Genomic DNA, 66,635 nt, shown 5'->3' with positions numbered 1-66,635 from the left:
CAATACATATAATTCACATTTATATATACAAATAAGATTTATATTCTATTAAATTTTTTAACTCAGTTTTTTTTTTTAAATTTCTTAAAACTTGTATTAAACCCAAATATGATCATTAATGACAAACAAACAATTAAAGTACCGTTTCCTCCATCTCACTCAAAGATGTCCACATTCTTAAGAGCATCCACTATAGGGGAGCCGCGGCCGGGCCACGCCAAAGCCGCGGCTCCCTATAGTGACAGGGATGCGCGGCCGTGGTGGGGGGGGGTGCCCACGGGAGCGCCACACTTGTGGCCGGGCCGCGGCGCTTGGGCGTGAGCCGCGACGCTCCTATTGCAGCGGCCACGGGCCGTGGCTCCCCTTTTTTGATTTTTTTTATATTAATTCTATAAATATACCCTTTTTTCAATTTTTTACACCATTCCAATCTCCACTCTTTTCATTTTATCACCAATTCTACTTTTGAAAAATGAGTTCCAACGATGAGTTCCAACAATTGGTGGATAGGGAGTTCGATGAACTCGTTCAAGAGGTGCAACGGGAAGCAGAAGAAGAGGAGGCGGCGGCGGTGTTCGTTCGCCCGTTCTATCATCGGCGGACCATCTGCCGTGACCATGTCGGGGCAGACCAGCGGTTGATGGAAGACTACTTTGGCGATAACCCCCGTTACCCAGCAGAGATTTTCCGCCGCCGCTTCAGAATGTCGCAACGGTTATTCATCCGTATAGCGACTACATTGGCGCAGCGGTACAGGTGCTTCACATTGCGCAGTGATGCTAGCGGCCGACCCGGGTTGTCGACATATCAGAAGTGTACCGCTGCAATTAGGCAGCTTGCCTATGCCGGACCCGCTGATATGTTCGATGAATACCTACAGTTGGGTGAAACAACTGCCATAACGACGCTGATGCAGTTTTGTAATTGTATCCAGGCCATCTTCGGTCCGGAGTATCTACGGAAGCCAAATGCCGATGAGTGCCAGAGATTGATAGATATGCACGGGAGAGTGCATAATTTTCCGGGGATGTTGGGCAGCATCGATTGCATGCACTGGGAGTGGAGGAACTGCTCGGTTGCTTGGAAGGGGCAGTTTACATCTGGATTCAAAGGGAGACACCCAACAATGATACTGGAAGCTGTTGCTGACTACCGATTGCGAATCTGGCAATGCATATTTTGGTGTCGCAGGGTCGAACAACGACATCAACGTACTGGATTCGTCTCATCTCTTCAATGATGAGTGTCAGGGTGAGGGTCCGACGATCAGATTCATGGCCAACGGGACGCAGTACAACAGGGCATACTACTTAGCCGATGGGATATACCCTCGTTGGCCCGTGTTTGTCAAGACGATCCGACAGCCGGTTGGGCCGAAACAATCCTATTTTGCGGCCAAACAAGAGAGTGCTAGGAAGGATGTTGAGCGTGCTTTTGGTGTCCTCCAAGCGCGATGGGCCATTCTACGGTGCCCGGTTCGACAATGGCACGAAAATGATGTCGCCTCCATCATGTATGCATATATCATATTGCACAATATGATAATAGAGGACGAAGGATATTCTGCAGAGAACTGGGCACCAGAAGAGGGTGCTGTTAGGTTTGGTATACTGAAAAGCATGTTTCGAGCAAGTTTCGCTCGAATAGAATCTTGCTTGTATACGTAAAACTCTACAATCCACTTTTAACCCGATTCAGTATTATTCGAGCAGTCTCGCACGAATAGAATCACTATTATTATTACATTGTGTTTGCTTGTGCATTTATAAGATGTCTTACAAACATTTAAATGCATAATAAGTAAACAAAGCCTAAGTCTTTTGCTTAGTAGACCGGTTGTGGGCGTCGTCCACTTTAAGGTAACACGGTCAGATCTATGCAATGCTTTGCAAAAGAAAAAGAAGAATTTCACAACCTAGATAGGCTTTGGCTACCTATCGTGAAAGGTTGCAGTGTCAGTCCGCATATTTCTAAGCCTTACTGAAATTAGATGACATTGGTGTGGTATAGCACTGAACGGATCTAACAACAAGACGTGTCTTTATGCTATCTACTGAAAGACTAGGTCTTGATAGAATACTATTTCTTAATCTACATATGTTAGCATTGAGCATACGGTATTGATTATGCACTACTTTGACTTATCAAATGGTGCGGGTTTTTCGCAACCCAATAATCCTGATATATTGGGTAGTGGTGATTAATATCTAGCGGTGCTAGGATTGCTATTATGTTGAAACGTGCGCGAGGTGAGTCTCGTTTGACAATGTCCTCAAGAGGAGCTCGAACAAGGTTTTATTATTCGGAAAACTGGCCAGTTGGAGTTTTATTACTCTATGAATAATAAATAAATGTTTCTTGCTAAGTCCACTCTTGGAATTAATAAGATATTAATTAATTAAGTCCATAGCAGACATTAATTAATTAATGGACATTTATATCTTAAGCGCGAGAAATAAATAAACAAAGTGGAAACCCGGATTACTTGTAATTTCGGATTTGGATGGGGAGAGTTCAATATTACTTCTGTAGTGGCTGCTCGTAATATTCCAATATAAGCTTGTATTAAATTGTGGGTTCAATTTAATTAGTAAAAAGCTAATTGGGGGAGCCCATATCCAAAACCTTCCATAGATCTCTGTCTGGGCCCAAAAGGAACTTAATATAAATAGGAGAATAAAGGAGACAGAATTAACACAATTTCATTATTTGTAATTTTCGAAAATTTCAGCTTCCCCAGCTGTAGGAATTTTCGAATTCCACTCCTTTTCCCAAAAGGATTTCTTCTGTCTTCTTTATTCGAGTCCTAGTATTTTGATAAGATCAGCCCACCCTGATATCGAGATACAGTTCGGGAACCAGAGAGAAGATCCGTGGTCTAGTATTGAAGATCATCACGTGGAGAAGGCGCGAGCAATCGACGATTCTTTGGAGAATCAAATCGGTAACTCTAAACCGTAGTATTCATGTTTAGGATTTACTTTCTATAAGCATGAATTATTTGCGTTCTAGCATGCAATTATCTGTTTAACATGTGAATTGATTAATCGCATAATCGGTCAAATAGATCCTACGTCTGATTTATTTGTTTTGTACAAGTCTTCCGCTGTGCAAGGGGCTCCAAACCCCAACAGGTGCAAGTACGAGTCACGGTATTGCAACCGCCCCACTGCAGATGGGTGTACCGCGTAGTAATGCATACTTGATCCAACGGTTCGCCGATATGTGGAGGGAAACATCACATACGACACTGCAGGCTGATATGATCGAAGAGGTTTGTAATCGTAAGGGAGGAGGGGGTAGAGCGTGATATGCGTTGGGAATGTAGTTTATGAGACGTCGAAAATTTTCGTTGTAAAATTTTACCCCTTTGTATAATATAACGAAGATTTTGTTTTAATTTTAGTTCTTATGCATTTTTTCAATTATTATAGTCCAATAACTTTTATTGTAGTAGAATTAAAATATAAATAAAATGAAAAAAATTAAACTTTTTGGTGGCTTGGCCATGTCCACTATAGTGGGAAACATTGGCATTGGTGGCCCGACCACGATTTTGTGGCCTGGCCACACTTTGTGGCTTGGCCCGACCAACTATAGTGGACACTCTAAGTGACCCGAAATTTTAAGAGGAGTTGTTAGGTGGAGTAAGTAGAGCGAAAATGTAGCTAAATATTTTATTAAGGAGAGATAAAAGTACTGCTCTCTCCATCTCACTGAAGATAACTTACTTTTTTTTGGGTTTGTCCCATCCAAGATGACATTTCTAAAAGTGGAAATATCTTTCTCTCTACTTTATTCCCCTCTCGTATCACCTAAAGAATGTGTCATTTTCTTTGAAGAGAGGTGCTAAATGGCCACATTATGGCCAGCCATATTATTAAAAAATTATTAAAATTTTGTATAGTTAATGCCAAATCGCTGAAATTAATGCATCTAGAGAGTAACAATTTTTTTAAAGACTAATATACCCTCAAATATAAAATAGTTATGTTGAATATCTATTTAGTAGTAGTAGTAGTATCTATTTGTATCCAACCAATAATACGTACAATTAGGACTTTAAATTCCATTCTCCATTTTTTATTTGATGCGAAAATTAATAGAACCAACTCTAAGGCATGATGAAAAAAAAAAAAATTCTCCTAGTTATTTCCCAATGCCAGCATTTGAAAAACATTGAACCATTAGTTATGTAATTTAATTATTTTGATCAATTTAAAGTATACTAATCTTTAGTTATTATAAATTATTTAGTAATCAAACATGCACTTATTTGTAATCATAACACGTATTTTAATAATTCAAAATGAGGTACCAAAAATTATTCAAATTATTTAATATGTACTACTGTATAATTAATTTTGAAATCATAATAAAATATACTTATCATATTTCAATTCTATTTTCAGTTCTATTTTCAGTGATCAATTTTCAAGTGAAAATTTATCAATAAAGTACTAAAAATTATTCAAATTATTTCAAAATTTCAATTAATTATTCATAAAATATACTCCTGATATTTTAATTCTATTTTCAGTGATCAATTTTCAAGTATATAAATTGATATATGAACAAAGTATAAAATATTTTTGAAAATAAATAAATTGTAGGAGTATGAAATAATATGATTAATAATTTCATAAGTGTGAGACATTATATTTATAAATATTACTAAAGTGTGACACAATAAACTTTTACTCCATACAAAATTGCAAGGAAGTCTTATTGTCACAAATAAATTCTCAATTTAAGTACTTTTTTCGTCCCATAAAATTATACTTTTTCTGTCCCATAAAAATATGTGCACTTTCAGTTTTATAAAAATATGAGCATTCCATTTATAGAAAGTTATCCCAATATATTATCGCTATATATCAAATTATTTACTACAACTTATACCACCATCAAAACATTAATAATTATGTTGGTCACACTATCCACTAACATTACTTTAACTACCATTTTCATCATCTCTCTTACTTTACCAATTTTGTCTTAATACTCGTGTCATATCATCCTCCGATATTTTTATAGGACAGATGGAGTAGTACAATTTTTCCACAAGAGTTATGCACTTTCTAATTTGGAAACTCTTTTTCTCTAGAAAAGTGAGATTCAATCTCCACTAACAATACCTTAATTACTTTTTTTTTACCTGTCTCTTACTTTACTAATTGTGCCAAACCAAAAGTACATACTCTGAGACAGGGGAATATTAAAATTTTCAATTTACTATTCTTTGTTGAATTATGCTACAATCAATTTGAACTTATATTAACTGAATTAATCCCAAAAGATAATTAGGAAGAATAATTTCATAATTTTAATCAATTTTAACTATACTACTACTACTATTTAATTCTAATAACAGAATTCATCGTAATTAAAGACATGCATTAACAATGAATATTTAAGCAGCAACAATTATTTTATCTGCCCATAATTGAATAAATACTTTTAATTATGATGTGAACTTTTAAGTTTAACTAATTTTTGTTTTAAAATACATTTAATCATAATATTTAAATAACCTACAAATATTAGAACTAATAAAAATATTATTTTAATATTTTTCAAAGAAGAGTATTTCAATATTAAAAACATAATATGATATTTTGATATTATCAATTAATTAATTATATACTCCATATAATATTATTTTGCATTAAAATTTTATCCATGTTATCTATATAAGTCAATATTGTTACTATTATATGTTATTATTAGTATTATTAGCAAGTTTTGTTATTGGTGTGTAAGTTGTATATGTGATTTATATTTTCAGTCTAGAAGACATGGTACAATTCTAATACAGTACTCCTAGAACTATATTATTGTGCATAAATTATATGGAGTATATGCGTGCAAGTTTAACTAATTTTATGATCATGTTTAATAGTATATTTTATGATCATATAATAGTTAATAGTATATTTTATGATCATGTTTAATAAGATCAACTAATTTTAAATATAATGTTACTCCTAGTTATTCTAATTTGGTAATCAATTTTCATGAATGTGCAAAGTTATATAATTGTATTGCATATCATATAAGGTGTACTTATATACTCAATGTCTCTTAGTTAATAGGTATGATATTATTATTTCCAATACAACATACATATAATTTGATGTAAATTGTGCATAAATTGTTATGGAGAGAGAATGTTATAAATTTAAATTTTAAGTAAAAAAATGAGAAAAGGGTACTTAAGTAAAATTATCTTAGCACTAACTATTACTACTAATATATTGCATTGACTTTTATAATTATTTACGAAAATACCATTGTGTGGCTGGCCATATTATGGCCATATAACATTACTCTTCTTTGAAATAGAAAAAGCATTAAACATCTTGAGCGACATAATATAAAAATGAAAAGTGGACATCTTGGTGAGATATTGCTTAAACAACCAATTGAGATTCAATGCGGACAACAATTAAAATCCAACTTCCGACAATAGGACTACCTATTCATAGCAAGAATAATAAAAAATGAAAAAAGTTGTTATAAATGTCATAAAAGATGTCCGAAGTAGGATTGCAGGCATCAACATCGTGCTATTATTATATTCCCACTCACAACCTCCCGTTGCTGCTAATCCACTGATTAAACATACTGTCATCATACTTAACCTCCTTCAAAATGAAATTTTTACGAGTCTTTTTAAGGTGACGTTTCAGTTGCTGCGCGAGTGTTCGATCAATCTCAATCGAATCGATTCTGCGCATACAAGTAGATTCGCTAATACCTGATAGTGCGGGCACAGCGAGTTTTATGATTTGCGTTTGAGAGGCTGGAAAATGGGGAAAATTGACGGAATCTAGGGTTTTGAGGGGGCCCTTTTTTGAATTTGGGGAAAAGGGCCCAGATTAAGAAAAATGAAGGATTTGCTCGGTAGCCCTGGAACTGTGTGTGGATTGATGCTGAGGATTGGGCAATGTTTGTTTGCAGCTGGTTCCATTGGAGTTATGATTTCTGCTGTTGGCTTTTCTAATTTCACTGCTTATTGGTATGTATGAATGCACATTCTTTTCATCTTTTAATTCTTCCTTTTTTTGATTTACTTTAATGTCATTTATTTATGGTTGGTAGTAGGTTTTGTGCAATTAATTGGTGTCTGGAATAATTTAGGAATTCTATGAATGGCAATCAATAAAATGAAAATGGTTAAATTGGGTTGAATCATCGTTTTTGGGTGTGGCGGATCTATAACTGCATGAGTTATCTTTGTTGTTGAATTTGGAGGTCTTTGGAAGTATGAATCTGGTTTTGTTTAGTTTCGGATTCGTATATTGCTGGATTTAAAATTTGTTAGATTGATTTTGGGAATATCAGTTTCGGAAGCTTTTTTTTTTTGGGTGTTTTTAGGCCTATGATAGTCTGTAATTCTGTAGTCTCACTGACTCAATAGGTCAGGATATTTCTTGCTGATAAATAGACACTTTAAATCAAATAGGATTAGTGTAATATTCATATGGGAAGTTTTGTGCTTGTTAATGAGAACATTTGTTGGCTAGAAAATGATAGTTTTTCCATTTCAAATTGCTAAGACCACCTAGTGTTGGTTTAGAGTATATCCTTATATGTATACATCTTCCTCTAAATGCCTGACATCACTAGCTAGATCCTGATTTAGATTAATCTAATATCTCAAAATCTGCTTAATGATCTGAGTTAGTAAGTTACTCAGCACACAATTAGCATTTAAGATGCACACACTTTGAAAATTGATATTCTGGTAACCTGCTTGACTGTGGCTGTTAGTTTTCTTTATTTTGTAAAATTGATTTCAAACATTTTTTGTGAAGTTTCTGCTAACACCATACTTTTGGATTCAGTTATCTTATTGCATCAATGGGGCTTCAAGTATTTTGGAGCTTTGGACTTGCGTGTCTTGATATCTATGCTTTGCGGATAAAAAGAGACCTACGGAATCCAGTCCTAGTTAGCCTTTTTGTTGTTGGTGATTGGGTAATCCCTCTAACTCTCATTTGTATTTTCAACTGCTGCTTCTCCAATTCAAAATGGTTGTCGGATAAATGATAACGTGGTGAATTTTTCATCTACTATTTTGTCCCACTTTCATATGTGAACCAACAACTTATAGAATATTTTTGTCAATTTCTGTATTTGACACTTCTGTCTAATAAGTTTTTGATGTGTAATATAGGCTTCATGTTACTGATCTTGATGTTTAGATGTGGTTGTAGATATTTCACAATTAGTTGGAGTATTATTGTTTGATTTTCAAATCTTAGGTTTAACTATCTTTCTGATGAGGAATGTAGCTCTTTTTTTCTGCATAAGTTGACTCAAGAATCACATATGGGATGCAGGTAACGGCTACCTTATCGCTTGCTGCTGCATGCTCGTCAGCTGGGATTGCAGTTTTGTATGCAAAAGACTTGAAATTTTGTACAGGTCCATCGCATCTCCCATGTCAAAGATTTGAACTGGCCATTGCTCTAGCGTTCGTTACATGGTTCCTTATCGCCATGTCGTCTCATGTTATGTTCTGGATATTAGCATCAGTTTAAATGTTCAGATTCCCAAAGCAATTTATCATGTAAATCTGAAGTGCAATCTTGGAATAGTTTTAAGTCTTTTTCTGATTTTAGATTTTGTCACTTTAAATTAATATCTGTATTTTGTTCCCTTCAACTTTTTAGTGTAACCTATTTCATGCGTAATATGGAGTCATTTCTTTTCAAATCTTGTGCAAATCAATTCAGAAACAAAATCACAAACTAGAACACCAGACTGCTATATTTTGAAAGCATCATTGCCGGTGATAATGCTGATAACGCATTCAATCTCATCAGCGACTTCTTTCATCGAAGGGCGATTCTGCCTCCGTTCATCCAAGCAAGCTGCAGCCAGATTCCCGATGGCCTTCATCGTCTCCAGCTCCACGTCCGATGCCCCCTGCTTGATCGCCGGATCAATCACTGCCATCAGGTTATCCTCATCAAATATCCTCTTCATGTAAACCACCAGGTTCACATTTTCCTCCTCCCTATTGAAATCAATAGCTCTCTTGCAAGTCAGAAGCTCCAGCAGCACAACGCCGAAGCTGTACACATCACTCCGATCCGTCAGCTGCATATTCACGTAGTATTCGGGGTCGAGGTAGCCTAGCGTCCCTTGAGCAGAGGTGTTGATGTGGGTGCAATCCCTCTCGCTCAATTCAACAAGCCTCGACAGCCCGAAATCCGACACCTTGGCATCAAGATTCTCGTCCAGGAGTATGTTGCTCGTCTTCACGTCCCTGTGGTAGATGGGGGGCACGGCAGAGGAGTGGAGGTAGGCAAGGCCGTCAGCCGCCTGGTGGGCAATGAAGAGGCGCCTCAGCCAGTTCAGAGGCGGTGTCTGGTGCGCCTCTGCCCTATGCAGGTGCTCGAAAAGGGTTCCCCTCGAGACATACTCATAGATCAAGAGGGGCTGCTCCAGCTCCACACAGCAGCCGATCATTCTCACCAAGCTCCGGTGGTTGACCTGGCAGAGGATCCTGACCTCGTTGAGGACTTGGGCCGTGCCCGCTGCATTTCCTGGCTTGGCCCTCTTAACAGCTATGTCGGTTCCATCGTCTAAGGTACCCTTGAAAACCTCTCCGAATCCACCACTGCCGAGCAGGTTTTCTTTAGAGAAGTCATTGCTTGCTTTCCTGATTTCTTTACCTGAGAAGATCTTTGCTGATTTTCCGCTGTTGTTGGAATTTAAGATGTTCTCTCTTTCTTTTATTAGTGTCTTTCTTGCAACGTTCTTCGTGTATTGACGTTGTCTGTACACCAGGAACGCGGTCAGGAGCAGTACAACGAATACGCCTGCAGTAGCTGCACATTGGGCAAAGAAATTGGACTTGTGCTAAATTTCCAAAAATTAAAGGTCATCTCCAAGACTTAGTTACTTACCTCCAATAGCTGGTGTGTGATTCGTATGTATTTTGCAGCCTGTTCCATGTCTACACTCTGCACACATAGCAAGTGCAATTATATATGGGTAATTAGGGTGCTTTCTCTTTGCTAGAAAAGGGTGAAAGCATATATTTTTGGTGAAATCAGAAGTGGCCTACTTTGGCAATATCCTGTTGCAGGATCCCAGTAGCGACCCTTCTTGCAGAGACACCTCCTCCGGCCGCCATCAGTGGAGTCCGCCAAGCACGTTGAAAAGGGAAGCTCGCGGCAGTCTGCCTTAGTGTTGCAGGTTGGCTCCAATGGCGAGACATAGAGGAGCTCCAAGCCAGGCGCCGGCCACTTGGCAAACGGGAGGCCAGGGTCGAAGTTCACGTAGCTGTGATACGCCATACATCCATTTGCGTGGACACGGATGATGTACGCGTTTTGCGATCCCCCTGTCCTAAACGAGCAGCACAGCTTCTGCTTGTTGCATGCGCTTGCTGACCGGGTGTTGTCGATGTAGGTGTGGCAAGGGCAGTTGGAGGAGCAGTTGATAGGCACCTAAACTTGAAAAATTGCAATAATGTTTAGAAAATGATGTATAAAATCAAGATCATTGTAAATTCATTCCACCTGCAAATGAAGCATGTTGTCTGTGCAGTTGAAGAGGAGTATTGTGTTGCTGCTGCTGATGTTGAAGGGGAGCGAGTCGTCCATCTGGAAGCCTTCGCTGCTGAAGTCCTCGGAGAAGCACGTGCCTGGGAGCACAGATGGCGGCCGGATCACCATCCGTTGGGATTTTGTGTCGATGGATGTGATCGGATAGAGTCTCCCGGGCTTGGAGATGAAATGAAGAGTGCTTGTATTTGGATCACACTTGATTTTGTAGGCCTGGTCTCCGCAGTTCGGGCCGCTGCTCATCGGGTAGGGGACCGCGGTCTTGCCACACGGGCCGCAATGCATGACGGCGGCTGCCAAAGGAAGAAATATTGCGAGGAGGGAAAATGGAGTAATCACCATTGCAGCAGTAGTAGTAATATGTGGTGCACAATATAGATGGTTACTTAGTTATAGTCGTTTTTGTATACTAGTAATATTTTTTCATGTGATTGAGTTTTGGAGTTGGTTAGTTTTTTGTCTGTTTCAACCTCGTGTAGGAATTTGATGTTTCATATTTCCATGTATTGATATGCGCAGATAAGTTATAAAGAAATGAGAGGCTAATTAATATGGACATAAGTCTTGAATGTCAACATGTAGGTGTTCAATGTTTATAGGGCTTCTTGCAAACCAGACAGTGATTTCTGGGAAAAGATTGTGTGATCAGAATGTAATGATGAACAACACATGGATTTTGATTATCAGACACGACCATGTGATGTTTATTGAAGTCATTCTTGCATGCTGATATTTTATGTATTTATTTTTCTTTGGGATTGATCAAATTCGATGATGAATTTATAGGGACTGGTAAATGGCAATGCAACTAATTGGAATTTGTAGAAACAAGATCCAAGCATTTTAAGATTTTCAAAGCTGGACTGGAATCAATCCTCTTCCTCAATTATTAATTGGTTTAAAAGTGTACTTTCACATCCCAAAATAAAAACTGTAAACCACTTTGTGTATTCAAGTATTCTTAAAACTAGATCACTCTTTAATTGTCAAGAAAATTTGCAAATTTTAAGAGCAAAGAGAATTCAAAGTCTCGATTAAGTTGGTTGATGATTAAGTGGGTTGATGATGATGTTGATTGTGGGTGTTAATTGGTTACCTTTTGGTATATAATCAAATTTAGGGTTAACTAGTTCATTTGATTAACTAGTTAACTATTTATAGTCTTTCTTCCTTAATACGATTTTTATTTTCTATATTATTGATAAAGAGCATTATCAGACCATTTATAACTACGCTCATTAAATTATTCTTTTCCTTCGCTACGCATAAGCCCACATCACTTTTCTATCTCATTTGTTAATTAAGAAACAACATCCACGATCCAACAAGGATCACACATTTTTATTTTCTAGTATTTAGTTTTTTTTTCCAATTTATTGTCTCGTATTCTAATTAAATTACATAATTAAAATAATAATAAAATAAAAAATTATATAATTAATAGTTTATAAACCGTAAAAGAAATACATATAAAATCTAAAAAAATCAATGAATTAAATAATAAAATTAGATCTCAAAATCTTTTTGGAGTCCCACAATCATCCTCCGATATGCTTCTCATGCTCTTGGCTCCATGTTCACGTCGATATTTATGGCTTTATGCAAAGGGGCTATCCATGAGGTTTCTACCCGCCTCACATAATTGCTCGAATAGTCCTTGTAAAACTAGAGTCATAATTATTAATTGGATATTATATTTATGAATTAAAAATCATATGAAGTGTCCATGAAATCAAAATCCTTGAACCCCCTCCTTGGCCTGATTAAACCTCTTCTTTATTAATTGTACTTATTTTATCTTATTTTATTCTTGTTATAATTTATAAAAAAAACAATCTAAATCTCTGTAGTCTAACCAATGTTTGACGTTTAGCATTTGGAGTCTGAATAATAGTCTCCGTCGATACGATAATCATGTTAATCAATAGCTATACTAGAATTGCATTGTAAATTTGCAATTTATTCTAGCGCTAAAATAATTTCAATTCATCTACACTAAACTCAAATCTGTTTCAGTGTAAATGTCACATTAAATGTTTCGTATCTACTTGGAAAAAAAAAAGTGATTTGGGTACGTTTAGTAAATCCCAAAATAAATTTTACTCAAAATTTCAAAATAGAATAGATTTTGGAGTACCATTAACATTATTACCTGCTCTATTTTGAATTATAGAATAACTTTTAATTTAAGTGATCTAATAAAAAGTTTATCTACAATCATTACTTTTTTGAGGCTGATTGGGCTGACGGCTTAATTCGAAATGAAAATTTAAGATCAGAACTGAAAACCCAATTATAACATAGTAGCTTGGGCATCCTGATAGCCCACATGTTGAGTATGTCACTGTCCGGGATGACCCCTATATTATCAATATAGCTATAAAATTAATACACAAAATATTTATAATTAAAAATCAAAATATTTTTCCTATAATATCAATTTTTGCTATGAGTATACATTTGAAGAATGTATCACAGGTTTTGGAAACACACTATATATATATATATTTTTAAATCCCTTTCAGTAATAGCGAGATAGAAAATTAACAATATAATAGGTACTATTTAAAAATGATTATTTCATCCTAAATTATTAACACGAATCTATTGCCGATAGTGAAGATTTTCAAAGAATCAAATCGAATATATATTTCCTAAAATAATGCGTTGAATAAGAAAAATAAATATAAAAAAATAATAATACACTTTTCACCCGAAATGTAGTTGGGATGATAATGGATTAGTAGAACCATTGAAAAGGGTATCGGTCTGATCTGATTCAAAACTGAGGGGCATTAATACACTTCTTAAATTGATTTCATCATCATCTCTCTCACTAATTAATAAATAACGAAATTAGGTAGTAGTAATACCTTACATCTAATAAATAAAATCAAAATTGTGGCTCGGTCCACGAAATTGACGTTGAATTTATACAATTAATACTAATGGCTACAGATTCATGATTCAACAAATAAACATCACATTCATTCATATTCATATACACAATTTTGGTTTGTTACATGAAACACACAGTTTGTGGACCCTTTCATGAGGTTTTCCACAAAACATTTTTTCGCCAAAACTTGGCAAATAAACTAACAAACGGAACGTAAAAAGAAAATTAAAAGAAACACAAGATTTTTGCTTACTTATCATATCACCACGCCTACCAAATTGAATAATTCGCCTGTTTTATGAGTTGATCAAATGGGTGGAAACGGCCCTCCTCTCCGCTACGGAGCGAGGGGGCGAACGGGCGGAGGGGAGCCGGAAAATCTGGACGTCAGAAGGCGCGAACCGGCCAGAGTCGCCGGGAAGCCTCATATAGGCTGCAGCCGAGTGCGTATCATCTAGCCATGCTCCGTTTCTGTATTGCACGATTGCTTTGTATACTAATGGAATCAGCCCCTCCATATTTATTTCTTCTCTCTATCTTTGCTTTCAATATTTGGAGTGTTGGAGTTGTTGGTTTTAAAAAGGGAAGAAAATGAGGTTGGTTGATGACGTGGCGTAGCCCAGCTGTTTACGGCTCACAAGATTAAGCAATTAACACTTGAGCACGAACCTTTGAAACCATTCTTTGAAAACTATACCTTAACCACATTCTCACTACATCTCACCAAACCCCAATTATTTTTTTCTCTTTAATTACTGGATATTGCTCTCTTTTTTTGGTACAATACCTTACATGGATATAGTAGTGGTTAAATTGTCTGAAATAAGATAGACAGATAGTAGTATTTATTCAAATTGACATTTTTACACATGGCTTGTAAAAAAATTGCAACTACAACCACCACTTCAGAGCGTTATTGTTGGAAATTTTGGAATATTATAGTAATTGCTAAATAGAAAAAATAAAAATTGTGGGAAAATTTAAGATGACGTTGTGTTTTCAGCGGACCCCTTGACGAATATTAATTAAATTAGTTAGCCGGTTTAGTGGCAATTCATATCTCAAACAATGTGCTTAATAATTCATATGGGTCAATTTTTAATCCATATAGTTTGTTTGTTGCTCTAATCTTTTCTTTTCTCCTAGCCACATATTGGTCGATTAAGGATATATAAAACAGAATTAGCGTGTAGTCACCAATTTAATTAAAAACATACAATCGTCCTCACTTTTCGTGCAAGTTCACCTTATCGATTGAATATAAACCTTTTAGGCTTTTACAAATAAATATATCAATGAAAACAATAGGCGTCCAAACATATGGCCAGGAGTTTAACACCCAATACTTGTTACTTTCGGAATGAAATTTTAATAATGTAAAAAGATGTAAATTGAAAGTCTTACTTTCAACGAAATTATAATAATGTAAAAAGATGTATCTTACTTTCAACGAAATTATAATAATGTAAAAAGATGTAAATTGGAAGTGCTAGTGGAATATAAGACCGCTTTAATGGTACACTAAAATTTAAAATAAAGTAGGTAATTATGTCTAATGCCACTCTAAAATCAATTTCATTTTTGATTTTATAGTGAAACAAATTCATAAACCTTTTCCAATTTTATGAGTAAAAAAAGCATAATATAGAAAAAATTCTTTAATGTTTAAATTTAGTATATATGGTTGAAATAAAATCATATTTTGATGTGATATTTATACTAAAATGGGTTTGCGTTTGTATAAACAAATATAAAGTGTTTTATAGAAAAATGTGTCAGACATGGTTTAAGTTAGCTAACGTTTTTGCACGTACACCATTGCATTTCATATTGTGAGAAGATAAGCATATCTGTTGTAGATGTGTATGTGTTTATAGTCAACTACTACTGTATATATATTCATTCCCAAATTTTCCAATTCTTGTCACATATAGTACTTAATTATGAATTTTACTGTCCCACTCTTTTTATAATTAAAGACCAAAAATTGAATGAACGTACAGCTTAGATGATGTACAATATCTTTTTTTGTACGTCGCTACACATAAAAAGATTTGAATCATTTAATGCCTAGATATATCATGTGATCGATATGGCTAGTTAGTACGTAGTATATTATGTGATCGATATGGCTAGATATAATAGGAACGATTATGCCAAAAACTGCTTTTATATATATGAATTATTGTCTATAAATAATTTACCATGAATAAGTTTAAACATTTAAATTTTCGCCCTTTAATTCGATCACGAATTTATTCTAAATATTGACGACATCATATATTTTGACAATATAAATGGTGAAAATGATTCATATATTTTTGTTTGAGCACACCTTACCTTATCTTATTTAACTATTACTAAATAAAGTGCAATGATAAAAATGACAAATTGATGAAATACTAAAGCTTGAAATGCCGATACATATCATGAAGCTGATGAGTTACATCAAAGAGGTAGTATGTGCCTCAAGCTATATAATTGACAATGAGTTGTCACCTAATGCCTAATCATACTCTATCCATGATCGTAATTTAGTTAGCCTGCTTTTTATTTCAGCTTCCCTTTCATGTTAAAATTGTAAGTTCAATCTAAAATTTTGATTATCTAATTTTTTTTTTCTTTTTTAAAATTTTCACTTTATTTATGTGCATTAATTTAGTATTTTAATCAATTTTGTTATACCAGTGTGGGGTTTTAAAATGGAAAAAGAAGGAATGTCTCGTCGATGAAAAAACATTTTTATAGAGTAAAAGTATAACTACTACGGTATATTTCAAGGCCAACTCACGCGAACTGAAAATGCATTATTTAGTTGGGTGAACTACATAAATGTACTTAATCTTTCATTTTCGCACATAAATGATACATGATCTTTATTTTATATCGTTTTTCATACCCTGTGACAAAAAATAACCCTGGGTACCAAACATGTGATTTTTTTGTTATGGATGATATTTTTGAAAATTTCAATTAAATAGTACCATGAAATTATTTTTTCTTCCTTTCTTATTTCTTTTTTTTTGAGTGAACTACAAAAATGGTCCCTGGACTATGGGGTTATCTCATAAATGGTCCCTGGACTTTAAAAATATCATAAGCAGTCTCTGGACTAAGGGTTAATATAAAAAAGGGTCGATTTGCACTGTTTCGAGACGAAAATGCCCTTTTGAGGGGTTTGGGGGGGGGGGGGGGGGGGGGGGTTTGGGCAATTTGGTCTTTTTACACTTTTAACATTTTAAATCTGATATTATTCCAGTTATGTACTAATCTAATATTATTTCAAAATTATCATTCTTCTTTCCTTTGTCATCCTTCACTTTATTTCTTTATTTCAATATTAGATTTAATTTATAAAATTAAATTTTAAATTTTAATTTTTAAATATCAATAAAAATTTTTATTTAAAACTATTAATTCGTGAACACTATAAATATTGATTAAAACTATTAATTTTTGTTATGTAATATAATATTCTGCTGAATTGGAGAAGTACAAAAAAATAATATTAATCATGATGGAAAAATAAGAGCCCCCGTTCGGTTGTTATAATTGCTTGTGATAGAATATTATGAAGTTGACTAAAATTTTTATATAGGAGTATTTTTGTTGAAATTTTCTAGTAATTTTGATTGTTTTCAAATTAATATACGAATATCATATTAGTCTTACATTGGATGCATATTTATTTCAGAATAAATCGTGTTATATGATCTATTTATGATTAAAGCTATTAAATATTGATTAAAACTAAGGCGTTGTCATATCTTATTGATTAAATATTAGACACTATCAAATATTGATTATGCTATTAATTTTTGTTATTTAATCATTTTTATAATTAAAATTTTTTATTGCTATTTAAAAATTGAAATTTAAAATTTAATTTTGTAAAATTAAATGAAATATTGAAATAAAGAAACAAAGTGAAAGATGGTAAAAGTGAAGAAGAATGATAATTTTGAAATAATATCAAATTTAGTACGTAACTGAAATAATATCAGATTTAAAATGTTAAAAGTGTAAAAAGACCAAATTGCCCACCCCCCCCCCCCCCAAAAAAAAACCCTCAAAAGGGCATTTTCATCTCGAAATAGTGTAAAAGGACCGTTTTTTATATTAACTCTTACTCCAAGGACTGTTGGTGATATTTTTAAAGTCCAGGGACCATTTATGAGATAACCTCATAGTCCAAGGACCATTTTCGTAGTTCACTCTTTTTTTCTTCTTCTTTAAACTTTCTTTTTTCTTCATTTTCTTCTTTCTTTTTTCTTTTTGTCTCTTTAGTTTATGTTTCTTCTTCCTTTTTTTTGCTTTTATCTTCTTTTTCTTCTTTCTTTTTAGATTTTTATACATACATCTAATTGCATTCATAATACAAATCAAGAACAAAATATCTAATTAAAATTATTTAAAGTAATCAAATCAATTGAATATTTTTTATTAAATTACTTTATACTCATTTTAAGGTTGAAACACCTGACTAAAAATATTCAACTCTTTATATTATTATGAATACAATTCACAATTATTATTATTATTACGTAATGTTATATGATTCATAATTTATATAATTATTTATTAATTACTACTAATTTTTAGTAATATAACAATAATAGTATTATAATATAATTGTAACTATAATTATAATTAACTATATTTGAATGATATTAAAAAATAAATTAATTATTAATTTATAACATCAAAATAATAATATTAATATTAATTATAATAATAGTATAAAGAGTGGGGATAATAAGAAAAGATATTATAATATTACTATTGGTACTATTTTTATGTACGCCCAAAATATCTTCTATGACATAAATGAGAATATGTATTTGTTTAGAGGGCATTTTAGAAAGAAAATTGTAACAGGTACTAAAAATGTTATTAATAGGTATCAAAAATGATATAAAATAAAGATGAAATACCATTTATTTGCAAAAGTAAAAGACGTGTAGCTCTATTTAGTTTTAGGAAAATGGGCAAAGAGATTTGCACAAAAATAGAGTGGGAAATCCTTCTAGACACGATATGGAATGTGGCATTAAATAAGTTATAGAGTTGAAAAGCGCATTGGAGAAGGCGATTACTTTGAAAACTACCACATCACATTGGTTCAAAACAGGAAATTAATTCGTAGTTTGATCTGTTAAGATATCGTGTGCAATCTTTTGTCTTTTTATTTTATAAAGGTCACATCATATTTAACGAAACTAATATTGATAAGGAACGGACGTGTTGGGAAGATTAATATTGCAAACATAATTTATATGCGGAACTATAATCCTAGCACATAAGTACCATCTTATGTCTAAATAACTAAAATTAAATGTGTGAATATTCACTAATTTGCTTTGTAATTAGGCCGTCGTTTATTATTAAAAAAAGTAATTAAATGACATCCACCCCTTCTTTTCTGTTTGTGTGATTGCTCAAATAAATATAGACCTAGAAGCTTCTTTCTTTATTTTATTTAAATATTGCTTGTTTATTCGATCTGCAAATATTCCATGATCCATCTGCAATTATATGCAATCCTTTTTATATATAGGAGTATTATTTAATAAGAGTTGTGTGTTAATAAAATAGGATTGATGTGTGCCGGGATTAGATTAATCTTGCCACCATAGTTCGATATTCAAATTTACCCAGATATTTAATGTTTTCTTATTGAGTTGTAACTATTTAATTAATGTTAATACGCGTTTAATGATAAAATTATTCCATGTTTAAGTTGAGACGGACAAAAAATGACAACTTGGTCGGCTATATCAAAATAAAATTAAGGGTGTTCAACAATTTGATCGCTTAGAAGATTCATTTAGAATATTACATTTAATTTGACTTCCAACTGAATTTTGTATGGTTTTCCCTCCTGGTGAGGTCATTTCTTGCATCATCAATTGAATAATAATAATAGTAACAATGAATAATTTAAGGAGAAAAACAAGAAATATCTATATAATTAATACTCCTATGTATCCTGATCATAACATGCAGTTTCATTCTAACACTTTTGAATTTAACTCGATCGATATTATAATAAGAAAAATTATGTCTCAAATAATATCGCAGGTTAAGTCTAGTTTGATGATATTTTTTGTGGATCCAAACATAAAGTTATAAAAATGCCACTGGAATATTTATCTAGATAGGAAAACTGTTTAGAATTTTTATTATTGTTTTAATTTTTGCATCTGTAAAAAAACATACTCCAACATATATTTTCCTAAAAAAGAAGAACAGTATCAATATCAGTATTTACCATAGAAATCAGAAGAAGAAGGACCTTGGAAAATTTTGGCAGTACATAATAAGAGTAAATCGAACAAACACATATAAATTTTAATTAATTCAATCAAAACATGTAACGTGGAAATTGTATTAGTAGTATTATTTTAAAACAAAAGGCTAGGCCCAGGGCAACTTTCGCAACGTGAGCCCAATTAACACTATTAGTTTTTGGGCTGAAAGATAAGGCACATAAATTATGAGTTAGCCTTCATTCATAGAATAATTTAATTCTATTCATAACCACACTTTTTTCTTACTATTATGGGGCTTGATTTAAAATAATAGTATTAAAATATTTAAAATGTGTAGTTTTTCCCTTATAAATTACTACAACCTTTATAATAAAAAAAATTAACTTTTCATCGTGTCTCTAAAATCTACAAAAATATGGAATTCAATTTTACATCGCCTCATGCCCCAATCCCCAACCCATTACCCCTATTGGCGGCCCAAGATTCATCATATACACGACTTATTAAAAAAATATATAGTACGAGTAGTTTTTTTTTAATTGCAATAATTGATGAAAAACAAATATGTACATGTACCCAATATATTGATTAAATAAAGAATTAAAATTTCTATATAATGAATTCATATATGCACAGTGTAAAATTAAAATATTAAACGATTTCAGTCTAAAAAACTTGTAGTAGTTCAGTAAGTGAATCCGTGAACTCTTTATAACCAGTCACCAATTTAACTTTCTTGTTTGCAATATATTATAGTTTTTACTTTTTAGCTAATATTTTGAAATTGATCCCAAAAATATGTTTTGCCAAAGTAGAGAATGATGGGATAACTTTATGTTGGTCGGGCCTCGGATGCTACATATAATTTCCTTTGTCTATTGGAACAATTGCAATGTTCGTTTCATGATTATTGGTTTCCGAATCATCGCTAATGGCATTACATGATAATAGAGTGTATCAATATTTATTTTTATATTAAAATTAAGATCAAACTAAAATTATTAGATTAGGATGACCAACTGCATAAAATTGCACCATGTAGCAGATTTATATAATTAATTTATGCAGTAATGGGTAACCTTGGACTTAAAAATCTCAAAATATTCCTACTAACTTAAATTTTACTCCCTGTGTCATTAAAAAATATGAACTATTTCATTATTTATCCATCTCAAAAAAGTATAAACTTTCTAATATTTGAATAGTTAAACAACACATTACCCCTACACATTATTTTAGTTACAATTTATACCATAACACTACATTATTAATGATGTGGAGCCCACTCTCTACTAACAATATTCTTTATCTCTCTCTTACTTTACCAATTATACATTAAACTTGTAGTGAACAATATATTTTTATTTTTGATATTAAACTTTCAATATTAACATATTTAATTATATCACGTTGTGCTATAATTTGATCCTAAAATAGTCAAATATGTTGAATAAATTTATCAAAATCGAAAAGTACTCATGTCAATAACTCTCGTTTATTCAATTAAGTCCATTCAATATAATTGTTGTGATTTTCTTAAATGTGCACTTAAACCAAGATAGGCTAGGGCTATAGGATATCTATAACATTTTCAGGGATATTGGATCATGTTTTAGGAGGGGAAAAGAAATAGGAAGCATAAGTATGAGATATCACCCACAAAATTTGTAGCTCATTGGATACCCTCCAAGGAATGCATGATGCAATAATAATGTTTGCCAACACTTTTTAATAGTCTGCTTGGATTACACTCCTTATGTTTCCACCAATCACAAAAGTCCACTCCTAAATTATTTGTTCCTTTTTTTAATTAATTATCCAACAAACCCAAAAATCATATGGTCCACTATCTATGCATTTTACCATATGACTCCACACTAACCATACTGGTACCATATTTTCTTCATTTGTCCCCACAATAAAGTAGTACAAGTATATATATGTATTGCCTATATCGATATGCACCTTTCGTTACGATCATATCTACATTTCTTAAATAATAGTACGTCAACTACAAATAAAATATATCACCGGTCCATTTGATTTTATTTAATAACATAATTATGAATAAGACATGAGATAATGAGTTGCTAATAAGCTTTTTTCCTATTTACTAAAATATATATATGCAATTGCACTCATTATTCATTAGAGTAGTTGCAGTATCACTAGGAGCATCCACAATAGGATGGACACTTTGGCTAGACACTTTTACATTTTTTGTCCATAGCCATTTTTATTTGTCCACAACCACAAAAAAAAAGTTTTCGTAGCAATAGCGGACACTTTTTTTAGCCACATTTCACTTTATTTTATTTGTTGTATATTTTAATTCAGTTACAATTAAACTTATCGGACAAAAAATAATTAGATAAAAACGGCAAATAAAACAAATTAAAATTGAAAACTAAATTTTCGTTGGATTAAAGTAAGAGGAAAATTACAACGAAAATTTGATCTACGGAAAATCACACATGTTTTTCACGCTACGCGCCTCTCCTACGTGCCCAGACCTCTTCAATCAAATCGACCTGGAATTGCTCATGTGCTGTGCTCCTGCGTATATCAGCGAAACGTTGGATCAGATATTCATTACTACGTGGTACACCCATCTGTATCGGCGCGGAGGCAACGCCGTGACTTGTACTTGCACCATCTTCCGGTGCCTAACGTTCTGTAGCAAATCCTTCATCTTCTATTATCATATTGTGCAATATGATACATGCTAACATAATATTCGCGACATCATCTTCGTGCCAAACTCGTGCCGGGCAACGTATAATGGCCCATCGCGCTTGGAGCACACCAAAAGCTCACTCAACATCTTTCCTAACGACCTCTTGTTTTCGCGCAAAATATTGTCTCCTCGCTCCAGCCGGTTGGCGATGTGTCTTGACGAATACGGGCCAACAAGGGTATATTCCATCTGCCAAATAGTATCCCCTGCGATACTGCGTGCCGTTTGCTACGAAACTAATCTCTGGACCCTCTCCCCGACACTCATCATTGAAGATAGGCGACGACTGCAGAACGTTGATGTCGTTGTTCGAACCTGTAACACCGAAATACGCATGCCAGATCCGCAAACGGTAGTCTGCAATGGCTTCCAGGATCATCGAAGGATGTTTGCTTTTGAAACCAGTAGTGAACTGACCTTTCCACGCCACGGGCAGTTTTTCCACTCCCAATGCATGCAATCAATGCTGCCCATCATCCCTGGGAAACTGTGCACCGCACCGTGCATATCTAGCAGTCTCTGACACTCATCAGGGGTTGGCTTTTGCAGGAACTCCGGACCAAAGACTTCCCGCATGTCCTTACAAAACTGCCGGAGCACCTCTAGATTAGTCGTCTCACCCATCTGTAGGTATTCGTCGAACATATCAGCCGGTCCCGCATAGGCAAGCTGCCTTATTGCAGAGTTGCATTTCTGAAAAGTAGACAGTCCGATCCGACCAGTGCAATCACTCCGGAGGTTGAAGCAACCGTACCGTTCCGCCAATGTCGTCGCTATATGGGTGAAGAGCGATCGCGACATTCTGAAACGCCGACGGAAAATCTCAGCTGGGTAACGGGGGTTAGCGCTAAAGTAGTCTGCCATAAGCCGCTCAGCCGCTCCGACATGGTCTCGTGGGATTGTCCGACGATGACGAATCTCACGAGGGATCGCCGCCGCCGCCTCATCCTCCTCGTCGGCTTCCCTCTGCACCTCTTGAATCAAAGAATCCCATGCTTCATTCCACAAATCATCCATAAATAGCAATGGCAATCCACAAATTTTTAGAGATAGAAAAATTGGATAGAAAGTGAAATGGGTGTGAAGATGTGTGTGGAGAGAAGATGAAAATGGGAGGATATTTATAATAAAAATAATTAAAAATTCGAAATTAAAAAAAAAAGGAAATCGGCGACCGCTGCGTTTCTCTCTCCTCCGGCTCATCCTCGGCGCATTCGGGGCGAAAGCCCTTCCGCCCACAAAAGTCGTCCACCTCCGGGGTGGCCTCTTCCGCCACAGTAGACAGGCGCGGCTTAGCCGCGATCGGGGCGCCCGGCGCGGCGCCCCTACCGTGGATGCTCTAAAGACAATAAAATGGTAGGCTTGTTTGACAGGATTCTACTATAAGAAAATAATTTAATTATTAATTTTAGCAGTGAGTAATATTACCGATCGAATTCAATGAAAAACTGATAAAAATAATTGAGAAAAAGAAAAAGAAAATGATTAAACTACTGTTACTAACTTCATTAGATAGAAAAATTACCATAATACATAAATACAAAACTATTTTTTATGGACTAATGGAGTGCAATTTTTGATAGTTCTAATTTTTTAGAATTTTTACTTATCTAGATACTTATAATTTTTTTTTATTATTTTAATTAAATATATGCTAGTATTAGTATTACTAATAATTTTTATATTATTTTTAGTAATATTATTTTATAACATAATAAATGAAATCTTAATATGATTTTTTAGAATTCTGATACTTTGTATAGTATCCTATTATTATTATTATCACTATTATTTTCTCAATAATAATTTATTAAGAAAAATGTGATGTGAATTTGAGATTTATAGACTATATATTTGTAATATGCTTTAAATTATAATAATTATTAATTTTTTTAAATTAATAATTCCATTTAGGAAAATCTTATTTTAATTAAGAGGAAAAAATGATGCATATTATAATTTAATTATTAGTACATCTATTAGTTAAGTGAATCCAACTAATCAATATAAGTTCATAATTCAAATTATTTTCTTTTGTAATTTTGAACACATTATAAGTAAATAATCAAAAATAATAACTCATGATTCATATTCTCCAACAGAAGTCGCACATAAAGATTATTCTATCAATTCAACTTGTTTATCAACAAAGCCACCATATCAGAATGCATGAATAAGACCTGACCTCTTTACTTCCAGCAGAGAAAGAACAAAAAAAATATGATCACCAAAATTGACTTTTAGATCCACCAAGTTGTCCAAGTTCAACTTATAAAATATAAAAATATAGCTACATAAATTATTCCCTACAGGCTAAACTTACTTGCCATAACTAATTAGACGTGCCATCTTCAACGGCAAAACCAAAAAAAAAAAAAAAAAAAAACAACTGTTCTCGATTTAAAGTTGACCTTCCGATCATTTCCAACTTTAACCTTTTCTCGATTTAAATTTATGTAAATTTTTAGTATCCTGCAGCATTAGGAAAACTCACAATGAGTGTATAATTAATTAATACTCTCTTAGGCGATATTTACCTACTTATAATGACTTCTGCTATTATAGAAAAGGTAGGTATTAGTGGTGAAGAAATAATTAGCGTTTAGTAAAAGGATATGCCGCCACCCCTTTTTATAATTAAAAATATTAGAGGATAAATAATTGAGGGGGAAAGTAAGAAAGAGACGTGTGAAGCTTTAGTAACCTTTGTAGTTACTTAGATAACTTATTGTTTGTTAACCTTTGGTTTAAGCTAAGTGGTAGATGTTTGTTCATACTTGACAAGTTGAAATAAATTTCCCTGTGGTTTAATTTCTTACCATATGAAAATTGACTGATTTAATATTCATAACTTGGGATGCTCTATCTAGTGAAGTTTAATTATATGTAGAGTGCAAAAAGTCGACTCACTTAACATCATACCCACAAGTTGTGCTCTAAATAAATTTGATTTATGTATACTAAAAAGGTAGTAAATTGCATTTTGTATATCAAATATGATTGACTCGATTTGATGACTGAATTTGCCAATAATTTTTTATTTGATTTTGTGGTCTTAGGGGAAATACTTTGTGTGAGTAGATTGGTGGTTGAGTCGTTGGTGCAGTTAAACTCAGACACGTGTCTACAAGATGAGAACGATGAATATTTTTGGATGGAATGTTCATAATCAATTTCGAAAAAGTAGTTTAATTCATCATCCATCATCTTGTACGTATGAAAAAATTAGGAGTATAAAATTCAAATGGTAGTCACGTATTTTATTAATAATTGAACCTATAGAAAAAATCCGAACCAATTATAGTATATATAAAGTGTAAATGAATTATACACAAAGATAAAACATAAAATATCATACTATAATTGAGCATATTAATGAGCGCAAAATGTATGATACATGTATAAGTTGACTTCGCAACAGATACTTAACCAGATTGGAATTGGACTGCAGGCATTATTGTCTTATGAGTTTCGTGTAGTTCGCTGATTGGACAGCCGGATTAATAATATTAATTAATATCCAAAATAGCAACAATTATTAAAAATATTTAACCAATGCACGTAATTACGAACGGCTTCTCTTTTTATTGGCGAAGAATGTAATTCTTTTATTTGGTAGTACGACTTACAGAAAAATAAATTTTTCTAAAACTTTTAGTACATCATGTAAACTCTACTTATTCAATGTTTCTAAACAAACTCGAAAGATACATTTTTGAGTAACACTAATATTTTAAACATGGACTTTTGCATCACATAAATTTTTTTAAATATCTAATTTTTTTTATTATAAAGACATTATTAATTTATTATGACCTGGCAAGTGCCCAGTTTAGAGATGATGGAGTCTTGTTTTAATGTGTAGTATTGGCTTGTAGTAGTATCTAATTAATGGAGTATAAATATATGTAAATTTTATATTATAGCTACTCAAGAGGTCCAGCGCATGCATTTATAATTTTTTACAAATATAAAAGTAATTTAAAGTGGGCCAGGATCCATTCATTTCAACTTTAGGAAAACGACAAGAAAGAATAAAAAAAAAGGGCTTGACTCAATCACAGGCAGCCCACTCACTCTCTGGGCCATTAGCCCGATTTGAACTACACCTAATTAAAAAAAACAAATACACCTCCTCTGACTGTATATTTTGACGTGTGCATATTTATATAATTTTTTAATTAAATTCTATGAATAAAAGTAGCTCTTAAAAGTCTTCCCACCAAAAAAGCAAAAGCTATCGCCTTGTTCTTCAATTAGATTCTCATTCCACTGTATCATCGTCCCAATACCCACGCCCAAATTCCACTTCCATACACCTTAAATTTCTGTTTGATAATCGGAAATGGAGGTTAACGAGTTTGAACTCTATCACGATTCTATCAATTGAACTGCTGTTTCAGTGTAAGTTTCATTACTAGTTTTATGGTGCATTGATGAATTAGGATCATCATAACAACTATCTGCTTTGGTCTTTGCGTTAATTGTTATATTTTCAGTTAAATTTACTTGTGTTTAGGGAGAGAGATGTAGAAAATTAGCAGCATCTATAAATGGATATTGATGAATCCATTTTTTACTTTAGCTTATATCCGGATAAGTAGTCAGAAAAGGAAAAAGGTGCATAGAGTTACATCATTTGAAGTGAGGAAAATATTTTTAGTTGGTATTCTGCTCTTATAATCTAAAGTGAAGCTCAGTTTAAGCATTTCATGGATATATTTTGATGTTTTCTTCCAGTTGAGCGTTTTTTCTGTCACAATCACAGGCTACATGTTTTTAATTGGATTATTATTCTGAATTTGCCTGAATTTTTGGAGCTGACATGACTGTGTTGTTACTAATCTGATTAGAAACGTAGAAATACCACTTCTTTCCTATTTCCTGTCTGATTTCATGAATTTCATCTTACTTCTCAGGCTCTCAGATAGTTCCACCTGTAATTGCAGTTCCTGAGTTTTGTGCCAGTTTATATCTCCCAAGAAAACAGCTTTTGGTTTTGTTTTGGTTGCACACTAGCAACCTTTTCGCTACAGCAATTCTTGGTGTTTCACTTGAGTGGTTTGAAGGCTTTTTCCAGCCTTTTATTCTCGATTGGTAGCTGTCTCGCAAATAAACCGGTTACAAGATCATGGAATTTTCTTGCGGAGAATTCTGTATTCTTTCTTCCCATTGATTTTCTCCTTCTGTAATCCTTGTCCCAACCCATAGAAGTTGAAGAAATGTTGGATTTAGACAAACCGGTGGAGCCACCAATGAAACGAAGAGCCGGTCTATGGATTGTACAAGCAGGACGAGGGTCATATCGTGGAAGTTAGTGATTGATCTGTTCTAACTGCTTGGCTGATTTTTGTTGCAACGTATTTTAATTTTTTCGGTAACATAATAATCAATGGGGAGTAGATTTTTGCGGCCATTCCTCCAATCTCTTTGCTGCAATTCTCCTTGGAATTATGCAGTGTTCTGGAAGCTTAATCATCATGATGAAATGTAAGTCAACTGTCCACCTGAATTCTTGTGTTTCTTCTCCTGAGCTGTTATTCAGCATTTTTGTTGTTTTAGGATAATAAAGACAAAGAGTAGGAATTGTTCCAACATTTTCTTAGAAATTGTAAGTTTTTGCATAATTGGAAAAAAGTTCACTCATGTAGTATACTATGAATAGTGAGTGCATGTTGAGAAGTTTGAAATTACATTTCCTGGCCTGCTTAGTGTCTTTCCCTGAGCTTGACAGAATCATGAGTAGTATATACAGTGTGGAAACTTCTTGTGCTTTATTTTGGATCTTCAACTGACAGAGAGTTTAAATAAGTAAACAATAGGCAAACTTTCTCCCATGGTTTTCAATTTCATCAACTATCCATTTATCTGGACTATGGTCACAACAATTTTGCATCTCTAGATTAGTACTATTAATTAATATGTCAATGTGTTATTCAAAACTTATCTATGCTCTGGATTCGTATACTTTTGTTCATCTTCAGTATCATTTGTTTGGTTAACTTGCATTCACTTTTACTGTACAGAAGTTGCCTATTTTTGAAATGATATTTGCTGTTTTTGCATCAATTATCCTTTTTTCTCATGGTATATATATTACTCCTACTTCAACAACATCATGCCCAAGCAGAGTGCTTTAATATCAATGCCTGTGTTACGTATTAAAAAAAGTTGTAAACAATTTTGAAAACCAAACAAATTTACTTCTCAGGACTTTGTCATGGGAAGATGGCTTTTGTGACATGTTAAAGCAAAGTGATGCCATGGCAAGCCCGGTAGAAGATTTGTACTTCAAAAACTCAAATATGATTTTATCACCGGCTTTAACGCCAAGTCTGCTTGATGGAACTCCTGGCGACTATCTAGTTGGATATGCAATAGCTGAAATGTCGCATTCTTCTCATGTCGTGGGGAGCGGGTAACTTTAACGATCCCACTTCTTGTGTGCATTTTATTTTATGTATTCATTACATTAACTTACTGCTCTTAGTGCAATGAGATGGGCATTATCATTTGTTCTTTCCTCGTCATGTTTGAGGTGTAATGAATTAGCTCTATTCAGCAAAGAACAGGGGATTTGCACATAAATGGGTGTTTTTTCATTCATCGAATACTACCACTTATCATCTAAACTCATAATATGCAATCAAACAGGGTTGTTGGCGAAGCAGCTGTAAAGGGAAATGCTAGCTGGATATATGCAGACAGCATACAAGCTGATGTTTTGAATTCCATCTTAGTTTCTAAGGTCTATCTTTGGATACAATGTGCAATCTGTTGGTGCTTTATTTATTATTTATTCAAGTTGAAACAGACATTTATTGCCTTCTCTTTTTTTTTATTTAACAGTATCCAGATGAATGGCTGCTTCAATTTGCGGCCGGCATAAAGGTTAGTAAATTGATGATTTAGGTTATGGTGTTCATATTTTTCCAATTTGTATCTGATGACTGATACAGCATTTTATGTCTTAACTAAAAAGTAAAAAATAGTGGATTAAAACCTTTAAACTATTATCTGTTTAAAATAAGAAACTTTAAACCATTATATGATGATGCTATGCAATGCTCTTGCAGACAATATTACTTCTGCCTGTAATTCCTGATGGAGTTCTACAGCTTGGATCAACTGAAATGGTGCGTATTCTGTTTCATATTATTGATATTTTCTGCCGTTTCTTCTATAACTGTAGTATTTTCTGTTGTATTACTTGTAGCAAATAATTTAGGATTCACAATTTTTATGGTCACTAAATGACATTTCTTTCTGTTTCTATTTTGAAATTAGTTAGTTCCTGGACATCCAATCAACTTCTCTGTCTCTGTTCCCTATTGCTCTTTTGTTTTTCCTCCCGTTTCCATTTCTTGTTTTACTTACCTCTTCTTGGATTTTAATCAGTAATTGTGTCTTCTAACTTAATTTGCTATTTAACAAATCAGGTGTCTGAAGATGCAGTGCTAGTTGCGTATCTCAAAAATAAGTTTGAGCTGCATAAACAAAGCAATGGATATATTCAACAGATCTCCTCGATGTCTACTTTCATGGATTATTTAGAGGAGCCATCAACCATTACCACAGAAACAGTAACTGTGGATCAAAATTCTATTCATGCTGTAGAAGATTTATACCCAATTGAAAATCAGACTGTGCCGGTGTTCATGTTCCATGATTTATACAACTCATCTGAGAGGCATGTAGAAGATAACCATGAGAATGCGGCTGAAGGAGAAATGAATCCGCAACCAATGGGTATAATTCATGTACCTGAGCCATTTCAATTGTCACATGCAGATTATATAGACGGAATCTCAAAATATATTCATGAAGAAAGACTTTGGGTATCTCCTTATTCCTATGAGTTGAATAGGAGGACGTGTGGGGATCTTGTGAATGAATTAATGGATTACAAATTTGAGGAAGGTGGAACTGAACTAACATGCATAGGCAATGACTTTGATAATGGCATTTCTGAGAGTGGAAGCAACCTTTTCAACTTCCATGAGGCCTCCGGACTGGGCAAAGCTCTTGGGGGAGTTATACAGAATAAAACTCATGAACATATTTATGGCGAGTCTATCTTGAGTCAAGATGTTGCTTTCCACTCCTTTGGTGAAAGAGTGCCCTCTGGCACTGTGGATGTGTCAGGTGTAGAGTCTGTTGGATTTCTTGTGAAACACATGGAAGTGGAGCACCTCTCCGAAACTGTTGTTGCTAATTTAAGCAATGGTTTTGATGATAATTCATCTGACAAGTCCATCATTACCACAGTAAATATGCCATCTCATGGTTTATACAAAGCTCGTGCTCATTCCAAACACAGTGCTTCTTCAGTAGAAAGCAAGATTAGTTCACTCTCTGATAAGCAGCAACCCAGAAAGGGACATGATCCTGTGAACAAAAGAAAATTATCAAGATTATCAACTACCTGCAAGAAAAGGACACATAGTGGTGATAATCAAAGGCCTCGACCACGTGATAGGCAGTTGATTCAAGACAGGATCAAGGAGCTAAGGGAGCTCGTACCAAATGGTGAAAAGGCAAGTTCTGTTTGCATTTGCAATTGATCCTTCATACTCTCCTTTCCAAATAGCTGTTAACCTCTTTGCCATTATGAATGCAGGGTAGCATCGATGGACTCCTGGACAAGACCATAAAGCACATGCTATTTTTAAGAAATGTGACCAATCAGGCAGATAAGTTGAGGCACCCAATTCTGGAAGAGGTAAGAATCTTGTAATGACCTATGTATGCTGTTGTTACATAGGGTCGGACTTTGAATGCTTCCTGATTTGTCTATCTGTACTCCCATTTCAATGAAATTTATGCATCTTTGGAAAACTATTGTCCTTTTCCACAGTGCAGTGGGTTGGCAGTTGTAGAACTTTAATGTTCAGTTTCCTTTTCAGGAAGTTGGTGACAATACAACAAAACCAGCTGAAGTCAAGTGTAGCCATCGAGATGGGGCAAGCTGGGCTGTGGAACTAGGAAACGAGCAACATTTTTGCCCCATAATTGTGAAAGATCTAGACCATCCTAGACACATGCTTATAGAGGTATGCCTATTTTAAATGCTTGTGCTCTTTTAAAAGGCAAGAAATGCAACGCCGTGTTCTGCTTTATTGCTATTGTGATCCATCTATACCACTGAAGTTTGACAGCTTCCTCACATCTTTCCCTTTAACCAGATGGTCTGCACTGATCATGATCGCTTTCTAGAGATTGCTGATGTTATTCATCGTCTAAAACTAACCATCCTCAAAGGTGTGATGGAGAAAACTGCTGATAATTCATCATGGGCTCGCTTCATTGTTGAGGTATTGCTTTGATACAAACATAAAAGTTTCATTGTTGAAAAGTATACTGTAATTGTTGATGGACTGCAAAAGGATAAAAGTTCCATAGGTTCATGCCAAGCAGAGAACACTACAGTCTCTAAGTGACTCATATTTGGTTATAGAATGAAGTCATGAACAATTGAAAATTGATGATTGGATAATTGAGTTTTCAAATCCATCCACTTCTCCTTATGAAAAACTCTCCAATTACAAACACCATTATATCCGCCCTATCAAGAACCTCGGTTTTTTGCTTCATTCGAGTTGGTCATGCTAGTTATGTCGTCTTGAAGCCTACTTTCATTTTGGGTAGGACGTCAAATATGTTGGTTCAATTAACAGCCTAGTCTCCATTGCAGACCTCAGGAAGCTTCCATCGGCTAGATATATTTTGGCCATTGATGCAACTCCAAAAAGATCCCGCGCCTATCTCAACTAGCACCTAAGCTTGTCTGCCCAGATCGTTGGACTGTCTTGTACGTAATGGGAGGTGCACGGAATCATTGCAGTTTGGTTTGATCTATAACATAACTGCTTGGAAGATGTTGGGAGAAAGTAGCTGCATATGTATATTAGGTAATTAGAAATCTGCAGAATTGATTGCTATCTTTTAACACTTATGTTAATTGATTATCAGACTGTCTGTTTAAATTTAGAAAATGAAAACTTGCATAAATCTTGAGCTGGTTGAAAGTGAAACATGGATTGTCTAATTTAAGTTTTAAACGCTTTGTGAAGTACAAAAGCAAACAAGAAATGCAGCACGATCAACACACACTTTGCTTTATAAATCGAGAAAAAAGAATGTGTGTCTCCCATAGCAAGACATTGCCCATCTTTTTATTTAAAGTAGCCAACCCACAATCCTCATTTTATGATAGATTATTGAATTAAAAGCATGAATTTTTCGGTCGAGTCTAACATGGGATATTGTGCTCCTTTGCCAACAATATATGATGCTGGACGTGCTCTAAGTTTTGCAAGGATTCTTGAATTTCAAGATTAGTTTACGAATTACAATGATTTTTCTATCATTCTATTTCGTTAGTGCATGCAATGGAATGATTAAGTTAATCAAACATTAAGACATACATGTCAATATTCAAAAGGTTTATCTCCTTAAAGCATATATAGTGGTCAACTATATATATTTAATTTTTGGTAGAGTGTTTAAACGCGACAACATATCCAAAATTTTCAACACCCATGTGCAAGCAAATCCATGAAGTCATGTATTATTATATGGTGTCATGCCATAAACATGAAATTTGGAGGAATTAGAAGCAAAATATTAGTCCATCAATAACAGCCTGCTGTGAAGCCTCCATCAACATAAATAACTTGACCAGTAATGTAAGAAGCAGCAGGAAGGCACAGAAATGCAACCAAGGGTGAAATTTCATCTGCTTCAGCCATTCGGTTGACATGCGTTCGAGCCATCAATGGCGCCAACGTCTGCAGAATCGATACGTCCACCTCCTCCTAATTGTAAATCAAGAAAAATTTGTTCAATTAAACTCCTTCATTTAAAAAAAAAAAGGTTTAATTTGGTTTGTAATCGCATACATACAGGCTTGATAATACTGGTTTTAACACCAAATGGCGCAACAGCGTTGGCACGGATATTGTCCTTGGCCCACTCGCACGCCAAGTTCTTTGTTAGTTGATTTATTGCACCTGATCAAAAGGAAAGTACTTGTTAGCCTAAATCCTCACACACACACACACTCGCTGCGTACGTACCTTTGGAAGCAGCATAAGCCGACATAGCCGGGAGGGCAAAGCCACCAGCGACCGAAGAGATGAAAACGATGTTTGCAGATCCGGATGCTTTCAGAAGAGGATAAGCCAATTGAGAGAGATGATAAGGAGATTCTAAGTTCATAGACATTATCCTATCAAAATCTTCAGCAGTGTGATCACAAGCATGCTTCAGTAAACTTATTCCAGCATTGTTTATCTGTTATCATTCACACAAACAAACCCTATTAAATCATTTTTACTTTTTAAATTTCAAATCAACTTTTAACTCTGATGATATACTCTATCAAACTTTAATCATGCATGATTAGTGCTCATAAGTTTAATTAAAAATAGCATATGGAAAAGAAAGAGCTTTAATTTTATTTTACAGATATGAACAAGAAAGCATTATTGTTAATGCACATGTTCATATCTTGAAATTGAAAATATTGTCACAACTTGGCTAATACATGATATTTTAATTCAGGCGGCAACAAACCCTTATTCAATATTCATATAAATATGACCAGCTAGCCGGCCATTATCACAACCTTTTTGAAATTTCCTTCAATACTATAGGATATACTTTATAGCGTACACACACACACAAGAAAAAAAGAAAAAAGTCGACAAGAAACTTTATACTGTCGTCGTTATTGTTTATTTTAAAAATCAATTAATCACGTAAATAAGATTCCCACATGAATTAATAACATAATCAAGATTGTGATGAGTGTGCAGTGATTTGGAGGGGCATCATCAAATATAGAACGAGGTGCTTCACAATTAATTTATACTAGTATGGTTTATTAATAATCGAAGCAACAACCAAATAAGTCACCTATTTTTGTCTATGCTCATTAAAGCTAATAGAAATTAAACAAAAAACTGGTTCAGATGTCATCTACCAATTAATTTTGGTAACATGTGTCCAAGAAAAAAAGTTCATTATTCATCAAATTTTTTGATTTCATGTGGGCCGCCTAATTAATTTTGTCAGATTTTGACGTCTTAATATTCTTGTCTCATAGTCTCTTCGAAAATAGTAGTAATTCCAATATCTCTCTATAGTCACTGTTCAATTCCTCTTCTCAAGACTAACAGAAAGATAAGTCGAAGAAACATCACTTTAGGGTTTTCTATTCCAATTTTCTTGAAATTTGGTCTAGTAAATGTTTGCCCTAAAACAAACACATTGGCATGATTTCCATCATGATTCATGCATGTATAAATGCACACAAAATATTTATTTAAAAAAAAAAAAGAGAGGAATTTGTTACCAAGATATTGAGCTTTCCATCAAATTCGATAGAGACATTTTTGATGAGTTCTTCTCTCTGAGTTTTTGAAGTCAAATCACAAACTGACCCCTTCACCTTAAACCCTTTGGCCTCCCATTCTTTCAGCCTTTCACTAAGCTCGGGACCATTTCTCGAACATGTATAAATCGTCGCACCAAATTCAGCAAGCTCTTCAACGATGGCGAATCTATATCATATATATTTACAGTTTCACACACACAAAAATAAATAAATTAATTAAGATTATGACTACAAAAAATAAAAAAGAGAAATTGAAATTTTACCCGATTCCTTTGGTGCCACCGGTGACGAGGGCTGTCATTCCATGGAGACTCCATCGTTTTTGGGTGTTGGAAATGTGCTGTTCAGATGCCATGGATTTTTGGTGTAAGCAATTGAAATGAAGTTGAATTTGTTCGAGTTGATACTTATTATCTTTGGAACAAAGTGGGAGCCGTCCTAGTTGGGAGTTGGGGATTTTGTCTCTCTTTTTAATGTTTCCACTATTCACATCTATTAAAGTTTATGAATCAGATCGATAGAGACTCTTAATTAATACCTTAGCTTCTTCAACTATAATATTCCTTCACTATTAACAATTTGAAATTTCGAATATGAAATTTTATGTGATTATAAATATCCAATTTTACCTAGCAAATACTCATGTAAACTCGGTGGAATTTTTAATTTTGACAATACTCAACTAGATTGGACGCATTTACAGCATCGAAGTTTCTCGTTGTAACCACACGAATGTCATAATTTTAATGTTTGATGTAAATTTTAATATGGGATGTACATTCTTCATAAAAATAAGTTACATTCTAGAAAAGTAGAAAGAAAATAGAAACATGTCAACTATGTAGATAAAACAATTAAACAAACGTTCTTTACTTTATGCGACAAAACTTGTTCGGTAACTTTATTTCAATCTATATGTATTTAATTATAGTATTGTTATTTACAAAACTACAAAATTATATTTATGGATGTACTGTTATTTATAAAACTAGAAAACAAAACACGTTTTGAAATCTTTATACTAATACATTTTCTATCATTAGGTCTTTCTACAAATTTTTGTTTTATTAGATTATTGTACATTTGTACTAATTCATTTTGTTTGGTTAGATCCTTTTACAATTTTTTTCATTGGGTCTTAAAACTAATATATTTAGAGATTAGAGAGGTATGTTGGTTGAATTTTCGTTTAACGGACTTCATAATTTAATTAAATATTCTTGTGTAAATTAGATTGTTTTCTATTTTTTTCTCTTATTAGAAAAATGATAAATTTATGAGTAGATAACGGGCAATATCAAGAAACTATTTACTCAATGATTTTTATGTCGATATTGCAACTAAACTAATTTCAAAAATAAATATAAGAACAAAAGAAAAATAATACATTTAACTACAAGAAAAGTTAATTAAATTCTTAAGTCCATTAAATAAAGATCCAACCAAATAAAAACTATAAAAACCACTTAAATCAAAATGCATCAGTATAAGGATCTAATGAAGAAAAAAAATTGTAAAAAGATTTAATGAAATAAAATGCATCGATACAAGGATCTAATAAATAAAAATTTTGTAAAGAAATCTAAGACCATCTCCAATAGTACTGCAAAACCTAAAATGCAGTAGAATAATACGTCCAACTGCAAGACCAATCCTATTACAGGTTTTTGAAAAAAAAATACCTATCTTTATACATGCACTAAAAGTATACCAAAAACACTTATATTTTATCAATCTTTGTCAGTTTAATTTTATTTGCTTGTTTCACATTTAAAACCATATTTTAAGTTTGTTACTGTTAGTTCAAAGTGGTTCTTCCGTCATACTCCCTACGAGACATGCCCAAGGCTTTAGAACAGCTGATTACGGGTTGGAACTGTCGGTTCCAGAAAATCTCGAATAGGAATCGGACCTTGAGCGTATATCGTGGTTACGGTTTTGGTTCGAAACCCGCCGGTTCTGAACCGACAGTTTTTCCGGTGGTTTTTCGCAGTTTGGTTCCAAACTGCCGGTTTTCGGTAGTTTTTTGCGGTTTCGGTTCGGTTTCACTGTTTTTTTGCAGTTTTTTGCGGTTTCGGTATTGTTTCGGTTCTCGAATTTTGGAACTGAACCGGTTCCAAAAGTGGCGGTTTTGGTTCTATTTAAATCTCACGGTTTTGGTCGAAACCATAACCGCCGTTTACGATTTCACGGTTAACCACTCGAACCGTAAACCTTGAGCATCTCTACTCCATACATCCTCAAAAAATAGACAGACTTTTAAATTGCACAGATTCCAATGTGCTATTGATAAAGTAAGAGAAAGAAGGAAAAGTAGTGGAAATAATATTAGTGGATTGTGTGATCCATACTATTAATGATGTGTAATTAGTTAAAAACTTTTTATATTTAAACTTGGTCTAATTTTAAAGAATGGATCGATAGTCTATTTTTTTTAAGACAGAGGAAGTATGTTTTTAAATGAAAACGGAGGAATTGATTGAACTAGAGAGAAAGAATCCAATCATTCTTCTATTAATCAACTCTCGTGGTCAATATATTATACAAATTACAATTATAATCGTATTTTTAGCAGACCTTTTATCGCCCCTCTACTTTTATATCTATAATAATAATTAAAATAGAAAGAGAAATGGATCGAATAATTACGTGAAATCGATGAGTTTTATTGTTTAGTGAAGTAAAGATAAATTTATTAAGAATCGAGATGACGAATCTAAGTAAACAGCTATAGAAATAAAAACATACTCCGTGTGATATATGCTAATTAGAAATGACACATAGCGTAACTGATAACATAAAATAAAAATTAAAAAGTAGTCTGAAATAATATCGTGGATGGTGAAATCTATAAATGATAAAGTAAAAGAGAAGAAGAAAATGTTTTTATAACGGATACGAACTATTTTATAGAATAGATGAAAAAGAAAATTCAGTCTATTTATATGGGACGGGGAAAGTATTTTACTTGCTAGAATTGACATGACGCGTACACTTTTAAGTAGAGATGTCAATCAAGTCAACCCGTTCGGGTTTCGGCCAACCTATTCGGTTTATCGGGCTATTTGCGTGCGGGCTATTCGGGTTATGAATTTTTCGAGTTATAAATTTTCAACCATAACCCTAATCCACTAGGTTTCGAACTAGCGCATCGAACTATTCAGGTAAAAAAGCTTTCGAAAACAATCTCACCTAGTTAAAATTTTCCTTTGTAAAATAATTTTTTATTTTAGATACTTTTCTCTTCTTAGTTATAGAATCATATATATTTTTAAAAATTTCATGACTTTCCTCAATAATACATAGTAGGAGATGAGTCTTTCATATTAATCAACTACAACATAAACAAAGATAAATCAAAACATAAACAAAGATAAATCAAAATAAAAGCAATCAAGTGTAATAACCTTTTGAGTATATTATCAAGCCTGGCTCGGCTAATGCACAATTCATTGTAATAATAATTCTAGCAAATGCTACACACTGACCACCACTGCCCATTCCCCAAGATGTAAGGATTCTTGGATAACGAAAAACCTATACCTAATTATAAGTCAAACTAGTGCAAAATCAATATTGCATACTCAAGTTTAAATACATCACTTAAGAAACAATAATCACCGAGATCCCGTCTTTCAGTTAATAGCAAGAAAAACTTATCTCACTGTTACTCTGTTATACCATACCCGTGTCGTTTATTTCCTAAGGTAAGGAAACATGCAGAATGACACTACAATCTTTTGAGATAGTTTTTCAAAGCCCTATATTGATTGTGAAATACTCTCTCCGTCCACCATTACGAGTCCCGATTTACCATTTTAGTCCGTGCGCGATTAAGAGTCCATGTTCATATTTGCTATAAATGGTAGGTAGACTCCACATTCCACTAACCCATTCCACTCATATTTTTAATAGTATAAAACTAATATATAAAAATGAGTCTCACATTTCACTATCCTTTTCCATCAACTTTTCTTAAATTTGTGTCAAACTTAAAATGAGACTCCTAATGCCGGATGGAGGGAGTACTATTTTCCATGCTAAGAACTGAATGTGTCACTTTTCTGTGATGACATGTCCACGAGTAGTCTACTAAGTAGAAGATATAGACTTGTTTGTTTTAATATAAAATTAAATGCAGTAAATAATATTGTAAATGTATAAACATAATACATTATGAGAAAATATTCAATCTCATTAATTGGAAAAATAAGTGAGAAGTTTTACATTATACAATCATTCGAAAGATACTTTATAATATATAAAAGTCTAACACAAGGAACCAACTACATCCGATGACTTTATCAACAACCAATACATAGTGCAGAGACCTAGAATCTTTTGCTCTTGACATAAATGCTAAGTATTTAATGAATAAACAAAGACAATATGATAAATTACTTCTTCTCAAATCGGATTAAAGTGATTACATATTTATCGAGCAATCGTTGAACTCAAAAACATATTTTTTCGGTATACCAACACTAACAATACTTAGTAAAGGGAAGAGAAATGAACAAGTCACATTGATCTACAAATAGTCTCAGGATGGAAGGAGTACTCATTATGAGTATCGTAAGGGGTATGAGAGACCAATTTAGGTAGAAGCGTCACATAGAACAAGGAAAAGATCTAGCTCCTGACATGGTAGATGTGACACAAGTCAAAGTTGTATCCCACTATGGAAGACAAACACATCTTATCCTATTTATTCTCCGAAGATGTCTCTTGAGTTGTCTGATTTCCCTCTGTCGAAGATTTTGCTTAAAAGTATCAAAAGAAAGATCCAAGACCCCAAGTGTGAAGATGTTGAATCAACCAAAGGGCCAGGATTATTGGCCATGGTGACAAAGTTCAAAGTGAGGATGAAAGAGAATCCATGGGCACTTATGAGGAATAAGCGAACATGAATGCCCACACTGATATCTCTAGTGAAGTTGAAGGCGAGGAAAAGTATAAATATCTTGAAACCTTTGGAAACTCGGACATCGATGCTAGAGAGTGAGAATGTACTTATAAAGCCAAGAGATTAGGAGAAAAAACTAAAATGTAAGATAAAAAAGCTCTTTAATTTCCTATCCTAAAGTTTGTTTGTTAAAAAGCCAAGAGATTAGGAGAAAATAAGGTTGTTTGTTAAACTTTAGGATTGAGCTTACTAATGTTTGTACCTAGTTTTCAAAATAAACTGAATCTATTTTAAAAATAGAAAAAATTAGAGCTTACTAATGTGTCTATCAATCAACCCACAATCCGAACTTTTGTCCACCCACAATATTTGCGCCTTCATTAAAAGAGGAATGCTAATATATTTGAATCTTGAGTAAGAAGTCTCTTAACTTGCCATTGATTCATCAGCTACTTTACCACCAAAGTTGGAATGCTAATATATCAAATCTAAAGTTGGCAAAAAACCTCTAAGAGATCATCGGCTACTTCACCTACTATTTCATGCATCAAAAACTCAAAAACACTAAAAGGCAAAGGAAGATTAATGTTAGTAAAATCCAAGTTGTTTTTCAAACCAAGGGTCATGGGGTTAAGGTCATTTAGTGCCCACCCACGGTCAATCCTAAAGTTTAACAAACAACCTTATTTTCTCCTAATTTCTTGGCTTTTTAACAAACAAATTTTAGGATAGGACATCAATCAACCCACATTGATATCTCCTAGTGAAGTTGAAGAGCTTTTTTATCTAACAAACAAACTGGATACAAACATAAAAATTTGTAGGAGGAATACAAACCAAAAGAAATAGAAAATAATCGAGGAAGAAGATTACATGGAAATAAAACTAAAACTAATTGAAATTACAGAAATGAAACTATAAACCTTATATAATCAAGCTGAGTTAAGAAGTCATCTTTCTGCTAGACAAGATACTCCCTGATAGTGCTCTCCAATTTGGTGCGTCGTTCCCAAATGTAAAATGACTACATCTTTTTTGTTGCAGCACCACAGACGAAACAAGCTCCAATGAACTGGATGATGGTGAGGGCAAAGCTTCGACAAAAGAACAAGAGAGAGAGAGAGAGCTTATGCTATGAGTGTAAAGATTTCAAGTATGTCTTGGTATATAGAGAATGCATGAGTATACCTCTCAATTTATAGGCTAATGTGGAGGCTATAAAAACAATGCAGAGTCAACTCTGAAATTAATGTTGAACTGTAAGTTGACTGTTACATACGATACAAACATTTATCATGGAGCATGAACATGGATGGATATATCTAGACACTCCTCATGTAGTTGTTCATTCCATAGATGTATTTGAACGACCCGATCAATGTGCACACATGGACATGTACATGTCAAGCCACATATGCTCATTTGCCACATTCATTTGGTCTACGTGTCCAATATGGGATTAATTAATTATTTGTCACTCACCAGGAATCGGTTTTAAAAATATTTATCAAGATCATCTACTTGGAATGAAGATTGATTATATATTCCCTCTATCCCATTATATTTAAAATATTTTCTTTTTTGGATTGTCTCTTTAAATAATGAAACTTTTCCAAAATAGAATTAACATCATCTTTATTTTTTTTCTCTCTTACTTTGTTCTCTAATCATTAATTCACAAAATAAAACTAAATAAAATTTTATGCCAAAAAATAAATATTTCATAATTAATGGTACGGAGAAAATACAATTTAATTCTCAAAATTAAATATTTTGTTACTCGTACGATCCGATCAAATTAAATAGACCGGGCTTAAATTCCAACACAATTATAGTGAAAATGATTTGGGAGAAAAATATAAAACTTTTATTGGGCCATGGAATCGATGATAAGCGATCCATTCCACCTAAAATTGTTGTCATCATCCTTAATTAATAAAAATATCTAATGTAACAAGATTATTCTTTGCTGACTATTTACCGACACATGTTCGAACCGATGGTCAGTGGGGTATATATATTAAAGTTGTATCAATCAATTATAAGGTGGTCTACATAGTCTTTCTATTGATTTTCTTCCTAACGAATTGTTTTTTTTAAAACATACAACCATAGATTATGTATATTCATTGGGTCGATAACATAAAACCCAAAGGGGACCCGCTCTTCTAATATACGGATGGCCCATATTCACCTAATCTGTTGGATCATGTCTACATCTTAATTAATGTATAATTAGTGATGGTATTTGCTGCGAAATACTATGAGTTCGTTTTAAAAAAAAATGAATTCAATTTGAAGAATTGCATTTCTACCATCCATAAGATTCATACCCTATACTAAAAAATTTATTAATAAATTGATGGATTCAATGTAGACTTTTATGATTTAAGGGCTGCAAATGATACCATAACTCTATGCCCATGTTTGGGTATACTCTTCCGTCCATGAATAAATATGCATTTCTGACCGGCTAGGGTTCTAAGAAATTATTTGACCTTTTAAATGAAAAAATATGCATTTCTGACCAGCTAGGATTCTAAGATATTGTTTGACTTTGTAAATGAAAGTGATAGAAAAAGTTAGTGAAAAGTGAATTCTACCTTTTTATATTGGTTTAATAATAAAATGTGAGTATATATAGTAAGTAAGTGGAATGTAGGGTTAACTTACTAACAATATAATAAATATCAAATGAGCCATTTATTAGCGGACCAAAAAAAAAAGAAAAAAATAGAAAATTTAATGGCTAACGGATATTATTGAAAAATTAAAGATGTTTCTAGGCTGTAGAGTTCCGGAATTTACTTTCTAAATACAACTTGAAATTTAGAGATCTAAACATATAGTACCTACACAATCTCCTTCCCTTACTTATAAAATAAAATAAGCGAAGAAGAAGAAGAAATTAAGTCTTACTCCAAAATAAAGCATCGAAATCGACCGGTGTCACCTCACACGAAATTATATCCTTCGGGACTACCCCACGCTAAGATTTTCACTAATTTGATTTATCTAGTTACATATGTTTATTGTTTTTATTTCTACTATCTTTTCATGATGTGTACTATATTTTAGTCTTCATTTCACACTAAGTTGTCTCAACTTGCTCGAGAAATCAAGAAATCCAAAATTTGAGTTGGGTCCATATTAGTTTTAAATTTCGCAAGTTGAGTATGAAGACACGCGTATTAAGTAGAATGTCTTAATAATGACAATTAAATACGTATAATAATATACTATTTTACGACAAATTCAGCCTTGTATGTGGCTTTGTTCGTGAAGATAGATGGGCCTCTCGGTTGCGTCTTATCTCTTGGATTTGCGTTTAATTTACGATTAATATTGACCGCTACTTCACACACACACAGTGTATATGATGGGAATATAATAAGTAATCGTGAATTGTGTATACTAATTTAATCAAATATAGAAAGGAGAATTTTAACTGTTATACAGTATAGTGGAAATTTCTTCAAAGATATAGGTTTCGTAGGTAGTATCTATGTATAGAGCCGTGAAGTTTTATGTATAAAGCCCATGGGTTAATTCATCCAATGAAAAGTCCAAGTCAATAACCTAACCTCATCCAAATTCTAATAAATACCATATAGTCCTATAATAAACCTAAAGAGACATACAAAGTTAAATTAAAAACCGATATAAATGTTCAAGTTGCTCATGTTGTAATTAGTTATAGTTATTTTCAATTCCTTCAATTTAAAATAAGTTAGTGTAACTATGTCCAATATATATTCACTGTTTTCTTTAGCATTAGTTGAGTTATTTAAATACATCCCAATGCTACTATATATTCTAACATTTTGTTCATAATGCAGCAAAAAACTATTGGTATTCATGTTACATCTTGTTACTAAATGTCTTTATTGCTGGTGTCACAGTTAAAATTGGAGGATGTAAATGGAAGCGTCCTAAAATAACAACAGATTAGTTAATATGTCCTTAATTTAAAAACACTTTCTTTGCATCCTAAGTTGTTATTTTTAAAATTTTCTAACGCAAGGAATTGCATCACGATTTTTGCATCCTTAAAAATTAGTTTTTTTTTTACTCAATTAATCTCAAATACGCATAAAAATATTGGTAAACTGAAAGACGAAATATAAAACAAAATCCCATCTATTGCGAAGATAACTACTAATTGGGTTGTATATTTCAGTTGGTGTAGTAGTCAACAACAACATTTAGCGACACTCAACGTCAACATTCTCTAATTTTATTGTTTAAGACTCTTCAGTGCGCTTGCTGGCTTCGATTTCTTTGTTTATAATTTATTCGGCCATGATTTGAGTGTGTTTGTTTTCTGGACTGGAGAATTTTAATAATTAAATTGATTGTTCTATATTATGAATTATACTATGCTTCTAAAACTTGTTGTGGTGAACCGGCAAGATATTATCAAATTCTTTGACAATAATACACCTTCCCCACTATAGTTCGGCTTCAATTTATTATAGTAATGTTACTGAAACATTGTAGAAACTCAAATGATTGTGCTCTCAGATTATTCTTGATATAATGGAAAAGAACGAAACTGAAATATTGTTATGATAAAAATGTACATTGTATTTTTTTGGAGGTAACATAACTTTGTTATAAAAAATATAAATCTGAATCTTTGCAATTCAAGTTGTAGAATTGGGGAGATTAGTACGTATATGCATATATACAATTTAATCCTTCAAATAATTTAAACGAACAACGTGTGTGTGTGCTGGGGCGTTGGGGTTGGGTTTTAGAGATATCGATCGTTCGGTGTGTGAGTCCACGAATTAAAAGGATGATCCATCTATTTTCTATTATATATATCATTCTACTATATATGTTCGTATACTAATGGTATTAATTTTATAAGAATTGTTCTATAGGGGAGCATTAGGGTGCATCCTTAATTAGAGTCACAACGTACATCCAATCTCATGCTGCCACGTGGCACAAAACATACAATATTGCAAACACAAAAATGCAATATACATTTGTGAAGCTGTAGAAGGATTTCTGCAAATTGCATTTTAGCTATAGGAAAATTGCATTTTATATTGTTAAATTTTGCATTTTAACATAAATTGTCTACAATGCAAAATAAACTATATATAAATACAATCCGTCTATATATAAAATCAAATTAAACAGTCTATATCTAAAATGCAAAACTCAACAATAAAAAATGCAACTGTCATAACTAAAATGCAATATGCCGAAATCTATTTACAACTTCTACAAATGTATATTGTATTTTAATGTTAACAATATTGCATGTTTCGTGCCATGTGGCAACACAAGATTGGATGTACGCTGTAATTTTAAAATTAGTTAGCATATTAGTATATCCCTTATTGTATATCATTAAAAGAACGAATTAAATCTTTGTACACGGAAGGGGAAGTGCATGTCTTACAAAATTCTGAACTGACTGCTTTGTTGTAGCATGTGCAGTCCAGTAGGATTTCATTGGCACGTGCTGGATTCAGTCATCATCCATATCAAACAGACTGGAAAATTTTCAGTTTCATTGAAATTTAACCATTACAAATAGCAATACACATATATATTCACTATGCTAGGCATTAAATAATATTCCACTAATAAACGAATTTTGTCATAATAAGAACGCGCACCACAAGTTAGAGTGTGTGTTAAAGGGAAAACGAATGAATTTAAATCAATAACGATGTTTACCTAAATCTTAGTAATAGTATTATTAAAATAAATGAACAACAGTCTAATTAAATTCCAATTAATACATCATCATATCTACGTTTGTTTGAAATATTTTTCACAAAAAGACTCCTTCCTGGACCACCAAAACGAATAATAAATTGTCCTTGTAATACACCCATCTAAGAAAAGCAAAATGGATATTATTTGTGTACGTATCCACAGTGACTGTCTGTTGAAACCAATTTTTATTTTAAATGTAGGTTGCATGAAAAAAGCCAAAATTGGAGGTGATACTGCTTACCTTCCATTCTCTTAGACAAAACCAAAATCTGCTCATCTTCAGCTAATTACTCCATCTCAATATCTCATAGATTCCTATGCTGTGAACTTAATTTTCTCCTCATTAAATTCCAATAAACACCTCCTATCATTTCCCCCATTCACCAAGAAATTAGGTTTTTCTTGACCTCTCAACAATGGAGGAGGCAAGATATTGGATGTGGGCTAAAAACAAACCTGAACTAGCGGCCTACGGCGACTCCTGGGAGGAGCAGGCCTTTGCAGAAGACGCGGCCGGGGCCCTTGGAGGTTGCGTTTGGCCGCCTAGATCTTACTCTTGCAGCTTCTGCAGAAGAGATTTTAGATCAGCTCAAGCTCTTGGAGGCCATATGAATGTCCACAGGAGAGATAGGGCAAGATTGAAACAATCTCCAAGCCCTACGGCAGCCGAGATTGTACCTCAAAACCCTTCTCAGATATGCACCTTCTTGTACAATAACCCTAACCCTAACCCTAATCAGTTTCCTGATTCCTTACCCTTCGTTTCCCCAATTCCACATGTGATAAGGGTTTTTTCTCCTCCTACTGAGGAGAAAAACACATTAAACCTTCGTTTCCTCTCTTCCAACGTTGACAAGGGTGAAAAGGGCGATAAGCCTCCCTCGTGGTCGAGTTTTCTCAACGAGAAACGAGTGGATTCGATCAGGAATAGCGAGAAGAAACCGGCAGCTGCTGATCCTGACACCAGGGCTGAGCGGGAGGATTGTGTGACAGAGGATTTGTCGATGAGTTTGAATTTGGGAGGTCGCAAGAGGCAGTCGAACGACGAGGAAGTGGCTAGTTGTAAAAGAAGGAGGATCGAAGAGAAACCCTTGAGTTTGTTGAGTGTGGTTGAGAGATGTCTTCCTCAGCCGGAGGTGATGAAGCTCTACTCAGCTGGTGGTGGCGACGAACTGGATCTCGAGCTCAGGCTTGGCGATGCTCCAAAGGTGAAGTGAAACCGTATACGGAGAGAAAAGGAAATTGAATTACTTTGCTTGATTAGTTTGTATGTGTTTGTCTTCGTTACATTTGGTTTAGACGCCAAGGCCCTCTTCGATTTCTTGAAGATTACTATGATTTTTCTTGCTTGGATTAAATGAAGTTTGTACAAGTGAATCAATTACTAATCCATATTCGAAACTATTAAAGCTTACATGTATCCATACAGTTTTTTTTCTCTCTCTCTCTTCTCTTGTCTAATTTCTCTTTGCAAATGGGAGTGGAAATTGAAGATGAGACGTCTTGATCATTAATTTCTTGACAAGATATGCTGTATAGTCTTGTGTTCATGCCTTTTGTCTAATATAGTAACTTTGTCAAAATGTAATTTTTTGGTACGAAAATAGCTTTGAAGAGAACACAATTCTATTGTATGTCGATGGTACATGTGAGTAGATTGAAAAACTAATCTCGATTAACTTTGGCAACATGTGAGATAGTAATTTAAAAAAATAGAGTGATATTTTAGTTATACAAATTAAAGTCGTTTCTTGATACTTCACCGAGATCGAAGTCTGTGAATATTGCTCAATATTCCATCTTAATTGCATGTTTAGCTACTTGAGGAATTTCCTAAGGACCATTTTCTTTCAATTTCACCATTTAATGTAGTACTTAGGTGAGAGAGAGAGAGAGAGAGAGAGAGATTTAACTGCAAGTGAAGTAAGAAGGTGAGATCGATGTACTAATGAATGGATTGAAAAAAAAAAAAAAAACTCACTGACAAAATGTTGTTTGTGAAAAGGTAAAAATCCAAGAAGAAAGACAGAGAGTTGAGTTTTGATAAAGATAAGTCAGATAGAAGACAACATGGATTCCCTTTTCCTTGGTTTTATTATCATGCATGTCCATCTGTTCCTGCAACATAACTCCATGCACTTGTGTTCTCTTCTTTCCCTTTTTCCTCTTAATCCTTCCAAAATTGCCACCAACTACCAAGGAATCAATCCCTTTAAGTATTCTAAACATACCCTTTTCTATTCCACAAAATCGAATATTGTTGCATCATCACTCTTAGGCGCTAACTTCGCTTCTTTTGTCTCTTCCTCTGTATACATAATTCTCATTTTTTTTATAAATTAAATTAATAAATGTGTGTGTGTCTATGTGAGAGAGAAAGAGAGAGATCTAGATGTAGGATAAAAAACTAATTATGGAATATTTGGGAACCCTAATTAAGCAAACCCTAGCTAGTAGCTGTAGAGTAAACTATAGTCAAATTAAGGGTACTCACAAGTCACAATTACTCACCTTAGTTTAATAAATAATCATTGAATACCAAACTAGTTGATTTTGGGTACCAAACTTATGCTATTCCACCTAGGCTTTAACAAGAATTATACCCCTTTCCATTACTTTATGATTAGTCTAGCTAGATCATTTAATTATGTGTATATCATAAGTAATATCGATATCTATATCCGTGATTCTTGAATCTTGATCCCTTAACATAAGTATATATAAGTGTGTGTTTTGGGAGTTTCTACTTAATTTTCTTGATTTTTCCCTAGTGTCTTCAGTCTGGCTTGAATATTAATTACTCTGAAACAGACATTTTAGTTTGGCTTTGATTTTGGCGAAGTTCTGCATAAGTGCAAAAAGGTTTCTTAGTTTGATTGGCCACTGTTTGTCTTCTTTGAGTAAATTTAATTAACAAGCTCTGATCAAAATGCAGAGAGATTTAAGTGAAGTATATTGAGAAGAGCACATGGGGTATCAAATGTCTCATTCTAAGAAATTAATATCCTATATATTTATAATATATATGTAGAGAGAGAAAGAGGCATATATCGAGACAGCTTACCATATGGAATTTTAACTAGTGAAAAGAATGGGGTTGTAATTCCTAGCTAGGCTGTTGGGTGTATTACTCTATTTAGATTTGAGAATTCCAAGATTATATTCATTGCAACTTAGGGGAATAAATGTTATTGATTCCAGAATTTAGCGGTTGTGTTTACGAGTTATTTAATTAATTACTACTAATATTATTCTTTGACAGCTGTGTCTGTGTGTATATCTGCATGGCGATGGGGATTTCTTGTTTAAAGAGATCGAGTATATTGAAGCATTAATTCCATCAATTAATTAATTTATAGATCAGTGTACGTAGTAGGATTAATATACAATTCAATATAAATAATAGAGTTAGCAAAGGCTACTAACTACTAAGTACTCAGATACATGATTACAATTTACATACTATATAAATACGAATTCGACATTTTATTTTATTAATATCTATTTGGCATCATATTTTCATTGTATATTAATTGTGTCTCATACGGAAGATATGTGCTAGTAAAATATATCATGAAAACAAATGCAGAATCGATTTTGTATAATTTTTGTTTCCTCAAGCAGGTAATCAATTATTGGGTCAAAAAGTGCTTCCGCATATCATTGGAAGTAATAATAGAGATTGGAAAATTCCATCCTTCACCCCTCCTTGCAATTTTTAAAAAATTTTAGTTAGATTTAATAAGTTATGATGAAGTAACAAGTGTACTTATTATTACTATAAATTAGTAATAATATTTATAGTAATAATAACACAAATTTATGAGTAAACTTTTTCTCAATTTAATGACGCCTTACTACTTGAGGCCCAATTGAAAGGCCCAGTATCATATTATGGACTGAGAAATGGGCCCTCAGTTCTTTTTAGTTCCCCACAAATAAGTGGATCAAGTATACGAGATAATTTCTCAAACGGTTGGTAAATAATAATTTAAATCAAATAGTATTATTTAACTTGTATGTGCTTTCATATGAAATTTATCTATTTAAATACCCGAATAAATGTCTCATTTCTAATTCAAAATTTTACTAATACTACTAATAAAAACACTAAACAATGAGCATATGGAAACTTAGGTTAACTGCAGAAATAAAGACAGTACTATTATATATTTAAAATTATCACTCTCACATGCACAGTACTGAAGTCATATGGAATGCAACCAAAGCCTGGTTATCATTAATATCCCCTTGGTGATTTACAGACAAAATTAGTTTATTTTTTGATACATGTGATTATAGGAATGTGATTATAGGAATGTGATCAAAATGAAAATTCTAAATACTGTACAAACTTAAAACTATGATCTGGATCATTGAAAAATGTCAATAAGATCACAAAAAAACATCAACAGGAAAATGTCAACAGAATTTCAACAATAGTCAATGATTGATGTTGTGTTGATATTGTGTTGATACTGTGTTGACATTAAAATATTGAAATTTTACACTATGTTGATATTGCATTGAAACTGTGTTAAAGCTGTGTTGAGGAGTTTTTGTAAGTTTTATGTCTCACATATGTGACATGTGATAGAATCCTAAATAGAATTGGATTTTTAGTATAATACATATATTTGGTATAAGACACATTTTACCCTAATTAATTGACTATCAATTAATTATTGTCACATATCAATTAATCAAATAATCATGTTATATTGCTCCAAAGAGAATATATATTCATATATATATATATGTCAATTGATTGCCAATGAATGGAAAAGATTGATTATATAATTTTTTTATGGAATGAATATTCATTCCCTTGGCCATCAAGTAAAGAATCATACGTATATATTATTAAGATTTGATTAGAATTGATTGTGATCCATTATTTTGGGCCTCTTTGATGGAAAGGGCTTTTAGGGTTTGATACTTAGGGTTTGTCCTCTCTCTGCCTATAAATACAAGTGTGGTGATCCCATCAAATGACACACATAAAGAGAACACATAAACGAGGGAAAGAGAGAGAAACAATTCCTTGGAGTTGGAGCTGCGCTACTACGCCAAAAAAGGAGTTCAAGGAAATCGTCTCCTCCTTCCTCATTCGCTTCCGCTATGGATCGCCAAGGTATGTTTCGATCCTATTATGTTTATGGTTTTACGTGAAATACATGATGTTCGAAGATCTTGCTTTACTTATATTCAATTATGTCTTCTTGAATATATGATGATAAATTATGTCCAACATGTGGTATCAGAGCCATGGTTGAGAACTCATGTATTTTCGTATTATTGAAACCATAATTTTCGATTCAATATTACGTGATTATGAAATGACTTCAGGTAAAGTTTTAATTTATTGCATATGTAGTGATATATATGTAAACAGTAGTGTATACATACCTTTTTAAGTTGTTCTGAATTGGTTGTGATAAAAGGAAAAAGGAACTAGCTAGTTGACTGCTGCCGCTTCATATAATATGCTTTAGTGTATTTGGATGTTTTGAAAATCGGTTTGACAATTGATCTTGAATCATGTATGAAGTAAAGTTGCTTTCTTTTTGGGTACCTCAATATGCCGCCGGCTATGAGGAATAAAGTATTGTGTATGAATATGGAATATTTAATTATGTTATTATTGTATTTGTATAAACGAAATTAATTTATGTTTTATTGAGATTTGTTTCAAGACTTGTTTCGAAAAAATTATGTAGTTTCCATATTTATGCATATCATATGGATTGAAGGATTACATGATTCAATTTATGTTTTATTGAGATTTGTTTCGAGACTTGTTTCACATATGGATTGAAGGATTACATGATTCAATTTATGTTTTATTGAGATTTGTTTCGAGACTTGTTTCGAAAAATTATGTAGTTTCCATATTTATGCATATATCATATGGAATGAAGGATTACATGATTTACTTTATGTTTTAACATATGTCTTTTTTATTATATTATGTTTATTTTGCAATCACCAAAGTGAGGCAAAATAAGAAGAGTCTATAATCAAACTCATATTAAAATTTGTTTAAGCAATTAATCTCTATATGTTCTTGATTATATTATGTTTATTTTACAATCACCAAAGTGAGGTAAAATAATAGTTTATAATCAAATTAAGTGAAAATCTGCTTAAGCAATTAATCGATATACATTCTTGATTATATTATGTTTATTTTGCAATCACCAAAGTGAGGTAAAATGAGAAGAGTTTATAATCAAGTTAATATGAAAATCTGTGTATGCAATTAATCATCATGCTTGTTGTGGCTATTCATCATCTAAATAGTTTGTTTGTTGTAAGGTCTAGATTCCCAAAGGAAATAGTCTTTGCGACATAATAAACACTAAGGAGTTAATAATTTAAATTGGTGTCGATTACCCAAAGGTAACGCCAATTTATTATTGCTCAATTATTGAACTGAGATATGGATATTAAAAGCATGATTTTTATTATTGTATGAAGACTACCCAAAGGAGTTTTCATAATTGCCTCATGATATGGGTTTTCAAATTAATGTTCGTGTTATTATTCAAAGCTTTTATATGTGAGCATTCATTTCTTAATTGCTCCTATAATGTAAAAACATATATTTTTTGCTACTAGTATGTTTACCTCAAACGTTCCCCAACTTAATGGAACTAACTTCTTTGAATGGAAAGAGAAACTTAAGTTCACTCTTGGAATAATGGACTTGGAACCTAACACTGTTGAATGATAATCCAATTATCTTTGATCAAAGTAGTTGGTTGATTGCCCATAATGCTTGGGAAAAATCTAACAGGACTAAGTTTACTGTTTATTAGAATATTCGTTGTAGATAAAGTCTCTCAACGACTGATATTGCAAAAGAATATTTGCATAATGTTGAGGATCGCTTCACAACTGCATATAAGTCTATTGCAGGAAAACTTATGAAGGATCTCATGAGCATGCAATATGATGGTTCTCGGACTATGTACGAGCATGTGATGGAAATAAATAACATCTCTTCTAAGCTGGAAAAGTTAGGATTATAGGTGGATAAGGATTTCATTGTTCAATTCATTCTAACTTCCTTATATCCTCAGACCATTCCAAATTGATTCACTATAAAAGATTAGTGGACTCTTAAAGAATTGGGAAACGTATTGGTCTAGGAGGAGCATAAGATGAAGAAGTATGGAATGGGTGCATCTCATGCTCATATTGCAACCGAAGGAGCGTCTAAAGGATAATATTCATTCGAATTTATCATTCTTATGGCATAAAGGAACTGGATCATATTTCTAGTGAAAGAATTAAGAGGCTTATAAAGGATAATATTCATTCGAATTTAGACTTTACAAGCATTACCGTTTGTGTGGATTGTATTAAATGTAAACAAACCAAACACAGTACTAAAAATGCCACAAGAAGCAATGAGCTCCTTAAAATTATACATACAGATATTTGCGGACCTTTTGATGTCTCGACTTCTAGTGGATAAAAAACGTTTTATCACCTTTATTGACGATTTTTTCGCATTATGGATTTATTTATTGCAAGAAAAATCTCAGGCACAGTTGAACATTTTATGACTGAGGTTGAAAGGCAATTAAATAGAAATGTGAAAATTATTCGATCTGATAGAGGTGGTGAATTTTATGGTCGTACCACTAAAATAAGTCAATTACATGGACCTTTTGCCAAATACTTAGAAAAGCATGACATTTGTGCTTAATACACTATGCCAAGTACGTCTCAGCAGAATGATGTTGCTGAGAGACGAAACCGAACTCTCATGGAAATGGTTAGAAGTATGATAATTCTACCTTACCCATAACGTTGTGAATTTATGCTCTTAGAACCGCTATTTATGTATTAAACTGAGTTTTTAGTAAGGTTGTACCAAAGACTTTCTTATGAACTTTGGACAGATAGAAAACCCAGTTTCCAGCACCTTCATGTTTGGGGCTGTCCAGCGGAAACTAGAGTATACTCTTTGCAAGAAACGAAAAATGGATTTTGGACAGTTAGTGGTTATTTTGTGGGTTACTACAAAAATCCAAAGGTTATCGATTTTATTGTCCTAATGATAGCATGAGAATTATGGAAACTGGAAATATATGATTCTTTGAGAATGGTGGGATCAGTGGGAGTTCTAACACTCGTAATACGGTCATTAATGAAATAAGGGTATAACCTTCTTCCCTCATTTCCTCAAGAATTAAGTGTGTCAAATATTGTTGAACAGCCTAACAATATTTGAATGACCAACCACTTAATGATAATGCCAGAGTCATTGAACATAGGTATGGAAGAAGCATCTCCAGATGTGCCATTAATGCTTTCTTAATGAGAACGAAGGTGGCCATTTCTGATGACTATGTGGCATATCTCCAAGAATCCGAATGTGATATATGAATACGTAATGATCCAGTTTCATATTCACTAGCCATTAAGTGTAATAATTCTAATAAATGGATTAATGCATGATAGAAGAATTAAAATCTATGGATTATAATAAATTCTGGGACCTTGTCGAATTACCTAATAGACAAAAGTATATTGGGTGTAAATGGGTCATCAAGACCAAATTCGACATAGATGGTTTAGTCAAACGATTTAAAGCCAGACTTATTTCCAAAGGTTATACTCAGAAAGATAGCGTTGGTTATAAAGAGACTTTCTCTAATGTATCAAAGAAGGACTCACTTAGAATCATTTTGGTACTTGTAGCCCATATTGACTTGGAGCTGCATCAAATGGATGTGAAAATAGCTTTTCTAATTGATGATTTGTAAGAAGAAGTCTACATGAAACAACCTGAAGACTTCATTAAGAAATGGAATGAAAATTTAGTCTGCAAACTTAAGACATCAATTTATGGACTGAAATAGGCTTCTCGACAATGGTATTTTATATTCCATGACACTATTACTGCTTTTGGTTTTAAAGAAAACACCATTTATCGGTGCATATACCTCAAGGTTAGTGGGAGCAAGTTCATATTTTTGGTTCTGTATGTTGATAATATATTGCTTGCTAGTAGTGACATTGGATTACTACATGACACTAAAATTACCTCTCTAAAAGTTTCAACATAAAAGATATGTGTGAGACATCCTACGTCATAGGATAGAAATATCTTGTGATCAATCATGTGGACTTTTGGATTGTCTCATAAAAGCTACATAGATCGAATCTTTTAGAGAGATATGACATGAGTGCATGTTCTCCAAGTGTTGTTCCAATTCATAAATGTGGCAAATTCAGTTTGGATCAATGTCCAAAAACTGAATTGGAACGTAAAGAGATGGATAATATTCCTTATGCCTCTAACGTGAGAAGTTTGATGTATGAAAGTCTGTACTAGACCAGACATCAACTTTGCAGTTGGAATGCTAGGCCGTTACCAAAGTAACCCTTGTGTTGAATATTAGAGAGCTGCAAAGATAATAATGAGATACTTAAAGGGAACAAAAGATTTTATGCTCACATTAAGGACATCTGATCAACTAGAAATGATTGGATTTCCATTAAAGCTAAATTTATGGCTTGCTTTGAAGCATTAATGATTGCAAAATTTTATTTCAGGCCTTGGTATTGTCTCCTCAATATCCAAGCCGTTGAAATTGTATTGTAATGATAGTGCAATCGTATCTTTCTTTAAGAATGACAAGTATTCAAAGGAGCTAAACACATGGAATTAAAGTTTATTGTCATGAAAGATTAATTTCGGGAACAAATAATATCTATAGAATGTATAAGCACACAACTTATGGTTGATGATCCATTGACTAAGACGTTACCGCCTAAGACATTTATGGAATAAGTTAACATAATGGGTTTTGGGTATGGAAACGGCTAATCTTTATGTTTCCATGTTGATTCAGACACTTAAGTTATGGATATTTTGAATTCAATAAAGTTGTTTCTACTTTTCGTGCATATACTTATTATTTCATATGCATATGTACGTTTTTAGTATTAATGCAGGAAGTCTTGAAATAAGACAATTATGGACATTGTGTCACTTATAGATTATATTAGTGGGGTTATTGGTGATGTGGTACATGGAAGGAACTATGTCGATTGAATGATATACGCCCGCCATGACCCGCATTAGTAGTCTCTCTAATATAATACTTATGTTTACCAATGATGAAAGTATTTATAAAGTCCAATATTATGCGCGCCTTATGTTTATTATGTCTATTTTACTGTGGCTCTGTCAAGTGTGACAAGTGGGAGAATCGAAAACTTTGTGTCCCACATGTTCGCCAAGTGGGAGAATGTAAGTTTTATGTCTCACATATGTGACATGTGATAGAATCCTAAATAGAATTGGATTTTTAGTATAATACATATATTTGGTATAAGACACATTTTACCCTAATTAATTGACTATCAATTAATTATTGTCACATATCAATTAATCAAATAATCATGTTATATTGCTCCAAAGAGAATATATATTCATATATATATATATATATGTCAATTGATTGCCAATGAATGGAAAAGATTGATTATATAATTTTTTTATGGAATGAATATTCATTCTCTTGGCCATCAAGTAAAGAATCATACGTATATATTATTAAGATTTGATTAGAATTGATTGTGATCCATTATTTTGGGCCTCTTTGATGGAAATGGCTTTTAGGGTTTGATACTTAGGGTTTGTCCTCTCTCTGCCTATAAATACAAGTGTGGTGATCCCATCAAATGACACACATAAAGAGAACACATAAACGAGGGAAAGAGAGAGAAACAAATCCTTGGAGTTGGAGCTGCGCTACTACGCCAAAAAAGGAGTTCAAGGAAATCGTCTCCTCCTTCCTCATTCGCTTCCGCTATGGATCGCCAAGGTATGTTTCGATCCTATTATGTTTATGGTTTTACGTGAAATACATGATGTTCGAAGATCTTGCTTTACTTATATTCAATTATGTCTTCTTGAATATATGATGATAAATTATGTCCAACAGTTTTGAGTTTGTACAATATATAAGTTTGCATTTTATCATTACCCTATGATTATATTTTTATCATTACCCTATGATTATATTTATAAATGTAATCAGTTCTCTACACATGATGCACATCAAATATACTACTAATATGTTTGATATGAAGCGTCAAACAAAGAAAATTAGTTTAGGGACAGATCTAGAAAATAAAATTCATGGACAGAATTTAATGAAAAATATGTAGTCGTGTTCCAACTTTGATGACGTCCTCATTGTCACTTCCTTCATTGCTATCGTCCTCATCATTTTTACTGAAGTTATCTCATGCGCGGCGAATATCATCGTCGTTGTAAACTCATCTTTTTCCGCCCAACTATAAATAAGGAACTATGGCTCGGTATCTACAAGCACCATATCATATTTTATTAGTACATTCTATAGATCCATACACCATTCTCTGAAAGCTCTAAGGATATCACAGGGAGCCAACCCGAAGAAGGAACAAAGCAGCAAGGCAGCCCTGGTGCCCACCAACGGCAACGCCATGCCCGCCATTGCACGAGCAGCCAAGTAATGTGCGAAGAAGATAGTTCCTGCACCGCCATCAATACGAGTGATTCGTGCAAGATCAAGACCTGCGAGATTCGTGGACTACCGTACCAAATAAACCGAATTTTTAATTTATTTTATTTTCCATTTTCTATTTTCCATACTTTGCTACAATATTTTGGTAAGTATCTTGTGATATATCCCTCTCAACCAGGGTCAACGCAACCGAAATCATTTTTTATCTTGCATTAATTTGGAACCCCGTGCATCTAGAGCACCTTTTACTGAGATCAATGTAGTTGTATGTAAACCCTGAGCAATAGCATCCATGATGGACTAAAAGTCTTTGGGCCTTATTGTTAAGAATAATGAATTAATATTCTTATTAATACTCTCTCTGTCCCTTAAATTTTGTCACAATTTAATCAGGCACGGGTTTTAAGAAATGTAATAGAAAGTAGGTTGAAAAATTTAGTTGGTAGTGGGTCCTACTTATAAAGTGCTTATTAGTTTTATAAGAAAATGTGAGTGAGAATGAGTTGGTGAAATGCGCGGTCCATTACCAAAAATGGTAAAAAGTGAAATATGACAAAATTTGTGCGACGGACGGAAATGGAAAAATGTGACAAATTTTCAGGGATGGAGAGAGTACTTGTTATATAGTTGAGTCAGTATTCCTTTTTGGTTGTCCCCTCTGATAGAGTCATTTTTTTTTTAGCAAAAAAACAACTTATTTTTTCTTCTATTATTTTATTATTTCTTCATCTCTCTACATTTTCCTTTCCTACTTTAATTCTCTCTTCACCTAACTCATTTTTAATATAATTTCTTAAATCTTATGCCGAAAAGAAACGTATCTAATGCAGAGGGAATGTAGGGATTATTATATTCCCTCCTCTTATCTTTTGATAGCAATACAAGAATCGTTTTTGTGCATTGTGTTTATCTACAATTTCTTGTAATTTGATCCATGACTAATAAGCACTTTTATTTTATTGTTTTGTCTTAATTATATTGTTAATGTTTTTCTATGAATTTGGTTTTCTTTACGTTATTAGATATTAGGTCGTTTATATTTTTTATTGGATTTTATTTATCTCAATTGTATTCTTAATAATTTGGAATGAATTTAAAAATTCAATCTGCCGGCCCTGTTTTCTTTTTCAAATATTAGATGGAGTACTTTGCATTTTTATTAAAATTTTGAAGTAATTTTCATTGTTCATGTTATGAATATTTTGTAATTATTTTTTATCTAATTAACATGAATTGTTAGTTTAGTTGTGTTAATAAGTGCCATTTTGTATTTTAAATTCTGTAATTTTAAAATTGAAAAATGTTTTTTGATGTACTACTAATTTTATTACTAGTGGAGTAGTATTATTTTAAGTATGTGATGTAATTATTTATCGTACAACTTATACTTCTTAGCAAAAAATTTAAATAACTTACACTTCTTAGTCGAAAATTTTAAATATGACACTGCATTTGCCTATTGTGTTTTATTTTCTAATAAGATAAGAGCAAAGATGTTATAGTAATAACTATGGGCCGTCCATCAAGCCATATTGCAACCAGCTAATTCAAGTCATTCGTTTTTAAGCCCACATAATGTTTTATGGCCGAACAGAAATTTCTCAAGGGCTAAAGTCCTAAAATAGAATCAGGGAATTATATTATTATTATTATTATTATTATTATTATTATTATTATTATTATTATTATTATTATTATTATTATTATTATTATTATTATTATTTTGCTGAAACTTGTGAAATTTTCTTGCATCATGTATAGCTTATGTACAATTTACAAACATAAATCTCTTCAGACTAGCACTAAAAATGTAATCGTATCAAATTGTGAAAAATGCGTACTTATATTTGACTTCCAACATTATATTGGAGTAAACATTTAGGATTTGCTTGATTTTTGGACAGTGTATAAATTTGACCCATGAAATAATCCGACTAAAAATTTCACTCAAAAGAAGTCTGATTTTAAAATTCTTACAAAAGGAAGAAGATATTGAAGTATTTATTTGTATGCGAATAAAAGATACAAATAAAAGACACGTTTTGACTTGACGTAAAATTTTAGAAATTGTTTGATTTTATAATAAAATAAGTAAAAAAAATAAATGAAACATGAGTTAATGTAATATGTGATTAAATTATTAAAGTAGAAAAAAAATTATTATCTTTTGTTTTTATTCTTGTAGAGTGAGAGAGGAGCAGTATTTAGAATAGCTATGCTACCAAGATGGACACGTGTTCATTCAGCCTACCAACATCGGAGCGACCAAAGCATATTGATTGGTACGTTGGGTAGCTCAAGTTGTACATATTAGCTCCGTATGTTTCGGCGGTTGGGTTGCTAAAATTACTAGATCTACGGAGCCGATATCGACTCATATTGATTGCAGCCTCTGATTTTGACTCCAACTACGTCGTTTTGTCTTGCCGACCCACTCATAACTTGACAACACTCTCTACTTGGCGCCTGCGTTTATCAAACTCATTAATAATTCCTCATCCACCTAATTTTCATTTTTAAAAATCTAATCAACCTATTCACATCTTTGCCGTCGCTCCTAATAAAATGTACTAATTCACATTTTTAAATTATAAAATACCTTGTTCCAATATTGAGGATGAAGCAAGCCGGCAGTGACATTGAAGGCCTTCACCAAATAAGCAGCCTTATAATTTAGCTTGTCACATTTCCTCCTGAATTCGGATCGGTCCCTGATGTAGCTCGTGGATGTAAATCCGCCCTCGATCTCGTCGATCCCGTGAAACCGAAACTCGAGAGGCCTTTCACAAGGATTCAAGCTCATGAGGCGAGTATTGAAAGTGAAGGGCCCTCGCCTCCACGACCACGTCAAAAATGTCTGCAGTGGAGTGCTCAAATCTTTTGCAGTCAATGTATAAGGATATAACTGAACATTGTAGCCCCATGAAATCGAAATCGACCAATTTCGGGTTAAGTCATAGCAGAATGTATGCTGCAGTAGCCGGCTCGGATCGAATTCATAAGGCGCCATCAGTTTCTTTAGCGATGCAACCCTGTTCGTGTTGCGAAACAACGGTTGAAGGTAGTCTAGATGGTGCAGTGACACAAGTGGCGCCAACGGATGCGCCGAAAGCAGGCCAAACGGATTTCCACGTATATCCATCTACACAAATGAAATAGAACACTACTTATTATAGTATCAGTTGGCAAGACGCTTAATAGTTCAATTTATTTAACCTGATGAAAACCAACTTCTCTGGTGAGGGGAACGCCGATTTCGCTGATGCAAGCGCCGATTTTCTGATCGGAGCCGTACAGGGAGGCGTAGCGATCAATGCAACGGTCGAGGATCCGGACGAGGGCTGCGGCCAGGGGGCGGCTGATGGCGAAGCCGCCCCCGCCATAGGCCATGGTGTAGGAATGGACGACATCCTGGTCGACGCTCTCGGAGACGCCGCCGATGTAATACATCTGGCGGTGGTCGTATTTCCTCAAGACGCTGACCAGATTGCGTGTGAAGAAAACGGTGTCGTCGTCTCCCATGACGAACCACCGGACGTCTCGCGGGCTGAGGTCGAAGCTCTCCTTGACGATGCGGGCGATCCGCACGGCCGACCTCGACCCGTACCAGCACGTGTACCTGAACCGGGCCGTGTCGGCTGAGATTTTGTACGGCGGCGATGTGTCCGGCCAGTTGTCGTGGGCGGCCTCGTCCAGCCAGACGAAGCCGAGGGTGGAGTTCGGGCGCCACCAGAGCTCGGAGTAGTGGCGGCGGCGGCGCCATGTCTTGGCGGAGCCGCTGATGCCGAAGAGGATGTGCGATAAGTTGGTGTCTGATTCGGCGGCGGAGACAACGTTGATGCGCTGAGGGCGGAGGAAAGATGAGATGAAACAGAGTGAAAATACGGCAAGAATGGAGATTAGTGAGAGGGATTTCCGGCCAAAACCTGGGAATTTGAAGGAGAGATGTTTCAAGGGTTTGATGGAGTGTTTTGATGGGTGCGGCATGCCTGTTTTATTTGTTGATTCGGTTTTGGAGGTTGTGAAACTACTACTTGTATATATACTCCCTGCTTATTACTATTAAAATAGGTGCATTTTAAAATGTCACCAGAATTTTGATAAAATAAGAGAAATGAGTAAAATAATAGTTAAACTACTGTTACATTAGTATAAGTTGAAAATAAATTGACGTAAATAGGTAATGAATTTGAGACAACTTCTTATGATAATACATATATTTTCATGAAACGAAAAAAAATAAATAAAAATCAACATATTTTTATGGGACTGATAAAATATTTTATTATTAACTAGCATATGGAACATGTGTCAGATCGATATGTTACATTTTTTTGTAATGAAAACGGGCAACGCCCGAACGGAACTACATAAACCGTCATAAGAAATTCCTAACCTATCATGTAATAACCAAATAGCAAGGCCTGTAGGCGGCTTTTCAAGAACATGCACTCCTCTCTCGAAGTTGTATGCACATGTGTGTGACAAGAAATCTGTAGCAAAATTTCCTTCTCGATGCACATGTCTCATTGATGCCGAATCAAACTCTAGCAATAAGCTACCAATCTTTTCCACTACGCACGACAGCTGACATTCACCTCAAATTTCCCTGTAATCATAGCGACCGCTACAAGATTATCGCTCTCTACCTCCAACATTCTTATTCCCAGAGTTTTTGCAAATTCTAAACCATGAAAAATGCACCAAATTTCAGCGAGAAGAATAAAACAAACTCCTATGTTTGCAACATAACCTTGTCTCCACTGTCTAGAAACATCACGGAAAAGTCCTCCTCCATATGCACGGCCAGTCCCCTTCTCTAAGGAAGCATCCGTGTTCAGCTTCAACATGGTCGACAACGATGGTTGCCAGAAAACTGTCACTGATTGTCTCGGCAAATGTTCTTCCACTACAATAGCCATTCTCGCATCCTCCACATTCATACTTTGGTATCAAAGAAAATATAGTTGGGTAGCTTTGACTTATGTCTTGATATTTAAGAGTTGGTCCGGTTGGATAAGACAATAGAATTGCCGGAACTGAATTGACTTATGCAACTTAATTAGATTTATGCCACCAATCAATTAATAGGGTAGTTTGTCTTTTATGATATTTTACCTTGGTTTTGTACGGGATGGATGAATGTTAGATGTCATTCTAAGAATCCAAGTATTGATCAATATACGCAAGTGCCTAAATGCATGCATACATTTAGTAACAAGGAGTAGTATTTAAAACAGGCAAGTGGTTTGCTTTGTTATTTGGATTAGAAATTAGCTAGATCAAATTAGTATTTGGTGAACACATAAAAGTTCAACCGACAGTATTAATGATGAATTGGTGCTCGCAGAAAGGGCTTTTTTTTTCCCAGTGTTAGTATGCTACTATGACTTAACCGTTAATAATAACTAGTCTTAACCCACGTGCGATGCACGACGGAATATTTTTTTGTCATACAATTTTAAATTGTTAATCTATTAATTAAAATAAGAAACAATATAATTATATACGATTTAAAATAGAAAAATATACTACTATGTAATAAAAAATTCAATAAATATATACTCCTCAATTCATTTTACACCTAAAGACATTAACTTAAACATATTTAAAATTGAATTGAGACAAACACAATTATTTGGACAATGATAAAGAGACTACATTAAGTGTTGACATTTTTGAAAAATATGTTTAAAACAATCCTTCATATTTCTCTACTAAAAATAATAAATTGTGTAAAGATGAAGATAAATACTATGTATGTTTGAGTTAAGGATGTTACAATTCTTCTCTCTCTAAGAACTGTAAGAAATATTGAGATAAAATTCTGGAACCATATACACGCGGTACTCTAACTTTTGTAATCAAAGGAAAAAAACAACAATAAATGAAATGGAAATTACAATGAAAATTAGTCAAGAAAAACCATCTTTCCGCAAGACAAATTACATCACGGTTAGTGCTCTCGGATTGACATATTTTCCCCAGAGATAAAAACGACTTCCTCCTAACGTATATAACATCTCAAACCTGCTAGGCACCTATAAACTTGACAGGGCTCCAAAATCGAGCAAAACAATGTTCCTAAAATGTGTAATAAAATGTTGAGAGCTTGAGAGAGAATGAAGAATGTTTTGTTAGTGTGTATATTGTATTTCATCCACAATTCTATGCCTTTTATAGGTACAAAATTAGTAAATGAGAGATCATGGAATTAAAACATCATAATTTTAAAATCAAGACAATATAGGTTACAAAATTTGTTAAATGCTCATTATTCTATTTAAATATTTGTAACCACCAATGAGTCATTGTAGTGCTTTAAGAATTAGTCAAATGCTCATTAAAATATCTAAATAAATATTCATGAGTTACTTAAAATATTCAAATTGGTCCATAACTTATAAATATTTCAGAATAAGGACAAAACATATAAATATTTCAAGAAAATGCCAAAACTCGCCTTTTATATATGTATAGATAGATAATTTGAGTTGCACAGTTTACTAGCATTATTTTAATTATTTTTTTCTTTCTTACTTTATTAATTATGCATTAATTTTTGTGCCTCAAATGTTCCTATTTTTATAGGACGAGGGAGTAGTATCTATTCTGTTTATGATGTGATAAACCTCAATAATCAATTATTAATTAAAATTTGTAAATTAAACTTTAAATATATTAGCTTAGACACCTTGCTCGTTTAGTTTCCTAAATTTGTCAAAAAACAATCCTTATAAACTTAAAAGTATAATAATAAAATCCACATAATATTTTAACTAATTTAAGCAAACCATACGAGTCTTAAGGAATACAATGAAGTATTGCGAAGTTAAATAAAAGTGCAAGAAAAAATTATTAAATAGTGGGAAGAGTGATTTCTAGTGTCTTTTAGTAACTCCCTTCGTTTCAGATTAGACGCCCTATTTTTCTATTTTAGCTTGTTCGTCAATAAGAATTTAAATTTACTTTTATCGTATACGGTAAGCAGATTCTACATTACACTAACTCTTTTTACTCACATTCAATATAAAATGACTCATATTCTATTAGGAGTATCTTTTTCTACCTTTTTTTTAAATATTATTCCATCTGTCCACGAATAGGAATTCCGTTTTAATAAATGTTAAGAAAAATAGATGGAAAAAAGTTGGTGGAATAAGGGTCTCACTTGTATATATTAGTTTGAGTAAAGACCAAAATTGGTCCTGAACATATGGCTATTTTACGTTTTTGGTCATAAACATTATCTTTTGGATTTTTTGGTCCTGAACATAGGGAAATTTGATCATTTTGGTCCCCCGTCAACATTTCCGTTAATATTTAACAGTCAACTATTTTAATCCGATTTTGACCAATTTAAGCAATTTTTAGTGGGATTACCAACTCCTAATCACAACCTTAATTATTTTAAGCATATATCATTTAAAATACTAAACTAAGAGTATTAAAAAGAAAATTAAAAAAGAAAATAAAGAGTACAGAATACGTTTTCAACACTCATTAAAATTTTGAACAAAAACCATTCGTCACTCTCTCACCCTCTCTCACTTCGACGGTGAGCGGCGGAAGTAAGAAACTCTAGATGGAGAAGGAGAACGATAAGTCAACGGAAAGGAGAACGAGAAGGGGGGATGTGGAAGGGGAAGAGCACCTGCCTCTTAAAATCGAATCCGACTGAGAATCGACCTCAAGCACCGCCTCCTACTGAGAATCGACCGCAACCACCATCTCTGACTCAAATTCCACCACCTGCCTCTCAAAATCTACCGCGACCACCACTTCCGACTGAAATTCCACCGCTTCCAAGACGTAATGTATGGGCCCCGACTGCTTATCTTGAAGGTGAAATTTAAAAGTGCTTTTAAAATGTAAATGGGGGAACATGTGGTTAGTGTTGTTTCAGTTTCAAAGTGATTAGGGTTTCACTTGTTGGGGGAAATTTTGGATTTTGGATTCTGGGGCTTAACATAGATTTATGAGTATGAATATTTTGGGGAAAATTTGGATTTGGGATTTGGGGAAAACCATTGGAGCTGAAAGTTGAACGTTGTTCCGTAAACACGACGTGAGGAAATGAAATAAGAACCCTAATTCTATTAAATATTTCTAATTTTAAATTAATATTTACTAAGTAATTGAGGTTTTAATTAGTGACTTAAAAATTAGAATTAACATACTTAATTTGGTCAAAATTATGATTAAATCCGTTGATGGTTAAATATTAACGGAAATGTTGACGGAGGATCAAAATGATCAAATTTCCATATATTCAGGACAAAAAAATCTAAAAGTTAATGTTTAGGACCAAAAACGTAAAATGATCATATGTTCAGGACCAATTTTGGTCTTTACTCTTTATTTATTAGTTTCATAACGAATGTGGGTGGAATGAGTTAGTGGAATGTGAGACCTACTTATCATTTATAGTAAAAGTAAAAATGACTTTTAGGGGGTGTTCAGTTTGCAAGATTGTATTCCGAATTAAATATCTAGTGTGTTTGGTTCATAAGATTCAACCTCACAATTCAATTCTAGATGAATAATCATGGGATAATTAGTCATAGCTTAACCCCCTATGACTAAAATAATCTTACGACTCAATCCTAGATTGTGTCTTGGTGTTATTTTATCTTGGAAACCGAACACCACCTTATTGTATTACAAATAGTGGACTCTTATTATGGGATATTTTATAATTGATTCTCTCTCGTATTGCATTTTAATAAAAATAAGTTATCTTTATTATTACTTGTCGACAGGGACTATACTTTATTTTAATATCGTAGATTTGTAGTGTAGTTAAAGCAGTAATAAAACATGTTTTCAAAATTTGAGTTAAATGGAAGTGAAGAGTAGGGTAAAATACTAAATTGAGATAGAGAGAGCGCGCACTATAACAGAAAGTTGGACTTCAAACAAACTGGGCAATAAAATACTCTGTAATGTCCTGTGTTTTTATTTTAATACAAATGTCACCTAACAACACTCGTCCAATATCAAACTTCGACCATTCTCCTCTGCAACAACTTTAATGGCGACCTTGTTCTTCTTCCTCATCCTCTCTCTTTCCCTGTTCACATCCCCGTCTTCATCACAGCTCGAGGAATTCACCTACACCGGCTTCCACCACCCCAAACCAAACCTAACTCTAAACGGCGCCGCACTGATCCGCAAATCCGGCGTTCTGCAACTCACCAACGAGACCAGCCGATTAAAAGGCCACGCATTCTACCCATCACCGATTCAATTCAAAAATTCAACCGCAAAAAACGTCTCCTCCTTCTCGACGTGCTTCGCCTTCTCCATCCACCCAGAGTACCCCAAACTCGGCGGCCACGGCTTCGCCTTCACGTTCGCGCCGGACGACCAGCTCAGCTCGTCTCTCCCCAGCCAGTACCTCGGCCTGCTCAACTCCTCCGACGCCGGCAACTTCTCCAACCACATCTTCGCCGTCGAGTTCGACACCGTTCAGGATTTCGAATTCGGCGACATCAACGACAACCACATCGGCATCGACGTCAACAGCTTGGCATCCAACGCCTCCGCCTCCGCC

General features: G+C 33.6%; 8 protein-coding genes across 9 annotated transcripts in view; 4 read left to right on the top strand and 4 right to left on the bottom strand.

Moving 5' to 3' along the window:
* The first annotated feature begins 6,565 nt into the window (after window positions 1-6,565).
* LOC125223896 (CASP-like protein 5B2) lies at window positions 6,566-8,724 on the top strand. Its single transcript, XM_048127206.2, has 3 exons — window positions 6,566-7,021; window positions 7,851-7,983; window positions 8,349-8,724. The coding sequence occupies exons 1-3, from the start codon at window positions 6,891-6,893 to the stop codon at window positions 8,547-8,549; spliced, it is 465 nt and encodes a 154-aa protein (XP_047983163.1). The 5' UTR covers window positions 6,566-6,890; the 3' UTR covers window positions 8,550-8,724.
* Window positions 8,725-8,775: 51 nt separating this feature from the next.
* LOC125221026 (wall-associated receptor kinase-like 20) lies at window positions 8,776-10,928 on the bottom strand. The gene is made up of 4 exons (XM_048123151.2): window positions 10,542-10,928; window positions 10,085-10,469; window positions 9,924-9,980; window positions 8,776-9,845 (listed from the first exon to the last, which is right to left on the bottom strand). The coding sequence occupies exons 1-4, from the start codon at window positions 10,926-10,928 to the stop codon at window positions 8,776-8,778; spliced, it is 1,899 nt and encodes a 632-aa protein (XP_047979108.1).
* A 2,624-nt stretch (window positions 10,929-13,552) lies between these two features.
* On the bottom strand, window positions 13,553-14,084 carry LOC125224229 (uncharacterized). Its single transcript, XM_048127593.2, has one exon. The coding sequence runs from the start codon at window positions 14,001-14,003 to the stop codon at window positions 13,782-13,784; it is 222 nt and encodes a 73-aa protein (XP_047983550.1). The 5' UTR covers window positions 14,004-14,084; the 3' UTR covers window positions 13,553-13,781.
* A 12,625-nt stretch (window positions 14,085-26,709) lies between these two features.
* Window positions 26,710-32,528, top strand: LOC125223768 (transcription factor EMB1444-like). 2 transcript variants are annotated; one of them, XM_048127061.2, is made up of 11 exons: window positions 26,710-26,898; window positions 27,414-27,984; window positions 28,706-28,912; window positions 29,149-29,242; window positions 29,344-29,385; window positions 29,571-29,630; window positions 29,934-31,031; window positions 31,115-31,216; window positions 31,401-31,547; window positions 31,680-31,808; window positions 32,189-32,528. In XM_048127061.2, exons 2-11 carry the CDS (start codon window positions 27,887-27,889, stop codon window positions 32,273-32,275), a joined length of 2,064 nt encoding a protein of 687 aa, XP_047983018.1. In that variant the 5' UTR covers window positions 26,710-26,898; window positions 27,414-27,886; the 3' UTR covers window positions 32,276-32,528. The 2 variants fall into 2 exon arrangements, with proteins under 2 accessions (XP_047983018.1, XP_088919001.1); XM_089062875.1 differs by having other exon boundaries at window positions 31,389-31,547.
* Window positions 32,529-33,038: 510 nt separating this feature from the next.
* Window positions 33,039-35,360, bottom strand: LOC125223748 (tropinone reductase homolog At5g06060-like). Its single transcript, XM_048127037.2, has 5 exons — window positions 35,158-35,360; window positions 34,853-35,060; window positions 33,573-33,789; window positions 33,400-33,506; window positions 33,039-33,311 (listed from the first exon to the last, which is right to left on the bottom strand). The coding sequence occupies exons 1-5, from the start codon at window positions 35,247-35,249 to the stop codon at window positions 33,129-33,131; spliced, it is 807 nt and encodes a 268-aa protein (XP_047982994.1). The 5' UTR covers window positions 35,250-35,360; the 3' UTR covers window positions 33,039-33,128.
* Window positions 35,361-45,751: 10,391 nt separating this feature from the next.
* Window positions 45,752-46,958, top strand: LOC125223848 (zinc finger protein 10-like). Its single transcript, XM_048127148.2, has one exon. It carries the CDS (start codon window positions 45,959-45,961, stop codon window positions 46,757-46,759), a length of 801 nt encoding a protein of 266 aa, XP_047983105.1. The 5' UTR covers window positions 45,752-45,958; the 3' UTR covers window positions 46,760-46,958.
* Window positions 46,959-59,266: 12,308 nt separating this feature from the next.
* LOC125185414 (uncharacterized) lies at window positions 59,267-61,073 on the bottom strand. Its single transcript, XM_048081936.2, has 3 exons — window positions 60,296-61,073; window positions 59,679-60,221; window positions 59,267-59,545 (listed from the first exon to the last, which is right to left on the bottom strand). The coding sequence occupies exons 1-3, from the start codon at window positions 61,064-61,066 to the stop codon at window positions 59,435-59,437; spliced, it is 1,425 nt and encodes a 474-aa protein (XP_047937893.1). The 5' UTR covers window positions 61,067-61,073; the 3' UTR covers window positions 59,267-59,434.
* Window positions 61,074-65,990: 4,917 nt separating this feature from the next.
* The window catches only part of LOC125218426 (L-type lectin-domain containing receptor kinase S.4-like), a 2,257-nt gene continuing 1,612 nt past the window's right edge, over window positions 65,991-66,635 (top strand). The window contains exon 1 of the mRNA XM_048120091.2: window positions 65,991-66,635. This exon is cut by the window's right edge and continues 1,612 nt beyond it. Within this exon, the coding sequence (XP_047976048.1) occupies window positions 66,114-66,635 (522 nt within the window). The 5' untranslated portion in view covers window positions 65,991-66,113.

This window comes from Salvia hispanica, chromosome 1 (assembly GCF_029641045.1).
Source record: "Salvia hispanica isolate PSC_SH4W2 chromosome 1, Shi_PSC_v1, whole genome shotgun sequence".
NCBI lineage: Eukaryota > Viridiplantae > Streptophyta > Magnoliopsida > Lamiales > Lamiaceae > Salvia > Salvia hispanica.
The sequence above is the reverse complement of the archived record's forward strand: the minus strand, read 5'-3'. Positions and strand labels throughout refer to the sequence as shown.

Bases quoted from the DNA above. Each gene is read 5' to 3' on its own strand.
- LOC125223896 (XM_048127206.2), top strand. From the start codon at position 6,891: ATGAAGGATTTGCTCGGTAGCCCTGGAACTGTGTGTGGATTGATGCTG. The intron at 7,022-7,850 runs GTATGTATGAAT...TTTTGGATTCAG, and splicing joins TCTAATTTCACTGCTTATTG to TTATCTTATTGCATCAATGG. The intron at 7,984-8,348 runs GTAATCCCTCTA...TATGGGATGCAG, and splicing joins TTTTTGTTGTTGGTGATTGG to GTAACGGCTACCTTATCGCT.
- LOC125221026 (XM_048123151.2), bottom strand. From the start codon at position 10,928: ATGGTGATTACTCCATTTTCCCTCCTCGCAATATTTCTTCCTTTGGCA. The intron at 10,470-10,541 runs GTGGAATGAATT...TTTCAAGTTTAG, and splicing joins ACAACATGCTTCATTTGCAG to GTGCCTATCAACTGCTCCTC. The intron at 9,981-10,084 runs GTAGGCCACTTC...CTATGTGTGCAG, and splicing joins TGCAACAGGATATTGCCAAA to AGTGTAGACATGGAACAGGC.
- LOC125224229 (XM_048127593.2), bottom strand. From the start codon at position 14,003: ATGGAGGGGCTGATTCCATTAGTATACAAAGCAATCGTGCAATACAGA.
- LOC125223768 (XM_089062875.1), top strand. From the start codon at position 27,887: ATGGGGAGTAGATTTTTGCGGCCATTCCTCCAATCTCTTTGCTGCAAT. The intron at 28,913-29,148 runs GTAACTTTAACG...GCAATCAAACAG, and splicing joins TCTCATGTCGTGGGGAGCGG to GGTTGTTGGCGAAGCAGCTG. The intron at 31,032-31,114 runs GCAAGTTCTGTT...TTATGAATGCAG, and splicing joins TCGTACCAAATGGTGAAAAG to GGTAGCATCGATGGACTCCT.
- LOC125223748 (XM_048127037.2), bottom strand. From the start codon at position 35,249: ATGGCATCTGAACAGCACATTTCCAACACCCAAAAACGATGGAGTCTC. The intron at 33,507-33,572 runs GTACGTACGCAG...CCTTTTGATCAG, and splicing joins GGCTTATGCTGCTTCCAAAG to GTGCAATAAATCAACTAACA. The intron at 33,312-33,399 runs GTATGTATGCGA...ATTTACAATTAG, and splicing joins AAACCAGTATTATCAAGCCT to GAGGAGGTGGACGTATCGAT.
- LOC125223848 (XM_048127148.2), top strand. From the start codon at position 45,959: ATGGAGGAGGCAAGATATTGGATGTGGGCTAAAAACAAACCTGAACTA.
- LOC125185414 (XM_048081936.2), bottom strand. From the start codon at position 61,066: ATGCCGCACCCATCAAAACACTCCATCAAACCCTTGAAACATCTCTCC. The intron at 60,222-60,295 runs GTTAAATAAATT...TCATTTGTGTAG, and splicing joins GAGAAGTTGGTTTTCATCAG to ATGGATATACGTGGAAATCC. The intron at 59,546-59,678 runs GTATTTTATAAT...TGATAAACGCAG, and splicing joins ATCCTCAATATTGGAACAAG to GCGCCAAGTAGAGAGTGTTG.